The sequence below is a fragment of the Zingiber officinale genome, chromosome 3B, assembly GCF_018446385.1.
Source record: "Zingiber officinale cultivar Zhangliang chromosome 3B, Zo_v1.1, whole genome shotgun sequence".
NCBI lineage: Eukaryota > Viridiplantae > Streptophyta > Magnoliopsida > Zingiberales > Zingiberaceae > Zingiber > Zingiber officinale.
The window spans coordinates 2,621,649-2,692,218 of record NC_055991.1 but is presented as its reverse complement, the minus strand read 5'-3'; the positions used below and the strand labels follow the sequence as shown (position 1 = coordinate 2,692,218).

General features: G+C 35.8%; 7 protein-coding genes across 10 annotated transcripts in view; 6 read left to right on the top strand and 1 right to left on the bottom strand.

Annotated features, from left to right (window-relative positions):
- Positions 1–8,633, top strand: part of LOC122055515 (beta-taxilin-like) — a 12,262-nt gene extending 3,629 nt beyond the window's left edge. Inside the window, exons 2-11 of the mRNA XM_042616986.1 lie at positions 101–141; positions 1,441–1,549; positions 2,883–2,950; positions 3,084–3,161; positions 3,811–3,875; positions 5,190–5,256; positions 5,361–5,543; positions 7,484–7,540; positions 7,634–7,729; positions 8,217–8,633. Of these exons, the coding sequence (XP_042472920.1) occupies positions 101–141; positions 1,441–1,549; positions 2,883–2,950; positions 3,084–3,161; positions 3,811–3,875; positions 5,190–5,256; positions 5,361–5,543; positions 7,484–7,540; positions 7,634–7,729; positions 8,217–8,375 (923 nt within the window). The 3' untranslated portion in view covers positions 8,376–8,633. The remainder of the gene's footprint in view (positions 1–100; positions 142–1,440; positions 1,550–2,882; positions 2,951–3,083; positions 3,162–3,810; positions 3,876–5,189; positions 5,257–5,360; positions 5,544–7,483; positions 7,541–7,633; positions 7,730–8,216) is intronic.
- A 3,131-nt stretch (positions 8,634–11,764) lies between these two features.
- LOC122055514 lies at positions 11,765–14,297 on the bottom strand. Its single transcript, XM_042616985.1, has 6 exons — positions 14,086–14,297; positions 13,642–13,777; positions 12,926–13,010; positions 12,789–12,836; positions 12,174–12,274; positions 11,765–12,075 (listed from the first exon to the last, which is right to left on the bottom strand). The coding sequence occupies exons 1-6, from the start codon at positions 14,246–14,248 to the stop codon at positions 11,943–11,945; spliced, it is 666 nt and encodes a 221-aa protein (XP_042472919.1). The 5' UTR covers positions 14,249–14,297; the 3' UTR covers positions 11,765–11,942.
- Positions 14,298–14,511: 214 nt separating this feature from the next.
- Positions 14,512–22,114, top strand: LOC122055513 (AT-hook motif nuclear-localized protein 10-like). 2 transcript variants are annotated; one of them, XM_042616984.1, is made up of 6 exons: positions 14,512–14,915; positions 17,017–17,069; positions 18,128–18,259; positions 18,605–18,763; positions 18,855–19,053; positions 21,810–22,114. In XM_042616984.1, exons 1-6 carry the CDS (start codon positions 14,576–14,578, stop codon positions 21,860–21,862), a joined length of 936 nt encoding a protein of 311 aa, XP_042472918.1. In that variant the 5' UTR covers positions 14,512–14,575; the 3' UTR covers positions 21,863–22,114. The 2 variants fall into 2 exon arrangements, with proteins under 2 accessions (XP_042472918.1, XP_042472917.1); XM_042616983.1 differs by having other exon boundaries at positions 18,098–18,259.
- Positions 22,115–22,702: 588 nt separating this feature from the next.
- On the top strand, positions 22,703–23,551 carry LOC121968014. The gene is made up of 2 exons (XM_042518538.1): positions 22,703–23,301; positions 23,385–23,551. Exon 1 carries the CDS (start codon positions 22,855–22,857, stop codon positions 23,281–23,283), a length of 429 nt encoding a protein of 142 aa, XP_042374472.1. The 5' UTR covers positions 22,703–22,854; the 3' UTR covers positions 23,284–23,301; positions 23,385–23,551.
- Positions 23,552–34,288: 10,737 nt separating this feature from the next.
- On the top strand, positions 34,289–37,870 carry LOC122055511 (serine/threonine-protein kinase AFC2-like). Its single transcript, XM_042616981.1, has 12 exons — positions 34,289–34,531; positions 34,939–35,128; positions 35,262–35,288; positions 35,400–35,553; positions 35,639–35,687; positions 35,782–35,896; positions 36,048–36,139; positions 36,300–36,447; positions 36,524–36,588; positions 36,671–36,768; positions 36,870–36,972; positions 37,188–37,870. The coding sequence occupies exons 1-12, from the start codon at positions 34,424–34,426 to the stop codon at positions 37,320–37,322; spliced, it is 1,284 nt and encodes a 427-aa protein (XP_042472915.1). The 5' UTR covers positions 34,289–34,423; the 3' UTR covers positions 37,323–37,870.
- A 332-nt stretch (positions 37,871–38,202) lies between these two features.
- LOC122055512 (small EDRK-rich factor 1) lies at positions 38,203–39,137 on the top strand. Its single transcript, XM_042616982.1, has 3 exons — positions 38,203–38,358; positions 38,584–38,683; positions 38,813–39,137. Exons 1-3 carry the CDS (start codon positions 38,352–38,354, stop codon positions 38,913–38,915), a joined length of 210 nt encoding a protein of 69 aa, XP_042472916.1. The 5' UTR covers positions 38,203–38,351; the 3' UTR covers positions 38,916–39,137.
- Positions 39,138–42,482: 3,345 nt separating this feature from the next.
- LOC122055510 (protein transport protein Sec24-like CEF) lies at positions 42,483–67,345 on the top strand. Of its 3 annotated transcripts, none has more exons than XM_042616977.1 (24): positions 42,483–43,521; positions 43,726–43,976; positions 44,119–44,182; positions 44,250–44,348; positions 45,603–45,714; positions 46,915–47,042; positions 48,650–48,769; positions 50,174–50,254; positions 52,507–52,584; positions 52,672–52,764; positions 52,948–53,002; positions 55,195–55,271; positions 56,617–56,688; positions 56,756–56,839; positions 59,388–59,507; positions 59,604–59,672; positions 60,557–60,634; positions 60,766–60,904; positions 61,143–61,307; positions 65,197–65,342; positions 65,437–65,616; positions 66,455–66,543; positions 66,637–66,668; positions 66,776–67,345. In XM_042616977.1, the coding sequence occupies exons 1-24, from the start codon at positions 42,607–42,609 to the stop codon at positions 66,880–66,882; spliced, it is 3,354 nt and encodes a 1,117-aa protein (XP_042472911.1). In that variant the 5' UTR covers positions 42,483–42,606; the 3' UTR covers positions 66,883–67,345. The 3 variants fall into 3 exon arrangements, with proteins under 3 accessions (XP_042472911.1, XP_042472912.1, XP_042472913.1); XM_042616978.1 differs by having other exon boundaries at positions 42,484–43,521; positions 43,726–43,962; positions 44,108–44,182; XM_042616979.1 differs by lacking the exon at positions 42,483–43,521 and having other exon boundaries at positions 43,819–43,962.
- The last annotated feature ends 3,225 nt before the right edge of the window (positions 67,346–70,570 follow it).

Below are 70,570 nucleotides of genomic sequence, written 5' to 3'. Positions count from 1 at the left end.
TATATTTCCTACCATTTGTTGTCTTAATTTTTTCAATGGAAGTTGCACTAGCTATTCAAAGAAGATAACATTAACTTTACTTTTCACTTGGATTTTGCAGAAACAAAGGATAAGATGGAATTGCATCCGACAAGTCTAAAGGTTATATGTATACCAGGATATGCTTTTTGCTTAAAATTTATGATATTTGTAGATTTTAGAATAACTTGGAAAATTACATCAACAATATTATAGCATACATTCAGAGTTCAATATGTTTAGATCTCATAGATAATTTGCATTGTACAGGCGGTGTATCTGCCTTTTCCTTTCTTCTTTCAGTCTTTGATTTTGTGAGTCTTTCACTATGATTGGCTTATTGCCTAATAGTTGAATTCCTTTTTGTTAAAATATTTTTTTATTTGCTACATCTGTTACAATGAGATTAATTGCATTCTCTACCTTTTATATTTCACTTTCAATTGTTTCTTTAAATAGGAGTAGACATTTGTTTTTGACTAACAGTTGCTACATTGATACGGTTTATCTTTGAGTGGATGAAATTGCTTAAATTGATATTGATGTATGTTGCGTTAATATGGATATGACCTATCTCTAAATGGATTACAAATTGCTTGTTGCCATCATCATGTCAAACATGCTTTTTGCAATCAATTTTGTTTTCTAAAAAATGAAAACTGAAAATTAGAAAAAAAATTCAGTTTTCAAATGGACCACCCTAAACTTCTCTTTTCTTTTTTAAATAAGAAGATTCAACTTTCATTTACTTTTTGGTTATTTCCCTACTTTAAGACACACAAAGGCTCATTTTAGGTTCACAATTATCATATTTTCAATCCTACTATATACTGCTTAACTAGTTGGTTTCTTTCCAAGTTATATTTATCTGTTGAAATCCTTTAGAAATAAGTTTTTTTTTTTGAGTAAATGGCTGTGGGTTTTTAGAATTCATCTCTATTTCTTTTATGATATGTACTCTTAGATCCACATTAGTTTGTCTAATGAACCATTTATGTTTGTTTTTTGCACAACTTTCCGAGCGTCTCATCGCCAAACTTAGTTCTCTAGCTACTTTTTGCACTTTTTTCCCGGTTTGCAAATATGCACTCACTTGTTTCAATAATCTTAAATGAATATATAGTTGCTATTTCTAACTATTTATCCACCAAATTTTGTTGATTATTAGTATTTGTTTGGTACCACTATATGGATTAAATGGCTAAATGTCCGATGGAGGCCAGAATCTACAGATATTGCTTGCTTTCAGATGGCATCTACAATTGTTTAAATGATTGTATAAGTTGCAACATGTCTTGTACATAATTTGGATATAAGAATGATGCTTTGTTTTTTTGGTAATTTTCTTTGACCTTCTGAAGCTTTTCGATTCTTAGCACTACCTATGGTCTAATTACTGTCTTCTGTTGGGTGGTATTTCAGGAAAGCAGTGAAACAAAACGTAAAACTGTAAAGCGTAACACAAAGTCTGATAAAGAGCTGCTTGAATTTACTTTGAAGTATCAAAAAGTTGTAGCAGAAAGAGATGCAGGTGAGCTAATGGACAAATTTATTTAACTTTAGTATGGCTGTCCATAAATCGAAAACCTTGTTTTTATGAAAGCTCCACTTCCATTCTCATGATAGTTTTTGTTGGTATCTTATTTATATCAGTTTGTTTGATAACCAAATCAGTGAATTACCATCTTGGTTCGAGTCCGAGTAGCAGCATACTATCCTATCAAACAAATCTTCTAAAATAGACACACTGGATCATATGCAACGGGTCCTGTAATGTATTCAATTTTTTATTTGTGAAATCCAAATGCATGAAGCTGTCATTCAATTGTCATCTAAACTCTTTTAACTGAGTTTGATGATCAAAATTTTAATTCACATAAGTGTATCTACTAACAATTGCAAATATCGATTCAAACAATCAATAAATAAATAGGTTACACAAGCACGGTGACCAGAATAATAATGTATGCCTGATGATCAAACAAATAAGCAATAAACAAGTAAAATATACATTGCTTGATCACAAGTATAAGAAATTAAACAGGGTGAATAAACACGTAAGCAATAAGCATTTCATTTCTAATAAATAAGTAAAATATAGTAGCATTCACGGATACAAGAAACTAAACATGGTGATCAGACAAGTAAGAAATAACCATTTTATCCTCCTAAACTTACACATGTCTTCTTATAGATTGAAACATTTGTGCTCTTTCCCTTTTTAAATGAGATATGATATGAAAACCATGAAATTTTCAAAAAAAAAAAAAAACAAATAAGTCAAACAAAATAAATATCAGCTCTTTTGGATTTTTATTCAAATATACAAATATATAAGACATGTATTTATTTATGATAATATTTATCTATATTATTATTGACATCTTTTACATTTTCTATTTCTAACTTATCTAATATAAGTTTCATTTATTTGATTGATGTTTTAACTAAATTGTAATGAAAATCTTTTTGTTTATAATGGTAAAAATTTGTGGTTCAATCTTGACTCGAGCCTGACAATTTTTTTAAAAAATAAGTTAGCTTAAACGTATTTTATAAGCTCAATAAGATAACCAAACAAGCTTGCCAATAGTCAAGTATGATTTGGCTAGGTTCCTTTATGGCCCTATTTGTTACTAATCATCTCCTTATGGGAAGTCCTTATTCTGGAGTAGGGATTTTTTTTTTTTGAATAAATTAGCTTAAACATGTTTTATAAGCTTGATAAGACAATGAAACTAGTTTTGCCCACACTCAATCATCTTCGAGAGGGAAGTCCTTATTCTGTATTACTCAAGTGTGGAAATATTGACTTAAAGTATTGTTCTATGCTCTTTCATGGTTAAATCACTTTTTTCTTGCAGCAATCTCTGTTCGTGAGAGGCTTGAGTCACTTTGCAGGGAGTTGCAACGTCAGAATAAAATGCTGATGGTGCATTTCATATCTAGAATAAGATATTTAACTATTGTTTTATTTGTGTGCATTTCATATCTAGAATAAGATATTTAACTATTGTTTTATTTGTGTAACTGGGCTTTTTCCCTGATATGATTTTCTTTGTTAGGATGAATGTCAAAGAGTATCCACTGAAGGACAGAACATGAGACAAGATTTATCTACAAAGTTCAGTGATGCAATTAAGGTATAAATGCTATTTAATGGCTATGATAATTTATCTTCAAAGGTCTTTGGTTTTCTAGATCTCATGTCATTTATCTTAGTTTTAGAGTTGAGTCCTGAGGTCACCTCCTATCAAACACTTGTAGTCCAACTAATTTTTGTTAGAACTAGAAATCTAAAGGAATAATATACTTACGAGAAAAAATTGCTTACTGCTGAACATAAACAACAGTTCGAAGTGGAAGGAACTTAATATAAATTCTAATACAACAGTAAGAAACTGATGCAAAATGCCATAGCTAGTAGCATTTTTTTTCCTTTTGAGCCTTGTGTATTTTAGGATTTCTTACATTAAACCAACTGACCATCTCAGACACAGTACTTTTTGATCCTATGAACAGTAGTCCCTGTTGCTGCTTGTGTCTTTTCTTTTGCTTTTGCATTGCCATTTTTTTTTTTTTTGAAGTACGACACTGAAACTTGGACTGTATAATAACTACTGAATGTGCTGCTTCAGAATTGGGTGATTGATTGTGAGACATACTTCTTTAGCAGAATGTAGCTATAGTCTAATGATCATTTCTACAACCGTGCACTTTTTAGATGATAAAATTTTTGTACTTTTATTTTCATGCAAGAGATTGATTGATTAATTAACACTCTTATATTAGGATATCAGCCACAAGCTTGAGGTGCAAAAGGATGATTGCCTTTCTCAGCTCAATGAAAATGAGATGTAAGATTGTTGAAGATTCTTCTGCAGATATATTTAAACAAGTATATCTTGTAATGATTAAAATTGATAATGGGGTTCCTTTTTAGATGCATAACTCACTACCACTTACAATGCCTGTATTTTTCTTTAAAATGATGCATTTAAGGGCAACTTGAAAAGCTCGGTTGTGTAGTTCTATTGCGGCAGATAGCAAAAAACATTTCATGGGGTGTGCTTATTTTTTATTTCTTGGTGGATTTTCATTATTTAACAGGAATTGTTTGATGTAGTGTAGTAGACTCTGATTGTTCTCTATTCAAGAATTTGTTTAGGAAATTCATATCATCCATGCATAGTGTTTAGATCTAAGATTACTACTCTTTTGTGTTTTGTAGTAGCTGTTCGATGTAGCTAAGATTCAAAATATGGAATAAAAAGTGTTTAATCTAAGATTACAATTCTTCTATTCTTTAGCAGTAGCATATTATTCCATAAAATGAAGATCCAAAATAGAGAATAAAGTCAAACTTGGTCCACTTTATCCCTTTTCATGGCCACATCTTTACAGCTAAGAAATGAAAAATTTTCTCCTTTTTTTATATGAACCAAATGTTTCATTTCATCCCACAGAAAAATCTCAGATAATAAACTCTGGCTTCTAGGCCATCTCTAGCGATGAATCAACAATTCACAATTCTTTTCTTGCCTATTCTTGATGAACCAACATGTATACATGGATGTAGGAGTATTCATCTAAGAAATATTAAGCACCTTTTGGCATCTCTTCATTCACAAAGAATTCTCCCTTAAATGATCTGATCTGATAAGGAAATCGCAATTCAGTGGGCCTTTTAATATTAATTGGATAGATTGGTTTAAGGGTGCCACATTTAGGAGGCCAAACCATGTGATCGAATAAATCCTCCATTTGTTGCACGCCAATGTCCTCTTTCTCTTTGTCTTGATTTTATTTGAACTTCAATTCTTATTATTCATATTTTGAAACATATCTAATTGATTCTTTGGCTTGGATTTCAAAGTGTGTGTATATATATATATATATATATATATATTCTCTCACATGTATTAGTTAATCAGATAATTGACTACTTAGGCAACATATTGATTAAGGATGGCCTTGTCGCCATGCTTATGTGATGAAAATTACATTATCAACTTTTGTATGCTTAAAATGCTTATGTTTTTGTTAAATCCAGTTTCTATATATTCATTTCAACTTATTTTCCATTTTATTGCCTTCATGCCAAATGATGACCTTTCCATTTGTTTTGTAGTGGTAGTTTTCCTGAATGATGAATTTCTTTCCTTCTTTAGGCTGAGAAATAAGTTAAAGCTCCTTGCTGATCAGTATGCTCTGTCTGAGCAACACTTTGGCCAAAAGGTAAGGTCTACAAGGTAGAATCTTAGCAACTTTGTTTGTATAGAGCTATTTTTGACTTTTATGCTCACTGCTCTTACCTCATGTACTGAACTATGAGCATACAGTTACAGCAGAAGGCATTAGAACTTCAGCTCGCTGATCTGAAACTTCAGCAACAGGATGAGAAGTCAGCTAAGGAACAAACACAGATCCAGTTATATGCTGAACAGGTTTCACAGCTTTTGACAACAGAGAAAAATTTAAGATTACAACTAGCAGCTGATGAAGAGAGGTTTCAGCAGTTCCAGGTTTTTGTCTGTTTATGTTGCACTACCTGTGAGGCAATTTTTGGATTCTATACAGATTAATTTTCCAATTATTATAAGGTTAAAGCTAGAGTTGACTTGGCACAGGGATTCAAGTGCCAATTGTGCCAGTCAATATTCCAATGAATTATTCCACCTTGCCAAAAAACTGACCAATCCCATTAAATGTCAACTTTACAGAGCACACTATTTGGTCAGTGCTTTTGCATTGGCCAAACACATGACGGATTATCCTAGCAGTAAGAGGTGCAATTGCTTGGCGGTGAAACACACAAGATCACAAGATAGAAGGCATGGAGTTTAGTAAATCTAGCAAATAGCAACACAGTTGTAACGTACCAACACATGTTAGGATGACCACTAAAGCTGGGAGTGACATGAAGACTTGTATCATATTACAATCTCTTTCTATTGAAGTCAAGGAGCATGATGTCAACATGTATCCCAATCAACCACCTCAAGTTGTTAATATCTACTACTGCAAACCTTATTAATAATCACCGTCATCGACTTAGATTCTTGGACTAGGAAGAACTCCACTCTACTCTTCCTCTCCACTGAAATTCAATATAAAAGTTTTATGAGGAGAGCACTTGGCCAGTTCCACCATCTTCATCTGTAGCTTGCAGAGAACTAGGCTTTCATTTCTTAATTTTACTTTGACAAATAATCCCATTTTAAGTCGCATCCTATCTAAGGTCAATTCTATTGGATACAATTAACTCTTGTGATATATATTTGGTGTATGTTTCTGTTTTTACAATTGTGATGCCAGGCAAGATAACAATTATCCCGCGGGCTGACAAAAAAGGAGTTTTGAGGAGAAGGCAAGAAGATAAACTGCCGAAAATAAAGAGAAACTATCGTCCTCAAGCTTTTCTAACAAGGAAATTTTATTGTATAATAGAGGCTAGTCCCTCGAATGACTAAACAGATACTTATATTCAGATGTTTATATATACTCTAGACCCTAAGACATAAAGAAAGGAAAGATATACTAACAGAAAGGAAAATTTTCATAATAGACTCAATCCTAAAATCCCTAAACGGACTCAAAATACAAAAGACAAAAATTACCAAAAATACTCTAAATACAAAAAAACCAAAAAAAAAAAAAATTACCAAAAATAATAATAAAAATCTTTGGGTCCTCCTGCATCAAATTGCAATTTTTGTAGATTTTGATTCCCTCAATTTGGTTGAAGTTGTAAGCAAGCCAAGCCTAGCCAAGCATTGTGGTGTTTAAACTTTTTTGATAAAGTAACCAGGCAAGCTGAGTCGAGCCTAAAATGAACTAATATGTTAAAATTATTGTTCAAGCTTGGCTTGATTTTTTTTTTATGAGCTTGAGCTTAAGCTTGGTTTGAGCTTGACTTGAGCTTGGTTCGTTTAGATGTTATCGAGCTCTCAATTTAAACTTGTTTGATTGTTTGAAACTTTTATATTTTAAGTTTGGTTGATTAGTTATTGAGCTTGATAATACAAATTTATTTGTTTATTTTGAAAGTTTATTTATTTAGCAAGATGATGGGAGTTTTATTGATGAACATTGCTCACGAAGTTGTTCACGAACATTAACGAGCTGAACACATATGTGTTCAAGTATGTTCGTTTAGTTAAACGAATTGTTCAAGCTTGTTCATTTAATTGATCTTGTATATATTGAACGAACATAAACAAGCTCTTACCAAGCTGAACACCAGGCTTGTTCATGAACATTCGGTTCATTTACTGTCCTTGGTTCAATTGATATCATGATTTTTGGATTAACCCATCCCGGCATTGCCAACTATGCCATTGTCTATCTTTTTTTGTATTTTGTCCACTCAAATGTTCAGTTTTTTCATGATTATCAACTGTTTATTCATTTTGTTAAACTTTGTTCAATCAAGATAGTTTAATACTATCGAAATTTTCTGCAGGATGCTTTGTCAAAAAGTAATGAGGTGTTTGAAGCATTTAAGCTGGAGATGGAAAAGGTCAGATTAACTACTAGTTGGTATTGCATGTAACCCTCTCCGAATCAAAGAAAACTAAGTGAACTTGCTGATTGTAACTTGAACTTTGATCAGATGACAAAATTAATAAAGGAACTTAAGAAAGAAAATGACTTCTTGAAGGGCAAATGTGAGAAGTCAGATATAGCAATCGTGAAGCTCATTGAGGAGGTAAGGTCAATCTAACTTACTTTCGGCTCAAGTTTTATCCATGCACTTCAGATGGTCAATGTGATAACGTGGAAGACGTGTGTGATTTTTAGTTGTCTCACGTGTTTTTTTTTTTTTTTGCTAAATTTGTTTCAAGTGCATACTAAATAATTATTTTGATAACGTGGAAGACGTGTCTGATAACATATCAAGTATTTTCATCAAGAGTGTTTTTAGTTGTCTCAAGTATTTAAATATTTTAAATGTCAGTAGCGATATTACTTTAAAAAAAGCTTGATGGAGAAATAGGATTCATCTAGCTTATCCCAATAATTGGGACAAACGTTGTTGGTTTGAATTCATGAGAACATAATTTACTCTGTTACTAGATGCATGTCCATATCTTTGCGTGCATGTTTTTCGCGACTTGCCATTGTTCTCTTTTCACTACCTACTTATGTTTTGTCGATCATGTGCTAATTGTTTTGTTTTCTTTATGTTTCAAAAGCGTGAATTAATGAAGAAACAACTGGATAAAGTGAAAACCCAAAAAGAAAAGCTTGAATCTTTATGCCGGTCGCTGCAGTCAGAGAGGAAACACAATTTGGTCAAGGCCAACTCAGATCCTGTCGCCGCACAGGTATCTACATCCAGTGAAGATCCATAGCAACCCCTCAGGACTTGGTATCAAGTTAGGAAAGTCGTTTTAGAATTATGAGTACATTTCAAAGAGAGGGATACATGCAATGTCACATGTGTGTTAAAAGTCAAACAATAGATTGATCAAAGCTCTTGTGAAGCATTAGGTTTGTTGGAAGAAACTGGCACTTCCATTTGCCCACACCACAATCTGTCACTCGTGCACACTTAGATTATTTTGTTTAAAATTTGGGTTGTTTATTCTATTGCTGCTCGTCAAGCATAATATTGAAGTGTTGAATTAGAGGTAATTAGTTGGAATTATACCTTTCTATCCAGAGCCAATTTGCATTGGACTCGGTGATTAGTTTGTCTGTTAAATAATTTTAGATTGAATTAAAATTTTATCAATTTATTTAAAGACAGACTTAATTGGGTTAGTCCATGTGGATTGCAGGTCCAAATGGGCGGCGCAGTTTGTGACAGACTTGGGTTGGCCTGCATATTAAGTAGAAAATTTTTTATTTCAAAATTTAAAATTAAAATGAAAAATTAATGAAACTTAAAATTAAAGTAAAAAATTAATGGGCTTTTGGGTTGACTCGCTCAATGTATAATTCAAATTTAAAATTTTAACTTTATATATATATTTTTTATTTATTAGTGGGTGCCTAACTAGCAATTCACTTTGAATTTGAATTTGATTGGTTGGTTATGCAGGCTCCATTCATATTTTCGAATTTCAAACGGATATAATTTTTATTTAAGACTCAAAATCAAGCTCTATCTGTTGTTACACGTACAGAATTTGAAAACATACATTTGTTATAAGTAAAATCGTAACCGTCAAAATTTTAATCCCAAATTTCAATGTTTAAACTTTTTTTAGGGTCTTTTTTTACTATTTTTTAGTAATTTTTATTTTTTAGATATTTAAGGTAATTTTTATATTTTTTGATATATTTTAGAGAGGATTTATCTTAATTTAGGTCTTGATTTGAATTAAAATTGTTAAATTAAGTACTTTATGTTTTAAGATAAAAATCTATTTTTTTTCTTTATTAATTGTAATTATTATAATTTCTTTTCTTATTTGAGTATTAGGTTATTGTTAATATAATAGTCATGTTCAGATGATGAGGGATTAACCCTTAAGTTTTAATAAAAAGTTTACTTATTAGAAGTTTCTCTTCTCGTCTTTTCTTAAATTTTTTTTCACCTAAATATGTAGAATAATCACTATCCTACCTGGCTGGGGCGGAGCTAGCATATGCCCTGTGTGGGCAGCTGCCCACACTGGGTCAGGACCTAAAAAATAATTATTATTAACACAAGTTTGGAAGAAAAAATATATGACCCAGATGAAAAAAGAAAAGACACTTTCTCTTGTTACAACAATATTTGATGCATGTTAAAAATATTTTTTTTAATTCCAAATTCTTTATAAAATTTCATTGCAATTCAAATATATTATTGGAAAAATATTAATTTTTTATATTTTATATTTTCTGTTAATGGACCTAGGCACCGAAATCACCCTTAATTTTATGATTCTCTCCTCTAGTATTTACTTTTTCCTAACTAAACAGCATAATAAGAATATGCAGTATGCCTAAAGTAAGATGCATGTTGATACACTTCTTTTCTTGTGTTTTCCATACAAGTATAAGAAAAAAATTAGACAGATGCGGTAAAAAAAAAGACAGATGACACAAAAAAGAAAAAAAAAGACAGATGACACACACAAAAAAAATAGCAAGATACATGACGACACGACTTATGAAGTGAAGAGCTTTAGTTGCGGCACTACTGTTAGGCCTGCTATCGAAATTGGACCAAAGGAGGCGTCCTTCGCAACATGTCTGATCTATCAACGGTAGTTATAATTTGCCTACACTAAATCAATATCCTAGCTCCGCCCTTGCTACCTGGTGTAAGTTGGAATGTCCCTAACTCCCTGTCAGGTATGCTCTATCCGAAAATAAACTTTTCATGGAACAATTTGTCTGACAACTCTACTTCTATCTATTTTCAAGATGTTATCTATGTGAAGGTTGATAACTCTACTTCTATCTATTTTCAAGATGTTATCTATGTGAAGGTCGATTATAAATTGATTTTAAAATTTATCTCCTTTTATATAATTTAAAGCTACTGTAGGGGATATTGAGAAGGAACATAATCATCGTGGTGATAAAAAGTGAATATGTTCGTCTCCAGCGTCCTCGTCAACTCGTTCTAGGACTAACATGAAGAAGATAAATCATGGACGACTACTCATCTTTAAAATAATAACTAACACGTAAAAAAAATATTTATACCTCCTCACTAGATAAGCATAATCATCGTGTTACTGCAACTGGACGTTATCGGCACAATTTATCAGATTTTTTAAAGCGTGAACACTCATGAATATCCATGTTTACTTGCGTGGTCAAATATAAAAAAGTTACATCTGCCAGTTGAGCAAAGCGTGAAAATGCCCGCCCACACAAATTAATGCCCATGACATCTACCAATATTCGACCACATACGACAGACAGGATCTATTTATCGTAAAAAAAAAGTGCTTGGTCAAATCGTTAAGCAATCCCTTAATTCAAACACTATTATAGTTGGATTGCGTGGATCCAGGTCCAACTAATAGCATCTCATTAAAGAAATGGGAGGTGAGGCTGGATTACGCGTTGACTAACAAAATCTTCTGGTTTAAGGAAATTGGAATGGTCTTTGAGGCAACTTAGAAGGGCATTCCGCCTCTTCCAAGTCTATGGCTTTTTATTTTGATATAAATGGAACGTTGGATTGTCCGCCATGCCGTCTAATTAAAGAGAAGAAGCCAATAGATTCTATCGCAGCCAATTATTGAATATCCAGCTAAATTCGATTTTTCCTATAAAGCCATTCGATCCCCTCTAAATCTACCAATTTTTGTTAATCCGAAGAGAGATTTAGCAGAGGTTAGGGAGGAATATCCAGATGAACTGAGGACCGTCTCTTCTTCTACCATGACGGCGCCATGGAAGTAAATTAATGAAGTCTCTTGGATTGATCTTCAAGCATTCATTAATCGGAAGGATCACAGGAAGGCAGTGAAGCAGATGGATTCTACGGAGAAATCAGAAAACTGAAAAGCAAGGATGAGATCTCCAAGTGGCGGCAGCTTTGGCCATCAGATGCTCTGGACTGAAAGTCGAAAGTTTTTGGCGGATTGTTTTGTGCCAAAATCATCATTGCATTTGAACTCAGGATGAGAGGAAATTACACAAGGGAGCAATACAGCTTAAGAACAATGAGATGCACTACGCATTGTAAAATTTGTATTCCAGGGGGCATACAGGCAACATGTGTTGTTGAAAGGACTAGGTAATGATGCGAATTACACGTCGAGGTTCATATACTAAAAAATCTTTCTACTTGTGTCCCAGCATTTCACCAAGTTATTATTGAGAGGTAGTAACATAGAACATTGCAGCATTATAGTAACAACATCACAACAAAAGCAGCATCCTCTTTCTACTTGTCCCAGCATCAGCGCTCGGATCCACATCGAAAAGAAAAAAAAAATTGTCACTAAAATCGATTGATAAGTCATCTATTGGAGAACCCGCACTGAGACTGGATTATTTTGGCAGAAATTCCTGTTCTTCCAGCAAAAGGCATTTGTTGCGTCAATCCTCGACATGAAGTGGACAATTGCAAGCTTTACAGGATCTGGGAAACCTGGCCTGCAATGAGGCAAAGGTAAAATATATTAGAGTTGAATAATAAAAGTACATAATTACGATAAAACTAGATAGATAAAACTAAAGTGTAAGCATAAAACCTGACAGAAGTCTGGAATCTAGAGGGATCGAAGTTGCAGCCCGACAGAAATCGCTCAATATCCTCTATAGTAGAATTCAGGGGGAGTCCTTCCAGCATAACCTGCCCAATGTTTTACAGGGGATAACCAATGACCAAAATACTTTGTAGTTGTGAAAATTCAAATTTGACAATGTTTTAGGAAACCGCAAGTATAATCTTTTTTTTTTGTGAATCCTAATTAGAGCAGTTCCAATGAAACTGAAACTAAAAAATAAACTAGAAACAAAGACTTAATATTTAGAATTTGTCTTATTAAATGTCAATCTAAAAAAAAATAATAGTAGAATATGTCCATTGTCTTAAGACTCTGGGATCAAGTTGAAATCACTGACGAATGAGAATCATTCCCAGATCCCAGTAGAATTTAACCAGATGCTTACGTTTTTTATAATTAAGAATCATAGGATCATGCTTGTAAGTGTCAAATAACTGAAATTTGAAATTTTTAAAATGAATGAGAATGACATAATAAACTCATGAATTTTTCACAATTAAGAATCAACAGGAGAATGCTTTTAAATGTCTTTAACTGAGATTTGAAGTTTTTAATAAAGAAATAAAAAAGTCTGCTCACCGCTTTGCCATCATATGAGATTGTTAGGTCCCAATGGGAACGATCAACCTGCATATAATAGTACATTTGATCATTTAACTATGAATTTTAAAAAATATACCAGTTACCGGAGGACAGGTTAGGTTCCATTCTATTACCTTCTCTATCTTGAATAGACGACCTTTCCTAGAATTTTGCTTTAGCGCCAAGTCAAATGCAGATTGAGAAGAAAACTGCAACAACCTATTCTTATAGACAGTAATTTAAGAATTAGACAATTGATATTACATACAAATTAAGAGTAAACTTCTAGAATGTAAATAAAAATATGTCATTCCTGATGCCAATATTAGGAATGAACACAAACTGGCAAACTAAAGAGGATTGGAACATAAGCAAATTAATCTACTAATGTAACAAAAATCAATAGAATGAATAGTGATTCAACTGCTGAGATATGAAATGCGGCTGATAACTGACAGTGATAATTGAGAGATATTTGTTTCTCCATAATAATATACATTATGTTTTATAAAAGTTAAATACCATCCGTATCCTTGTAGATCACATAAAAGTTTCAATCAAAGCAACAAAAGTAAGAGACAAAATCCCCTTTAGATAAAAACTTCAAGACCAGTCTAACCATGCATATCTTGGTAAATGACAAAAATATCTAACAGTTATTATTGTCGTTTTTTCTCATTTTATCTTCTTTTAGATAAACCAAAGAAAATCCCTCACTCCTTCCTTCGTTCTCCCTTCCTCAACACTCTTGCTTTCTTTGCCTTCTTCGTCCCCTCAGTAGACAAAGCCCTAGTAATCAATCAAAAATAATACAAATAATCACAAATTTAGAAGAGGAAGATAGACCTACATGCCAACTGGATTGTATGCCTTGGTATATTCGACCTTTATATCATCAGTTGACAAATTAGATTCGTCAAAGAAATTAATAACATCAGTTTTCAGCGTATTCCACCCAATACCGGTCACTTTTGCATAGATCAAGCCTGCACACAGAAAGGTTATGAGCATCAAATTTCCAGTGCCATGTTCTGTGATGTAAATACATTTGAAAGAAAATAGCAATTTAATCAAGAAATAAATTTGAGAGTTAGAAATGATCAAGAGAGAGAAAAAAAAAATCGAATGTCTGATCACAGGAGCCCACTATCATAGGATGCAATGTTACGGTTTACCAGACACATAAAGGCAAAAATGTAGGATAACTACTGCTAAAGGGTGTAATTTAGTCAGCGTAAACAAGGATCAGCAAGCATCCACAACGACAAGGCAGAAACTAAACGACTGAACTCACCTTCTTCCGGAGTTCGAAGAAATGGATCGTCCGAAGCATCCTGAGCCGTTTGGCTCTCCGTCGACAGGCGTCTCAGCGAGTTCATCCGAATAAGAGGGCGGACCTGAGGCGCAACGGTAGATCGGAGTGCGTTCCTAAGGGAGAACAGCTTCAAAGCCGCCATTTTCGGTGTCGCCCTGGGAGTCGGAGCGGCGAGCTCGACTGTCAGCCTTCACTAATCCTTTTCTTCCGAGCTGACCTAAAAAGGGAAAAAGATGGGCCTGGCCCAATTCATCCTATCCAATTGTTTTCTGAGATGGGCTGGGCAATCCATTTTGGCCCAATATAATAATAATAATAATAATTATTATTATTATTATTATTATTTTATTATTAAAAAATCATTATCTGGGAAGAGAGATAATTTAAAAATCGAAAAAAAAATAGAAAAATCCCCCATCCCAAATCCCCCATCTCCCTCCCGCCTGCCCTGCTCTGCTCTCCACCGAGCATGGATGGGGTCGATCATAGCGGCCTCCTCTCGGCCTACTCGCCGCACCATCCCCACCACCATGGAGGCGGCGGAGTCACCTCCTCCTCTTCTGCACACAACGCAATGTTCTCCTCTGGAGCCTCCGCCGCCTACGCGTCTCCTCCAGCGGAGCCCGTCCGGAGGAAGCGCGGCAGGCCGAGGAAGTACGGACCCCCGCCCCCTTCCCGCTCAGCCTCCCAACCCAAGACTATGACCGTTCCTTCCTCGTCCCCGACTTCTCCTTCCGCCTTCGTTCGCGCCAAAGAGGGCTCCTCTGCCTCGCCCTCCTCGTCGAGGAAACCTAAGCTCGCGTCGCTCGGTTCGTTCGCTGCTTCATGACTTTTTCATATTGTCTAGAAGAGACCTCTTGTGATACTTTAGTCTCATATCTAACTTTCGGAAGAAAATGAAGACATATGAATACAACTTCATCCACAAAGTAATGTTCTTTGGATTGGCACTAGTTGTGTAGCCACATGTCATATTGTACATGAACAGTTCAGATAGCACTGCAGGCTTGATGGGTGCTAACGGGCTGTACCTGTGCGCTTGAGCCTTGAGATTCATGTGCACACATTAGTCACAGTGTGATATTTTATTTTCATCCACTGTGATACTTGGATTCAACATTTTATCTCATTGTACTTCTGTCGACACAATATGGTATGAGCGCGGATACAAAAAAATGAGTCTAGAGTAGCCTAACTCACTTGTAGTTGTAGAGAGCAAATGGAAGAAGAAAAGTGAGTGTCTCGCAAGCAAACAAACCTCTGTTGTAAGTCATAAGGCGGCGAGGGAGCCCCATGTCTGTGTCAGAGGAAAGGAAGGGTCTCATGTCATGAGGGAGGGAGTAGTTTGTGTCCAGGAGGTTGGTTAAGGTTTTAGTAGTGTCACTTTGGTGCTCTCATTAGAGTGTGAGGTGATTTAGAGTGAGAGTTAAAGATGTTATAAGCTATAATATTATTCATAAGCAAATATTATATTATTGATAATATAATTGTTAAGCTGATATAGAGATATTATAATTGGTAAGTTATGAGGTATAGTTACAAGCCGTAGAATTTTATGTAGCTGTCATATAACTTATAAATAGCAACTAACATGAGATTTGCAACTTGCTTGAATTATGGTTTAATGGTAAAAAGGACCTTCCTAAGTATCCAACCAACCCATAGCTATTGGGACTTTAAGATTCTTTTCACTGTCATTATGCAACAGCCAATCCTTATTTGATTCATTCATCTTTTTAATTGTCTTTCACTATTCATGATAATTTTGATCAATCCATAAAAAGGAAAACATAAATATATACTTCAGTTTGTTTGACCAAGACCATCGTCTTTAATTTTCTTTTTTTTTTTAAGTGGATCATTGTTTTATAAAAAAAATATGTGGCTAATATGCATATGTAGGATTTATAGCATTGCAAATGCCCTCATATGCATTTACAACCTCATTGTTTTAATCATCAATTGGCAGAAATAGATTGAACTGGTGATTAGTTCATCCCAAGATTATAGTAGGATAAATGAGACAATAAGCAATGCCCAACTAAATTTATGTTACTTTCATCCAATATGTAGAACCAATAGAATGGAAAAAGGAAGAGTTTCCTCAATGAAAAAATGTTACAAAATTAGGAAAAAAAAATTTGTGATCATCTCAAAGGGAAGTCTTCTAGTCTAACATTTTTAAGTTTTGAGAATTTGAATGATGTTTTCCTTGTACCTATTACATGGTAAGCGTAAATTATATTTCATGGACTTTTTTTATTTCCATTAGACTCTCATTGAAGTTAAATACTTCTAAGCATATACATCTATTATTGTGCCTGCATGTTACATGTGTACAATCTAATCTGAACCACAGAACCATGGGTGTTCCTCATGCATACCCTTCTTCAAAATCATGTGTGATTGTACTCGAAAAGGCATTATCTTTGATGTGGCATTGCTTTTGCTTCCTTGTTTTGAACTTTTCTTGCTCCCTTCCCTCAACACACACAAGACACAAAATCCTTGAAGAACATCCATAGATAATTTTTTTGTTGAAGACCCAATTATGTTAATAATGGATATCATCATTCTCTGATACTTGCTTGCAGTAACTGACAAGCTAATTCTGAGTCTTCTCTTTCATTGATCAGTCATTTGTGCATTCAATCATCCATTATTTGTTCTAATGTTTTCCATAATTTTATACTTTTGCAATTGCTTGTTTGCATAGGTCTACCTTGCTAAATTCCCTTTTGCATATTAGTCTGTGCGCCAAATGGCATATATCTTGCCATGGTTACCTAAAGGTTCAAATTGATTGTGTGCTCTTTATTCAGGGTAGAGATGATATCATTTTTCTAACTTCTCAGTTTACTTGAAATTCCATGTGCAGCGGCAATATTTCATTACCAAATTATTTTGCAGGAAATGCAGGGCATGGCTTCAAGACACATGTCATTACAGTTATGGCTGGAGAGGTGTTTTAAGTCTTTATTCAGTTACTAAGTTTATTCCAATTGTTCCATGCACTTGAAAGCGAGCACATTTTTTTCTCGTTCAGTTGTCTTTAATCCGGAGCATAATACCTAGATTCAATTATGAGATCTTTAATCTGGAGCATAATACCTAGATTCAATTATGAGACACATGATGACATCTCTAGTTTAGGAGGGCAATGGCTAACTCCTGAGATGGGCAACAATTGAAACAAAAGAAAATCTGTACTATGCTAGATGGTCTGCCAACAACAGAGATGTCAACATTGTTGCTTAAGCTTGTTGCCTTGGATGACCTCGCCGCCCTCAAGAGGCAGGCAGAGGACGATGACTCCCTCTTGCAACCCCTAGTATCACTGCTCTTCTCCTTTCGATGGTAGATTCTATATATTAAAGAGATAAGTTGAAGAATGGATTGGGAAGGAATAAGTTGAAGGATGGATCATCTCTCTCTTGTTTCCTTTAAGAAATAAATATGGAAGACCTATATTTGAAGAGATAAATTTAAACTTTCATCCTTTTAACTTGTCTGCACTTGTCAATTATATAAAAGGAGGCAAGTGGATTTGTGTAGTTAGTGCAAAAGATTGAGGCGATAACAAGTGTAGGTGAAGTGGCTTCATCGATGCTTTCACTAAATTTCATTGGACCAATTTTGGGGGGAAGAGGGAAAAAAATCCTTAATTTCTTTCCCTACTGAACTTTTCCACAAAAATTACTCATTTTTTCTCTTTCCTCCCTAATTCTCTTCTTTCTTTCAGCAATGGAAACAACTCAGATATGTTGCCTTATATAAATTATGTGGACCATTCCATCATTTGATGTTCATTAATGAATTATGATAAGTCTTCATTTGTGGTTCCCACTTACATATCTTTGATTATGTTACATTGAAGATTGGTCAGCTATTAATCATATTACCTTGTCCTTCAAAGGACCACATTGCATTTTTTTGTTCTTAGCTGTATCATTGATAATGATATAAAGAATATTATACCTTTTATCTGCAGCTTAGTAACACAAAATTTTCTTTTGGAAAGGATGTGGCACAGAAAATCATGTCATTTGTACAACAATTCGAACACACATTTTGTGTTCTTGCAGCCTCTGGTTCAATTTCTAAGGCATCTCTTCTTCATCCAGCAGTCTTTGGAGGATCTGTGACCTATGAGGCAAGTTGCCTTTTTAACTCTTGTACTTCTTTTTCCTCTTCCATGGTTTTTTGAAACATTTTATTCACATTCACTTACATGCATATATACTTCTAATAGTTGTTTCAGCATGGCATACAATTTGTTTACTGGAGAATTTAAACCACTAAGCTACATCTTCTGCTTCCGCTAAGCCAAATCTTCTGCTTCTGCTTTTGCTTTTGCTTGTCCCCTTTACTTTGCAACTACTTAAACCTTTATTGAACACTACTTAGGGTGCTTCACTTTTATATCTGCAATCTGATTTCTTTTAAGTAGGATCCTATCGCTACACATAGGTTAAAACTTCCTGTGTAACTTTTCCAGGGGAAGTTTGAGATTCTATCACTTTCTGGCTCCTTTGTGCATAATAGAGCTGATGGGGATTTGAGGACAGGTGGACTAAGTATATGCCTTTCTGGGGCTGATGGTCGTGTAGTGGGGGGTGGTGTCAAAGGCCCTTTGGTGGCTGCAGAGCCTGTACAGGTGAACCATTAATCTGGTGTTACCAAGCTCCTGTTTTTAACATCTATATGGGGCATCTGTTTAATTGACATTCTCAGTCGATATGTTGCAGGTAATTGCTGGGTCATTTTTAATTGATGGCGATGGTTGCTCTATTGATAGTAGAGCAGCAGTGCCTACTGGAAAGTTACCCACCTCTTTAAATGCTGGATTAACATTTAGTACAGCCACACTTGGATTGTCAACAGAATTCACAGGAAGATATGGTAGTGAAATCAATCATGTCATACAATCTCCAGCAGATTGGTCAGGTTTGTGTTACATTAAAAGTCTGGAAGAAGTTACACTAAAAAGTTTCTTAAAGCCCAAAATTCTCATTTGGTTACTTCAGCGGCATTTCGTTCTTAAAGCCATTCTGATGTATTTACTTCGTGTTGCATCCTTTTTATCGCATTTTTTTCATGATTGCATATTATTGCTGAAGGATCGAGTAGAGATTAAGCAGCGGAAATAGACTAGTAAAAGCAATACAAGTGATTCGTTGGGGGGGAGGGGGGTTGAATAGCGTTCGTTTAAAAATCTTTCTAAGCAGCGGAAATAGACTAGTAAAAGCAATACAAGTGACTCGTTTGGTTACTTGGTCCGGAGCCTATGTTGACTCCTATTCCAAGATTCACAATTGCACCGTTGGACAATAAGAGTCTTCTTTCCAAAAACTTAGGAGAAAAAGTAATTCGTACAAATGATGTATAGGATAGTAACAAACTACTATCTTACAGAAATAATACAAACACAAAATATACCTACAATAATTGAAGAATTTGAGTGCAGATTGAGCGTAGTAGCAGTACGAACCGAAGAGTAGTAGATCAGAAGGTTGCACAGCAGTTGTTGTTGTAGACGTTGATCTCAAGGTTCTTTTATAAGTCACGTTCGGTCGACCGATAAAACGTTGGGTTGACTGATCAATTTTGTCGACTGATCTCCCTATCGGCCGACTGATCAACTAGCCTTCCTTCTTTGTCGAGATTTGATATTCGCATCATTAATTGCATTAATTGTTCGGTCCACTGATCCATGAAACTTTCTTCTTCATCGCGATCCAAATTTGCCACTGTGTATATCGAATTGGTTCGGTCAACCGATATCTGGGTTCAGTCGACTAATCCACCTGAATTCCATCTTTGCTCTGCACAATCTGACTCTGTCACATTAGCTAGGTTCGGTGACTGAACCTTCTTTTCGGTCGACCGATCCACTTAATTTCTGCAAAACAAAGTTAGTTGACACAGCTTGCAACACAAAGTTAGCACAATAGTATAGTGTTGCATAAGTAAGAAAAGATAGTAAGACCTGTCTTGATCTCAACTTGGAAACCTCCCGGTTTCTTCAGTTGGATCAGCGACCTAGAGTTTGTCCCTTCCCGGGAGACAACCTCTTCGTCGCATCACTCCAATTGTTTACCTCAACCATTTGGTCCTCCAAATCTGTTTGAACTTTAAAGTTCAGTGTTTGATCGCCTTATCCACTAAAGACTTTTCCTGCAATACTAAATTATTCAATAGCAATAATAGTAATGCAAAATACTATGGTAAAATTAAACTTAGATTTACCGACCTTGTTTGAAGTTCACTCCTCTAAGATTTCTTGTTACCTAAGGTTATCTTCCCTTACAATTTTCTCCACCTGCCTTCACTCACCAAGACTTAGAGTTATCTCCCCCTTTTCACCATCTGGCTTCACTCACTAGAACCTAGGGTTACCTCCCCTAGAGTTTTCACCACTTGACTTCACTCATTAGGACCTAGGGTTACCTCCCCCTAGGGTTTTCAGCACCCGGCTTCACTCACCCTGACTCAGCATCGGATCAGCCCATTAGGGGTTCGATATCGGGTCCTCTAGACCTACCGAATCCTTCTACATGGTTTCCACGATCTGTTGAGATTTTCTTTACATAGCTGTGATTAGGACTTCCTTTGCTTAATCACAGTTAGGACTTCCCTTGCCTAACTACAGTTATGACTTCTCATGCCTAACCGTAGTTAGGACTAGTCACTTAGTAAATCTCGCATCCTTGCTAGTCATCCGGTCAACCTTAACCTGACTATAATCCATTAAATATATTGTAAAACAAATATCAAAACCCTAGAGGCTGATTGCACCAACAATTACTACTATATCTTTATTAAAACATGTCATTGTAGTTAGTCAAACATTGCGATATTGCAATTCAAATATCACAATATTATTTTGCAGTGAAATAGCATGGAATATTCATATGAAATTAGTCAAGTAACCTTCATTATCCTTAGGCCTAATTGATGCATTTCTGGCTTCTTAAACCCTAATGAAATTGCACTATAAATCGTATATGGGTAAATTTAAAATATTGTATTCCATTGTTGTAAAAGGATAGTTACATGTATAGGACTCAATGTACAAAACTAAACCTAAATTATCAATATGAGACTTAGTCCACTACTCCATTGTTCCTATTATCTTACTACTTTTGCCAATCTTTGAGCTATACCTATAAGATTCATACTATCTCTGTTTAGCTTGTTATATAAATTAGAGAAGCCTCATAAGAACAACATATACTGAATGCAACAATAATAAAATGAGAAATATGCATGCAAATTTAAATAGTTGATGGACGTAGGTGACAATTCTTTTGACCTTGGACCAGCCAACACATCAAGAAATAAAAATTAGACCGATTAGTCAAACCAGAATGAAGATTGATTTTAGGAACTAATCCCTTGAGTGGGCTTCTCCTGTAACTATGCATACAGCAACACAATAGATACCTCTTTGAAAATCTAAACCTTGAAAGGGAGCTTTGATAGCATCTAGAATTTATGAAAGTGAAAGATTTCATTACCTTATTTCAATGTAAAGGTAAATGACAAACAATATAAAGGAGTCATCGTAGAAATCCTAAACTCACCATAAATATGTCTGTTATCTTAATTAATACCTCTTGTATGGTGCTGTTTTAATCTGTTGTCGTGAACTCACGATTGATGTCTCCAAAGTCTCACAGGCTAGTTTATTCTTTTTGCAGGAAGGCAAGAGGACAGACACAGTGGAGCATCTCATTTCTTAGATGAAGACTAAGTTAATATATCAGATGTGGGAAACTAATTAACACTAGAGAATCGTCGAACAAATTCATGTATAGCTTTTACTAACAGTCGGGCAACAGTTGTGCTCCTATCGTGAATGTATTCGCTGCACAATCGAGCAGGAGAGCCCTCGCTACAACCTTATCGTCTTCTAAATCTCAGTTTTAAATGTAACGTCTCTGTCCATATTTGTATTTGCGAATAATTTCCAAATGTAAATCATTATCAATTGTTTTGGGCACGAGTTGTGGTTGCTATGAACAATCACAAGCTGTGGAGCAAAAGCACAGTTACTGTCTTATAAGGCACTACCTAAAGAAAGAAGAGCAGACCAAGAATGGAAGATGGTTATTATTGTTGTTATTATTATTATTTTTCTTCAAAACTTTACAAATAATATTAATTAAAAAATTGCATAAAAAAAGTATATTTTACAAATAATATTAATTAAAAATGGCATAAAAAAATATATTGCATGAGGCGTGTGGGACACCAGTTTACATCTTCTGTCCTTAAATTTTTCTGTCTTTGTGTTCCATGTCGATCGGACGGATTAAATTATATCTTAAAATATCATGACATTTTTAAGATGTATACAGTATCTTTATGATATATAAAATATTTTTAAGATGTAATCTGATCCGTCTGATCGATAAGAAGAGATCCGTCCAATCGATAAGAAAAGACAGGAATAGAAAATTTTAAGGGTAAAGATCCGAACAGGGACTTCAGAAGTCGCGTACAATATCAGTATTATATATATATATATATATATATATATATTTTTTTTTTTTTTTTTTTTTTTTTTTTTGTATATATTCAGCTTCACTGACCTACTGAAACAGACACCTCAAACTGCCACGCCTATTTCCCTAATTCTAGAATCTGATCTGGTGCCGCCGCCTCTTCCTCTCCACCTCATCCTTCTCCTCCCCTTCGTCGACCTGTGACCGATCGCATCACCACCGGATTGAGCGCTGCGCAATGCCCCTCTTCACCTCGATCTGCCTCCTGCACTCGGCGGTGGCCGTCACCTGCGGCGCGCTCATGATGTTCTACCTCAGCGAGGTCTCGGTGATCAGCCACGGCCGGGAAACTGCGCAGCGGCTGCAGGGCTCCACGCCGCACGACCAGCTGCTGATCCAGACCTCTGACTCCTTCGCTGGCCTCCTCCTCTTTGCCATCGGCCTCTTCCTCTTCATGATCGCCTTCGTCAAGGACCGCGCCTTCCAGACCTTCTTCGCCAAGGGATGCATCCTCCTCCACGCCGCTATGGCCCTCTGGCGCCTCTACTTCGAGCGCCGCCTCGAAGATCTCGCTCGCGACTGGCCCCGCCAGATCGTCGGCGACCTCGTCCTCAGCCTCTCCTGGGTCATCTTCCTCGCCTACTCCTGGCGGGAGAAATACGACTAGAGTTAGCAAGATCCAAAGGTACCAAACTCGCATCGTATCGTTGCAATATTATCTCCTCGTCGAGTTTCGATAACTTTATCGATCTGTACTGCATTTTTCAGTCGTTGTAAAGTTGGATCTTTTCTAAAGCGCAATCAAAATTGGGTCGCGTAATCGGTTTGATCTTCTGCTTTCCACTTTATCGATCTGTACTGCATTTTTGAGTCGTTGTAAAGTTCGATCATTTCTAAAGCGCAATCAAAATTGGGTCGCGTAATCGGTTTGATCTTCTGCTTTCCTTCTTGTGGGGCAAAAATTACTTTGTAGCTCCTTCTTGGAAGTTCACTAATACTTGGTGATGAATTTGTTTAATTTTATTGGGGAAGAATGTTTCGCATCTTTAAAACAACTTGTCATAAAGCTCAATAAGACTAAAGTAATAGGATTTAACGCAAGCAAACATCGAAATTAAAATAATAATAATAATAAGACTCAAAGATGGTATGAGATATTTAAAAAAAAAAAAAAAAGATGAGCTAGCTTAATAAAAGGTGGATTCCGATGAATAATAAAAAATAATAAGTTAAAACAAAAGACAGCCTGTTTACTTATTATTATTAAGTAAATAATAATAATAATAATAATAATAACTAAAAAAATATCTCATCAAATGTTTTATCTCAAAATTATTTTTACTTTTGATACTTAATATATAATTATTGTAGTAGTTAATTAATAGTTTCTTCCTATTCTTGCAGTTATCTAATAACTATTATAATTATTTTTAAATGATTTTTTTCCATTTAAAATAATTTTGATGAGCTTTAAATTTGACTAAATTGATAAAAAGTATTTTAATATAATAATATTAAAAGTTTATGATTTGGAATTTAATATTTTAGGATTTATAATTTATTATTTAGCTATAACTATTTTAAAATGATGTCCATGAAATTTGAATAATTTTGAAGTTAATAAATAGTATTTTAATATAACAGTAATTTGTATTTAATACTTTTAATTATTATAAAATAGTTGATATGAAAATAGCTGATTTTTCATATTGGAATCATGGTAACAGTTATCTAATATCTACTATGTAATTGTAGTGCTCTAGATAAACACAAAACTTTGAATCTTAAATATTAAACTTCCAATGTTATTATATCCAAATATTTTTACCAATTTGTTAAAATTATTAAAAATTTATAAAAGTTATTTTAAATTAATCAACGTCAATTTAAAACAGTAGGAGAATAACTATTACGTATTCTAATAGCTAATCGTAATCATTATAATAATATTAAAAAGTAAAGAATAATATTATGATAATAGTAAGTACTTAGTAATAATTTTGATGTAATCAATCAAGTTAAGTTAGTCCTATTATATTTTAACCCTTATGTCTAAGTGTGCAGGAACTTAAGAGCACAGGAAGTCGAGCGAAAGACGCGTCTAGCGAGAAGGACAGTACGAGAGAGAGTTAACGGGCTCGGTACATCAGAGAGATGAGGTGATGCGAAAGAGTACGCTGGCGGACGAGAAGAAGACGCGTGACGTTTCTAAGGGACGAGAAGCCGAAGCGGAAGGTTGCTGGAGAAGGTCGGAAAATGGATTCAGGTGAGCCCTATTCCGGATGGTAGAAATCACCCAAGCGAGCGGAATCAGAGCGGAAGATTCGGACCAAAATGTCAACAGGAAGTTGACTTTTGGGTCCGGACGCCCGGATCACCTGGGTGCCCCCTGGTGCCTTGCCCAGTGGGGGTTGTGTCGAACCCAGTCTGGGCGCCCAAAACCTTTCCGGGCGCCTGGACCAGAAACTTTATCAAAACGCGATATGACGCTTTCGTTACGACAAGGATAAAATTCTATCCGTATCTAGGCGTCTGGGACCCTTCCAGGCACCCTAATCGGGGATATAAATAAATATAGTCCTAATTCCAAAAGCTAAACAAAACACTTGTAACGATTTCATTTGAGTTTAGCTTTGTATTTGTGAGTTGTGACTACTGTAAGAGACTTCTCCACCTGAAGGAGACTTTAATGGACTTTCAATGTCTTGGATTAGCAATCCCCTAATTGCAAACCAAGTAAGCTGATGTGCCTCTTTTTTCTTTAATTAGTTTTTTAATTAATTTTATGCAAGTGTTTATCTTAATAAAGCTGTAAAATTTGAAAATGGTTTTTGTTTCGTTTATTTTTGTACAGGGCTATTCACCCCCTCTAGCCGGCTACCATAAGGAAGCAACAATTGGTATTAGAACAAGGACATTTTAAGAGGACTAACCACTAATCAAAGCACAAGAGATGACCGAATCGAGCACCTACCCACCTAAGTTTGAGGGGAAATTTGCGATTTGGAAAAGAAAGATTGAGGTATTCTTCAAAACGGAATTTGATTTATTACTAATTTTAAAGTATGGTTTTGTAGCACCAAAGGATAAAGACTAATATCAATAGACCAAGAAGGAGTAAGCAGACTTTGTAGTAAATGGACGAGCCGAATTTCATCTATTGAGCATGCTACCTCTGTAAGAAGTCAACAGAATTGGCGCCTATAAATCAGCAAAGGAACTTTGGAAAAAGTTTCTGGAACTACACGAAGGTACGTCCGAAGTCAAACTAGCGAGACGAGACCTGCTCCGAACCATATCAGCAATCTCTGATTAGAAAAATGAGAAACCATTGCACACATTCACTCAAAGATTAAGGAGCTCATCACCAAACCCACGAATCTTGGAGAAAAGATAATCAAACGAGATTCGCTAAAGTACGTGGTTAACATCTTTCCTAGGAATTCTAAATGGGTATCCATAGTATATGCTTATTATATCTCTAAGGATCTAAAGATAACTTTAAAGAGTTATTTTCGACATTTGAAGTTTATGAAACAAGATGTGCAAATCTCAAACATAACATTGCCTTAAAGGCAAAAATGGATGAATTGGAATCTGAAACTTCTCTCGATGATGACGAAACAACGTTCATGGTAAGGAAATTTAAAAGTTATAAAACTAATAAATTTAATCAAGTGCAGAACAAAAGCAGAAGAAGAAAGGTAAGATACTACCACTGCAATGAAGAATGACACATGAAAAATAACTGTTCTAAATTGAAGGGCAAGAACAAGAACGAGGACAAGAGCAAGGACAAAAAACCAGTCCAGCCAAAGTATCGAAATCTAAAGGCGACGTGGGACGAAATGTCGTCCAAATCGGAGATCGAAGCCATCGCTAAACTTGCACTAGTGGCAAGTCACCAAGAAGAAGAAGATGAAGCAAGCTCATTTTCAATGAGCATCGAGAGCATCAATGAAGGGGAAACATCGTTAAAAGAAAGCAGCATTATAGGGAGAGCATTAGAAATCAACAAGGTAAATCAGGTACGATCTCTGCCTTTTGACCAATTATTTAAATTTATAAAAATATTGTCAAAGAGTTCTTACAAATTAGAAATAGAAAACAAAAAATTATTGAAAGAAAATGAAGAGTTAAAATTAACCTTAGCAATATTTGTCGATTAGAGTATTTCGACAAGATAAAAATAAAAAATGAAAAATTGAAAGAAGAAATTAAAAATTCTACATGTTCAAATATAACTACTTATAGTTTCAAAAATTATAATTGACTAAATTTGAACTTTAGATATCACAAAGGTCAAATTAGAAAAATATCAAGAAAATATATCCCTAAGAAATTTTTGATTAACCCAATTGGAAGAAACTTATATTGAATTTCAAAATCATATTTAATTTAAAAAATCATTATGTATATTTTATTTGTAATTTGATTTCATATTCTTACTCAGAATTGTCAAATAAATTGCTATGCATAATTTTTGTTATAAATTAATTAAAATTAAATTCTTTCAAGAAATAAAGTTTCATTACTAATCTATAGAAAAATTTCAAATTTTTTTACCGTATTATTTTTCTATGGATTTTTTTTAACAAAATTCATATTCTTCAAATTAAAAATATCTAATAGTGCTATTTTTTTTTTCCAAAATTCAATCTTTTTTGTAAACTTTATTCTTTTCTCTATCTAAAAAAATGGTCTTGAAAATTTTCACTATTGGTGAATTTTTCTATAAATTATTTATCCAAATAGAAATTTTTAATATTAAAAATTCTCAAAAATTTAATTTTTTAAATTTTATTTTTTCTACAAACTCACTTGCTATTATACATTGTAGAAAATATTTCAAGATTTTTCGAGGTTAACAACTATTTTTAAGCATATTTTTTAAAATATGACTTTATATAGAAAAGAATTTATTTCTCCTTATAAAAATATAATTTTTTAAAAAAAATTATATCTGCTTTATATATGACAATTCAATTATTATAAAAAAAATTTCAAAATTTTTCCAAGTCTAATTTTTTCTAAAAATTATTTATAAATTAAAAAATCCATATTTTCAAAACTTAAAACTTTTTGATATTTTAGTCAATATATTTTATCCCTTAGACTTTGCTTCAATTGATTTCCAGTTATTTGAATATATTACCTCATTTTAATGTGATCAAAGGGAGAGAATTAGTGATTAAGTCTAGGGAAGGATATCATTCATTCATTTTTCATTATTATTATTTTTTTTTTGCATATTTTGTACTTGCAAAATTCATTATGTTACTGTTATTTGTGTTTAATTTATCCTAACTTAACTTGGATTGCTCACATAAAAAATGAGGAGATTGTAAGCATCCCGTGATAATTTTGATGTAATCAGCCAAGTCAAGTTAGGTTATGTTGTGTTTTAAACCTTGTGTCTAAGTGTGCAGAAACTTATGTACACAGGAAGTCAAGCAAAAGACGCAACTAGCGAGAATGATGGCACAGGAGAGAGTCAACGGGCTCAGTGCGTTTGAGGGAGAGGTGTTGTGGAAGAGTACGCTGGTGGATGAGAACGAGGGGCGCGACATTTCCGAGGGACGAGAAACCGAAGTGAAAGGTTGCTCGAGAAGGTCGAAAAATGAGTTCGGGTGAATTCTATTCCGGATAGTCGAAATCATCCAAGCGAGTGGAACCATAGCGAAAGACCCAGACCGAAAAGTTAACAAGAGGTTGAATTTTGGGTCCGAGCGCCCAGATCACCTGGGCGCCTCTCCCAGCGGGGGCTATGTCAACTCGGTTCGGGCGCTCGGAACCCTTTTGGGCACCCGAATCAAAAACTTTATCAAAACACGACGTAGCGTGTTCCGTTGCAACAAAGATAAAATTATATCCACGTCCAAGCTCCTACTCCACAAAAATGCACAAAAGGAGTAAACACGAGAAAGCAAAAGACGAAGAGGAAGAAGAAGAGTTACCGTGGTTTGGCAGCGTGCCTACTCCATTAAAACGGCTGAAGCTTTATTAGAATTTTCTCTACATAATTAAACTATATTCCATGATTCATATGATTGTACAATAAGTTTACAATGATCCCTATAAATAGTGCATAAATCTCATGCCTAGTATAATTGTAATAAAATTTTGTTATGAAAAATCGCAACAGAGTTCTGTTATGATTTTCATAATAGAATTCTGCTATATAAAATTATAATAGAATTTTATTATGAAAAATTTTAACAGATTTTTCTTCCATGACATCCCTCACATTGACCTTCATCGGAATATGAGCTATTCATCAATAATCTCCACCTTGGCGAATATTCATCCATTCGAAGAACACACGTATCTCAATAAAATTCTACCTGAATCTCTGGGTCTGGTCTTCCTACCTCTGGCATTTAAATATATGGATTAAGTTCAAGCAATGCTTGAACTTCTTTGTGATCATTAGCTTTGTCAACATGTCTACAGCATTGTCTAATCATACATCAAACATTTTCATTCTGACATTCCCTATGTCAATAACTTTGCATGACGCATCATTTTTCATCAACACTGAACCAGAATCTACTACCCTATAGGTGTAAAACCACTCCTTGTTTAGAATCATGTGATATTAACATGCAGAGTCTAAAATTCATGCATCCGTTAGTTGTACCGAACTCAACATAACTGATAGCATATCTCCATCAACGCTCTCTGAATTTTCTTCTTCGACTTTATTTGCAGACTTTGCTGAACTGCCTTTCTTTTTGTAACATGTTCTTTATCTTTGGACAATCTCTTTTGATATGATTTTTTCCTCCACACTTGTAACATTTGATCACCTTCTTCTTTCTGGACTTAAAACGGGCCTTATTGTCGTTACCCGATCCATGTTGAGATTTGCTCCTACCATGCTCTTGGTTGCTATTTACAACAAGTTTTTCTCCTTAGAAATTTTATCACTTGTTTTCTTCCTTTGGTACAAACTTAGCAACGCCCTGTGATTTCCTATAATTTGAAAGTTTTCTTAACTCACATCAAAATTGTCACGCCCCAGAGGAGTCCCTGTCCGAAGAAATTTCGGCAGCACCTCCTCCCCTGTACGGCGGACAATATGAAGCATTACTACATACAAACTATACATCAGCCACACTCGGCTGGAATATATATACAAAATATAAACAACATCACCACGCAATTAATAAGCCTACATGGCTGAACGTAAACACATAGCAACGGAAGACATAAAATGATACGAACGTAAAACTAACAACGGCACTAACAAAAATGTCTGCAACCACCAGACTAGACTCCAAAATCCATATCGAAGCATACAATACCAAGTTCACAAAACCAAAACATAAATTGCGTTAGCAACCAAAACCAGAAGAAAAAAAAAACTGTCCTCGAGTGTGTCGTGGGACTGGCAGCTGGGACTCTCCAAGCATCCATGAATCATCTACTGTTACCTGGCGAAAGAAAACCATTTTTACGGGGTGGTGAGTATTGGAACTCAGCGGGTAAGGAAAGATAGTGCATGAACATAAAATACAACTAGAAAGTGAGCCAAGAGTATACAGTCTCATACAGAAATAGCAGATACTACAAAAGAACCAAAACAAATGCTCATACCTGAAACCATATCCTAGGCTAAGTATAGTAGGTCAGAACTGGTACTAATCTGCTACATTACTGTTCATAACTACAGAGTTAATAAGCAAGGTATATACCAATTTTTAATGACTAGACATCTACAACGAGAACATATCTCATCACAAGCACCTCAGCATATGCGAACAACAGCAGTAAGCAATAACAACATATATAAACAGCAGCAGCCAAAACAAATATAATAACAGCGTATGCACGGATGGTCACTCCCGCCCACCTCTTTGCACCATGACCCCTGTATGGTCGAGAGGCCGGGTCAGTGACAGACTGTACACCACTCTAGCTACCACTCACACAAGTGGCCGAGGGGGCAGTTGCATAGTAGCTAACTAGCTACATCTGCGACGGGGTCCCTGCTGCTCGTACTCCAGCTACCACTCACACGAGTGACCGAGTGCGGCAGGACAGGACAAGCGGCATCAACTCCAGCTACCACTCTCTCGAGTAGCCGAGGGTGCGGCATGCATGCAATGACATGATGCGAACAATGCAACAGTCATCATATATATATATATATATAAGCAGAAACATGTAGACTACATGAAGCCAACATGCTCAATATCGTACATAAATAAGCAACAGTCAAAGCAAACAAACATGGTAACTAGTATTTGCTACTGATCATGGACAATAACAAGAGACTGTATAGATATGGTATGAATTTCTCAAAGATTGCGTGGAAGTATCAAGCGCAGGAAAAATAAAAGTGGAGTCAAGGTAACATAGTCCTTATCCAAAATAATTCATGCACCAAGGTCAAAGTACTAAAAGAAAACAAAGCAAGAAGTACCCGCCTTAAATGTAGACTGAGCTAAACAATCTCCACGTCGAAGTGCTCGTCTCGAATTACAGTCCTGTAAATCACATAATGTACAGTTTAACTAATTGCATAAACCACAACTAGCTAAACCCAAACTCAATTTAATAATAGCACCACAAGTGTACATCATTAACTAGTCATTCGTATTGGGTAGGCATTACTCCATTCATGAACCCGAGAACCCATTGAACAAATCTATCCTTATTATCCTTAACCTAATTCATTCATATCATTTTTCACAAATAGACATGCTTACTGACTAAGCTAACTTCCATATAAGAAACTACCTAAATTCAAAACAGTGCATAAACCAACTAAATATCTTGAGGTAGTAGGGAAAGAACAATTACTTTGAAGGTGTCGAGTCTCAAGCCACATACGAAAATCTGAACAGCCACCAAGGCGCCAAAACCAACTCACAAACCACTATATCAATTTTATAAATCCGTTGCAAGCCGTAAAGAAAACCTGCACTAAACTCATCTTAACAGCCCAACAGAAACAAGCACAAACTGAAATTTATAACCAAGAAATTCGGCAACACAAGGAACAAGGGAACATAGTCTTCCCTAATCTGACACCAACATCAATCTGACCATGATTCTAGAAGCAAAGAAGAGAAGCACAACCATCACAAATCGATCCAAATCTATCCCCAAATCTGATGCTGGAAACCAAAACGAGCCGCAAGAACCAGCAAAAGCAACATGGAAACCTCAAACCGCATCTTAATCAACCAAAACCAAGCCAAACCTAATCCCATGAATGTCCTAGTTCCGTGATGAAACTGAGAGGAAACCCACAATCGCTCAAGAACATCCAAAAGGAAACAGTCGAATCACATCTATTATGAACAGAACACCTCATGTTCAACCAATCAACATCACAATGAAACCATGCAATCCACAAAGAAAACCCGATTAAACTTCTCTAAACAGGGCAGTAAGTTGAGCAATGACACAAAATCCGGACCATCCTCTACTATCCTACCAAATAAAACCTACATACAAGGAACTACTTACTGGATCAGTTAGGGCACGGCTCGGAGAGGGAGAGATCGTCGGTCGTGCTCGTCGTGGCATCTCTGGTGCGGCCGTGAGGAGGGGTCGGTAGCATCCAAGGGTGCTCATGCGAGGAAGAGAGATCGCCACTGTGGCAAGGGCAAGAGGCAAGGCCGGCGGCTGGAGCTCGTCGTGACCGACGAAGGTGCGGCGTGGGCGAACGATGGCGACTGGTGGCGCGGCGCCAATGTCTCGGGTCGAAGATTTGCAGCGATCGGACGAGAGAGGAGAGGGCAGCGGCGCGAGAGGGGAAGAAGAAGCCCGGCGCCGTGGGGAGCTAGGGCACGGGCACGAGCAAGGGCAAGGGCGAGGCAAGGGTTTGGCGCCGAGGGCTCAGGGGAAAATCCAGCTTTTATAACTTAGGCTTTTAAAAATTTAACCCTAGATAAACCTCTCAATCAATTCCCACTTCCGGGTATTCCAAACAGACTTTTCCTCGCCCATAAGTGCATCCCCTCTAAATACGTCACACGAGCTCCGATTAAATCCCATAAAATTTCTAAAAATTCCATTAAAATTTTTCGTCCATTAAATCTTATTATGTAATTATTATTTGGTTGCAGTATTTTACAAAAATAATAACTAAATTCTCGTACGTAGGAGATGAAAGTAGAGAATTCAACAACATTAGCACCTTGTCTTCATCTTCGAACTTCACATCAACCCGTTTTAGATCGCTCGCAGTCTGGTTGAATACGTTGATGTAATGGCTTATATCGATTCCCTTTGTCATCTTCAGTCCGAATAATGTCTACTTAAGATACAACTTATTTGTCAAGGACTTTGACATGTATCGACTTTCCAGCTTTTGTCAAACTGTCATCGGTGACTCCTTGTCCATGACATAGAACATCACATCATCCGTAAGACAAAGCTTAATTGTTGCCGCTAGCTTCATATGAAGTTCTTCCCAATCCGATCTCTCCATACTTTTCAGTTTCCTTTCTCCTAGTGCCTTTACAATGCTTTGTTGTACCAACAAGTCCTTGACCCTTCTCTATCATAATATGAAGTTCCCGATTTCATCAAACTTCACCATATCAAACTTTACAGGAGTCGTCCCTGACATGTTGAAGAGATCTGTTAAAAACCTGTAGCTTTGATACCAATTATTGTGTAAAGAGGTAGAGACAATACCTCTCAACCTCTAACGCAGAAGAAAAGGAAAAGAGAAAGAGAGATCACGTGGAGCAACAAGACAAAAATGCATAAAAGGAGCAAACACGATGAAGGACAAGAAAAAGAGGAGGAAGAAGAAGAGTTACCGTGGTTTGACAGCGTGCCTACTCCATAAAAATGACCGAAACTTTATTAGAATTCTCTCTACACAATTGGAGCATATTCCATGATTCATATGATTGTATAATAAGTTTATAATGATTTCTATAAATAGTGCATAAACTCTAGATCCGGTAAAATTATAATAGAATTTTGTTATAAAAAATCATAATAAATTTTTATTATGAAAAATTATACCATAATTTATTATATAAAATCATAATAAAATTTTATTACGAAAAATTTTAATAATTTTTTTATAATATTTTTCACATTAGACTTCATCTAAATATCGTATGAACCACCCATCTGCTTACATTAGGATGCGGCTTTTTTTAATAATAAATATTGCTCACGTGCTTGTTCACTCATTTTATTTGTTTTAATTGTAATTGTGAGACGATTATTTATTAATAAATATTTTATTTAATTGCATTACAATGATTCCTTTCCTTCTGAAAGGATGTTTATTATTCTCTAGGTTCCTTCCAAGTAATTCGGGTAAAACATTACTATTTAGTTCAATATCTCGACTTTTAATAATTAATTTTATTAAAATCTAAAATAAAATTATGTTAATATTTTTATTAAAATCAATTTTAAGAATTTTTTAAAATTATTTTTTACATAAAAATATTAACAAAAAACTTCTATAAATATTTTAACTTTCTTGTGTATTTTTACCGAAGTCTAATTTATAAGGGGGATATTAATTTATCCGTATTATTATATTATATTACACATTAATACGTCTGTGCGGTTAATTATTTTTAAAATTTTGATAATAATATTAAAAATATAATTTCAGAATCCGAAAAATCCGCGTTCCTTAACGCGTTCGATAACTCATATAAAACCATGGTTAAGTCGGGCACAATCCGAGTCGAATGAATTCGTAGCTAGGGTTTGGGTAACGGGACGAGCGGTGCCTCGCCTCCTTTTGTGTTCAGATATTTTCCTCCGTACCAAAAGATTTCTTCCTCTTCGCCTTTCTCTTTCTCAAATCGATCATGGAGGTCGAGATAGTGAAGGAATTTCCCCACTCCCGCATAGCAGATGTCCGTCCTCGGAAGCGTGCTAGGTCACGGTGGGACGCCGACCCGCTAACCGACGCCAAGGTGCTTTGCTGATCTTGTTTCGTGTTCCTGTTGCTTGATTTACCGGTTTACTCCTTCTGCTGACCACCGAATTTCGTTGGGTTTCCCCCTTTTGTGTGTGATTTTATAATTTTTCTTTCGTGCAAGGGCGGTGTTTTGCTTTGCTGATCTTGTTTCGTGTTCCTGTTGCTTGATTTGCCGGTTTACTCCTTCTGCTGACCACCGAATTTCGTTGGGTTTCCCCCTTTTGTGTGTGATTTTATAATTTTTCTTTCGTGCAAGGGCGATGTTTTTAATACCCTATCCCGTTTAGTATCAAAATCTTTTTGTACATATTTTGCCCTACCAGAGAAGAGAAAAAAGAGAGTAGTTTTAAGGCAAAATTGTTTATTTGGATGGCATAACAATAAATCCATGGTTATCTGTAGGCTCAAATCGGTATATTATGTGGACAAGAAGTTAACATAAAGAGCATCAAATCTTCTGAGACTACTTCTAATGATACTCGTCCTTCCCAATATGCAAAAGATTTTGTCCGACAGCTTCCCCCCCCTTGGAGAGGAGATGATAAAGATGGGCATTACAAGTTTGAACTCGGAGAAAATTTAACTTCTCGATGTAACTTCACTTGACCATTTGTGTGCATTTTGAATTTGTAAATTTCCCGCGACACAATTGCCTCTTTCTATTGTGAGTTTAATACTACCATATTATAGTTTCTCTGCTAATTTTTTTCCTTCAAAATTTGCAGATAAGATCCACAGAAAAATGGGTGAAGGTAAGTTCTTAAAGTAATTATGAATGTTTGTACAGATTTCCTTATCTTGACACTCCTAAAGATTCATTATAACTTACCTTAACATTCATTTCCCATGTACGTTGATACCAGGGGCCTTTGGACAGGTTCTAGAATGCTGGGATCATGAAAGAAATGAAATGGTAGCCATAAAAATTGTCCGCAGTAATAGAAAGTATAGAAAAGACGCTATGATAGAAATTGAGATTCTGCAGCTGCTTGGAAAGCATGATGCTAATACAAGTCGGTAAGTCATTTTTGCCTATTTTTAACTGTAGCTGTCAACTCGCTAGTTTTAAATAATACATACACGAGTTGATGTGTTCTTGCAGTTGTGTGCAAATACGGAACTGGTTTGACTATCGTAACCATATCTGTATTGTAAGTATATATGCTGTGATAATTTCTCTACCTTCCCAATTACATTGGGAATTGAAATTATCTTTGGATTAAAAAATAATAATAATTTTAACAGGTGTTTGAGAAGCTTGGCCCAAGTTTATATGATTTTCTACGCAAAAACAGTTTTCGCTCATTTCCAATTGATCTAGTTCGTGAGTTTGCAAGGCAACTATTGGAATGTGTAGCATGTGCGTAGGCAGTACTTCCATATCTTTTATTTATCACATTCATATGCTTATATTTAAGACCATCACAATAGCTTACCTTCTAACAGCACTCAGGGGCACGAGAGGAGTTGATCTTGTATATACTGTATTCACTTCTTTCTATTGTGTGCAGTTATGCATGACATGCGTCTTATTCACACTGATCTAAAGCCTGAGAATATACTTCTTGTTTCCCCAGAGTACATCAAAGTACCTGATTCCAATGTATTATTTTGTATCCATCTTAAAGCGTTTACTTTGTCTTTGATAAACAAAACGAACCTTACCATACATTTTTTTAGTTGGTTCATATTTATCTTCTATTTTTGATCAAGTATTACCATCATCCTGCTATTTCAACGCTAACTACCAACCATTTGCTTAGGTCTCATCCAATAAAGGATCTCACTTCAAGATGTTACCAAAATCAAGTGCGATCAAGGTTATTGATTTTGGAAGTACAACTTATGATTTCATAGACAATAACTATGTGGTCTCTACGAGGCATTATCGGGCTCCAGAAGTTATCTTAGGTTAGTTTTATTTGATAATAAATAAAATATTGTGTTTCAGTGTTAAATGTCTCACAAAAATTGATGATCACCTTAGGACTTGGTTGGAGCTATCCTTGTGACATATGGAGCATTGGCTGTATTCTTGTTGAACTTTGCTCAGTATGTTTTTATCCCTAAAACTAATCATTCGGTGTCGTTTGTCCTATACTTTGAGAATTTAGTACTGAATAAATTGTTACAGGGAAAGATGCTCTTTCAGACTCATGAGAACTTGGAGCACTTGGCCATGATGGAAAGAGTGCTTGAACCTTTACCGTCAAACATGTTAAGATTAGCTGAGTATGTGTTATTTTATATAATTTGGCAGATTTTCCCTATCCAAATCGTTTTTTGGTTCAAATAGATGTGCTAATCTGTTCATCTTTGATTAAATTCTCTAGCCGAGATGCTGAGAAGTATATTAGGAGAGGCCATTTAAACTGGCCTGAAAGTGCAACATCAAGAGAAAGTTTCAAAGCAGTGTTGAAACTTCCAAGGCTTCAGGTATTTCCTAAAATAAAAAAAAAAAAATCAAAATTGGGATAAGGAGAATGCCATCACTATTTTAAAGATTTAATTGCTGTGGCGAGAATTGTCATATTTATTGTTACTGATTTGTTGTTCTTTGTGGGATCTGTTTAACTATATTTTTAGTATGTCTGCGGTTGTTTCCTACTGTAAAACAAACTGTTGATAATTGTATCCGTATTGCCTTGCAGACTTTGGTAATGGAGCACACTGATCATTCTTCTGCGGATTTCTTAGATCTGTTGCAAGGTCTTTTGAGATATGACCCTGGAGATAGATTGGGAGCTCGCGAGGCTCTTGCACACTGTTTTTTCACAAGAAGTTGAAACTAAAGGTCCAGTAACGTTGCTTACATTAAAATCTCGTTCACAAAACTCAAGGCCATGCAACTTTGAAGCAAAAGCCTTCCTGACAAAGGCTTCTGAGATATGACCCTGGAGATAGATTGGGAGCTGGTGAGGCTCTTGCACACTGTTTTTTCACAAGAAGTTGAAACTAAAAGTCATGCAAGCTCTTTGAAGCAAAAGTCTTCCAGACAAAGACATCTGAGATGCGATCCTGGAGATAGATTGGGAGCTCGTGAGGCTCTTGCACACAGTTTTATCACAAGAACTTGAAACTAAAGGCCCAGTAGCATTAAGGTCATGCAAATTCGTTAAAGCGAACTAGCCTCAGTTTGGCGTGTACACCGAGCTCAGTGTTGTCGTAGTGTACTTTCCTGTTCTGCAAAATTTGTGTATATCAGCATCTCATTTTTTCTTGAGCTCTTTGTTCTAATGGCTTGATACGCCTGTATACTACTGGCGGCTAACCTGTACCAAACTTGCTAATATTTTCCTTGTTTTAACATCTTGGATTTTAAATCTGATCTTAAGTGATCGTTGCCTGTTTAAAAACTTTTATTGGCTACTGATGCTCGTCGGTCTATGGAGTTCACTTTAAGCTGGAATTGATGCATGAAAGAGATACTCGGTATCCTACGCCTACATTCGTTACGCAAATGTTGCGTCGATGGCACGCAAGAACCCTAGTAATATGCCATCTTCTCCGCGATTAATCTAGCCCGGCCCCCTCTATCTAGGACTCACTAGTAAAAGATTTCTTTATTTGTCCACAAGGTGCGGGGCCCGAGGTTTCTTTATTTGTTTGTGCTCGGAACTTTCCAGAGCCACACATGACACGACTCCGTCCACGGTCCCAATTCCTATTTTTATTTAATTCGCCTCCGACTTCGTTTTCTCGCCCGTAGATATCCTCTTCTTCCCCGAATCTCGTGCTCTTCCTTCCTCCCCTCTTCGTTTCCTCGCCCGCAGAAGTAGATTCGGCTCGTGCTCTTCCTTCCTCGACCGGAGAAGATGACTCATATCCTTTCGATCGATTGATATATGTTGATTTAATGAATTTATTTCATGTTTTAGATCTATCAAATTTAGGGCGTTCGAGTTGATGTTTTGATTTTTTTTTTTCTCCGTTATTTAGGGTTGTATGCTGGAGAATCAAAGAACCGTAACTCTTCGTTGTCGTGTCGCCTTGAACTTTTAGGTGTTTTTTTAGTTTTTCATATTGCTTTTCTTAATTCGGACGCACGGGGAAACCAGAGGGAAACCGATCGGCAGAGGGCTCAAGCCCGTAAGCAGCAGGGGAAACAGAAAGACGATGATCTGACACCTGAGCAGCGCCGGGAAAGGTATTTCTTATGTCGATCTAATTGATTTTACTATTTTTGTTGATGGTTTTCGATTTCTTGAATAACATTTAATCTTGAATTAGCCAGTTTGCTAAGATCTGAATATTCATCTATTTTAATAATGTGCAGGGATGCGAAAGCCCTCCAAGAGAAGGCAGCTAAGAAGGCCGCACAAGCAGCAGCAGGAGGAGGTGCCTCTGACTCGAAGAACAAAGGGAACTCAAAGAAATAGAGGTGGGGAAGTTCGATGAGGGTGGTTATTCTGTTACAAGGATACCTTTAGTTGAATATCGTGATGTGATTTTCCTATTTCTCCGATGCTGCTTGTCTTACGGTGTCTAAATTTATGAATGATCTGGTTCCTCGTAACTGTAATTTGATCTTTATGTTGGTCAAAATTATCCACTTACTATATCAAGGGACTCTTAGTCCGAGCGAGTAATCTTTTGTCATACTTCTTTGATCATGCATGTCTTTTCACAATTTGATTTGCTTTTACTTCTCTAGAAATTTTTCCTCAAACTGAACCGGCCATGTTCTTGTATTCAACAAGTTGAAAATACTATTCTATGTATGTCTAATGCTTGACGATGTTTTCACTAGCCTTGGTATGTTTTTAGACAAATGCAAGAGAATAAAAAAGGAGCAATCTGTTCAATATCGATATTAGGATAGGGATTACGTAAAAGGGAAATGTCACTTTTATGTTTCATTGTCATTCTTTAATTATGTTCTTTATCCGTCTCTGTTTTATTACACCTCGTGGCAATTATGAAGATGTAACTTCACTTTGATATTTGTTTTGGAATTTTGTCGTGTCTATATTTTGTGCCTTGTGTTATCATGGCCTGTTGCTTTAATGCTACACATGTATGTTGACATCAAAAGTGTTAGACATGTCTGTTGTTTATACTTTATAACTTTTTTTTTTATTAGGAGCTTAGAACTAAACTAGGGAAGAGGAGGTTCCAGGTCAAGCATGTAATTGCTGTAATAGATTTGATACCTGTCCAGTTGTTATCTGAATTCAAGATAGTATTAGATGATCACGTAGCCCTTGATGCATTGCTAAGTCTATATGCTGTAAAATCTGATGTTATAATGTTTTTATTGAATGTAGCTGAAACATAAGCATGTAACAAATATAGGAACAAAGTTTATAACTTACAACAGTTCTATTCGTTATGCTACTGTTGTTTCTTTTTTGCATTGGAATTCCAATGCAGCTTGCTTAATAACTAGGGAAGAGGAGGTTCCAGGTCAAGCATGTAATTGCTGTAATAGATTTGATACCTGTCTAGTTGTTATCTGAATTCAAGATAGTATTAGATGATCACGTAGCCCTTGATGCATTGCTAAGTCTATATGCTGTAAAATATAATGTTATAATGTTTTTACTGAATGTAGCTGAAACATAAGCATGTAACAAATATAGGAACAAAGTTTATAACTTACAACAATTGTATTCGTTATGCTACTGTTGTTTCTTTTTTGCATTGGAATTCCAGTGCAGCTTGCTTGTGCATTTCTCCTGTCAACAGCTCAACATATAGATCATCTGATCCTTCATCGAAAGGTAACATCAATAAACAACCTAGTTTTTTTCTACCAAACTTCCTATCTCCACATGCACATTGCCTTGTAGAACAACACAAGGGACGCCAAAGTCCACGCCCATCGATGGAGAATCCAGCAACTGAAAAAACTAGTGTGGAAGATCATTAAACAGTGGTGAAAGCCTGTGCTAATGTGGGAAATGAAATAGTACACAGTGCAAGGTTAACTATCTTTGTTCCAAACCAATTGAATTCCTTCGCTATCTGGAACTATTAGCACCAGTTTTGCTTCTGATCTCCCTGTTGTAGTTTATTAGCTGCAAAAAAGTGAGGGTGAGGAAGAAATGAATGCACGATCAAACTCCATTTGTATTTAGGTAAATATATATCATCGACTACTACTGACCGAATAGATTTGATCTACAATTGCGATAAAGTAGAACTTCCAGTACAAAGTATAATCAGAAGGAGAAAGAAGTAAAAGAGCAGATGTTGACTTGATAATTCCTGCAGCAAAGTGATTGAAGTGGCCGGAGGAGGGATCCAAAATGATCGCATGATCCAAACCTGTCGATCGAAGGAAAAGCAGACATGGCTTGCGGGATCAATGCGATCCCTTTGGATGCTCCCTTCAGCCACATGCAGCTTGTTCATTTCTCTCTAGCTCTCTTCATCTACCTCTCCCTCATACACATGCCATGTATGATGTATATATAGAACCAAAAGAAACAATGCCATGTATGGAGTATAAATTTCTCCATTGATAAAAGTAAATTTGACGCCTAGTGCCATCACATGAACCATGTCAGAACACAATTTTTTTTTTTTTTACATTTCAATCATTTCTCATTGATTAGATTCTCCCCTAGCTTCATGTTGTCCAACCAAACTTAATATAACATCATATCCTTAGTTCTTGTTAATGGATTTTTCATCAAGCATTGTGGTCCAATACCTATTTTCAAGTAGCCGTTATTAATTTACAATCAATTAGTGACCATTTACCACCAAACTTATCACATGCTCAGTGCATTAGTTCTTCCTTCTGGGTGAAGCATACAGATATGTACAAACACAAGTTTCTCCATGTACTGAAGTTGGCTGCATGGGAAGGAAAAAAAAACACTGCATTGCTAAATTGAGTGGGAGCATGGCGTGGTTATGGAGTTGGCTGCCGGGGCTGTTCTGCATGGAGCGTTCATGGCAGCTTCATTTGCCCCAACAGAGGTCTCATGCCAAACACCCTGGCTCCACTCCACTTTTACCGCATGGAGTGCTTAGGCTCTCTGAGCAACCACACACTCTCATGGTGAGTGAAGATCCTTGCGAGAGCTTCACTCACCAATAATTCAGCACTAATGGTCGTTCATCATGCTGTTTCTTAAAAAGAAAAAGGAGGAGGACAATAATTTGAAGTAAATATAATCTAACACTCATGGCTTATACATGATGAGGTGAACTTTACCCTAGTTAATGAATTGTTAGACACAATAGCTAGTCCAATAAAATCTTTAGAACACACATTAGTTCATCCGCGTATTCATAAAAATTTATCTTTAGAACAAACATTAGTCCAATATAATCAACTTTCAGTTAAGGAAGACCCTAAGTCACCAGTGGTGAAACTAATAAAGCTCTCATAAAAGTTTATCATAGATTCATAAAATTTAAATATGATAATTGAGAATGAAAATCTAAGGAAAAACATATTCATTCGTAACTTTATGAAATGGATCCCTAGGAGGTACTTAGTGAATCTGGTTACACCTTACTTAAACTTATATTTTATATAGATCAGGGAAGGTCAATAATTGAAGGAGAATAGTTGATTCACCGCTAGTAAATCAATGTTATTATATGGGACTAACACATTTATAGTTTTTAGAATCCATAAGTATAATATGGATGTGATCGATACGCATTGAGTTGAATCCAATCTGTGGCCAATTGTATGATGCGCATTCAGCAGCGCGATGCGGACGGTGGCCTGACTTCTCAATTGCCTCTGTCACGTGATTTGCGTTGCCTTACTGACTGTTGGTGTCGTGGTCGAGCGAAACCCCCCTCTGCGACCGAGGCCCTTGAAACGCACCTCTTCGGTTCTCCTCCTGCGCAAGCCTCGCGCTACACGTTGCTCGGCCAACCAATTCTCGCCACATCAGCCATTTTGCGCTCTATTGACGCTCCGAAGGGCGCTGCGCTGGTCCGTGGCCGCTCAGCCGATCCGCCCTAACTAAGCCCCATTTTAGCTGCCCTCGCTTCCGCTACGTTTTAGATCTCGATCTCCTCGATTTGGAGGGCTTGCTCCTCTCTCTCTCTCTCTCTCTCTCTCTCTCTCTATCCGCCATTGAAGTTCCAGGAGCGTCCATGGAGTCGGCTTCTCCTTTCGCCTCGGGGCCGCCCAGGCAGCGGCCTTCGATGGTGCCGAACCCTACCGGCGTCGTCCAGACACCCCTGGTCGGCCGATCGATGGCCCCCTCCTCATCCGTGCCGCTTACATCTCCATTTGGGTCGGCTCTCCCCGGCTTCTCTCGCCCGGCCGCTACTCCTTTCGCATCCCGGCCCCCTCCACCAGGGGCCATACCGCAGGGCCCGATCGCTGGCAACGGCCCTCGAATTCCGGGGTTCACTGCGCCTCGGACCCTCCCTCCGCCTTCGGTACAGCCGGCTCCGCCTTCGGCCGCCTCGTCATCGATCAGGCAGCCCACTCCGTATGCCTCCGCTACTCAAGATTCAGGCCTCCAGTCGTATCCTGGGAGCCCGCCTTCTGGGGCTTCCGTGGCAACTCTCCCGATGCCGTTTGTAGGCCCACCAGCATCTCAGCAGTTTGGAAGGCCGCCTACCTCCCAGCCACTCTTTTCCGGACCTCCCAGATCTCAGCCGCCTTTTGCTGGAGCACAGTACTTACAGCGTCCTATGGCTGGATCGACGAACTCACAACTTCCCCTTGCCGGACTGCCCACCTCTCAGTCGCCCTTTTTGGGGCCCCCCACTTCACAACCGCCTTTCACGGGACCGCCTACTTCGCAGCCTCCCAGACCGAACACCCCACAGCCACCCTTCGCCGGGCTGCCCACCGCTCAGCAATTCGGTGGACCATCCACGCAGACACTTACTGGGCCGCCAATTTCACAGTTTGTTGGCCCACCAACCTCGCAGCCGTATGCAGGCAGGTCATCTTCTCCGTCGCAGATGGCCACTCCATCTTCACAGCCATTTTCTATGCCTCCAACCGTGGGCACTTCATTTGGTTCTCCAGTTTGGCCCTCGCAGCCAGGACAGGTTAGTGATTTTTTTTACTTCGAGTAAGAAACTTTCTCCAATTTTTGATGTTTGAATTTCTTGCGTCTATAAAAAAAGGTCTCATCTATTATACAACCTACTTGATTGAAGCCGTGTCCTGCTGCTTAGTTTTTGAGTTTGTTTTGTAAATTACTTTAGCTACGCAGTTAAAGTTATGATTGGCTTCTTTGAATTTGGTATTAGATGGTTCCTTCCCTGCCTGGTAATGTGCAAGCACCTCCTAGGATGTTTGGCATGCCTCCAGGCATGCCAGGTCAGCCAATCCCGCCAGTCCTACCTGCTATGGGCCACTCAGCTCTTGCAGGTCCTCAGGTCTCCACACAGTCAAAGATAGATCCGAACCAAATTCCAAGACCTTTGCCTAATTCATCAATCACAATTTTTGAGACTCGTCAGGGAAATCAGGCAAATGTACCGCCGGTATGTATTCAAAGGTGTGATATTTGCATGCTAGGATTGTGCATCTTCCTAATGCCTATTCTGTTCATCTATGGTGTTTAAGTGATGTGCATTCTCTACATTCATTACAACCATGACAGTTTTTCTGACACTGTTATTTTTTAAGTCCGCAACCAGCATTTTTGTTGTCAAGGATAATGGTAATTGCAGCCCTCGTTTGATGAGGTGCACACTGAATCAGGTATACTTTTTGTTAATTTTTATTTAGTGATAATGATTTTTTGTTTAAATAAAATTTTTCATTGCAGATACCATGCACCGGGGACCTTCTATCTACCTCTAGTATGCCTTTTGCCTTGATGGTGCAGCCTTTGGCACTTCCACATCCATCTGACGATCCTATCCCAGTAATGCTTCTTTTTTCAACTATTATTATTATTTGTAATTACCAAATTAACCAGATAATGGTTGGGACTGACAATTCCAAATTTTCTTGTTTATTGTTGTTGTATCAGTACTTAAATAGAGCAATATTTTTAGGAACAATACTTTTTTTTTAATCAAGGAACTTTCTTTTTGCTCATAAAATTGGCTTTTAAAATTGTAGGAATTAACAAAAAAAAATACTAAGGAATGGGTGATAGGGTGGAACAATGGAAGTGAAATATATTCTCTTTTGAGTTATTTATTTAACTTGTTGTGCATTCCCCATAGCTGTGCATTATATTGATACAGAAATCACAAATGTTGTAACATATTGAAGAGCTCAAAATAGAATCTGAAACTCATATTAATTTACTCAGATATTTTATTCACGATCTTGAAGAGTAGGCCAACTTTATTTAGGGACCAATCTGTGCTGTTGAATATGATAACAATAATATGCTGTTTTAGTCCCCACATAGAGTTTAAACATTTCTTACACTGGGTGTTCAGGTCAAATCATAACCTCAATATTGTCTATTGATATTGGTGGTTTATCAATCTGTGCTGTTGAATCTGAGAAAGAATTTGACTATTGCAGATTGTGCTATGAAGTTGAGAAACAATCTAGAATAGTTGGGATGTTGAGACTTGGCTTCTTGTTGTTTTGATTGTTGGTTAATATTCAAATTGATACTGTGTTAAAATTACTGGTTATTTCATAATTGGTTCCAATTTTTTCTTCTAAGTTTCAAATTACTGTAATAAAGTTCAAAATTTGTACAATATGATCAATACAGTTGTCCTAATAAGTCATGGTTATTTTTTAATGTTTATGTTTATTCAGTTCATTTTTTGCATGAAAAACAATATTTTTCTACATCTCAGTGTGAAATGGACTCACATACTATACTTCCTATCTAAACAAGTATCTGGGGGTTCCTAGCAATCATGACTGATATCATATTCTCACTATCAATCGATTAACAATACATGTGAAATTGTATATGCTTTCTTGAATCTTGAGTCTTGACATACAAACTAATATCAAGTTGGCCTCCTCATATTTTTGGCAGTTTTGAAATCCTTTTCATCATGTCTTCCAATGTTAATTTCCCTCAGATTATGTTAATGCCTTATTCTGCCATAGTTCTAATTCATCTAAATGGAATTCACATCTTTTTTTTTTTTTTTTTTTTTTGCATTTTTGAGAAAATTTCATTTTTTGGGAAGTGCAGGTTGTTGACTTTGGTGAAAGTGGACCTGTTCGGTGTTCTAGATGCAAAAGTTATATAAATGCTTTCATGAGGTTCATTGATCATGGTCGAACATTTGTTTGCAATTTATGTGGTGAGTATTTAGCACTTAGTTTTATATCACAGGTATAGCATTTAAAATCTTTGATTCTTTTATCTGTTTTCTTCACTGTTTTAGATACTGACACAGACTGACAAGTCTGAATGGCGTTAACTAGAGCATTCTGTTTAGAATTATGAAGAAAACCAGAGTTTTAAAATGGGCCAAACATAATAAAACCTGCCAGAACCAGCCAAAATCATAATCCAGTTTTCAGAAATATTTGTAAAATTCTTTTTATAGCCACAAGAGAAAGAATCACTCAATGAGAAAAATAACAGTGAATTAATAGGTCCATCACAAATCAAAACCTTAATCTCAGATCAAAATGTTATAAAATACCAGATCAAAACATCCAATAGTAGATTTTAAGAAATAATAAAACAAAATTTGATTCATTGAAATCTGTATTTATAATCTCTCAACATTGAAGATATGGAATGTCTTGTTTCTCTATAACATTGAAGAGAGAGACAGATACATTCTGGTACCTAGATTGAGAGGAAGAACATTTTGTAAATCCTGTCTTACTAAAGAGAGACAGGGAGAAGGATTTAGAGATACAGGATGGTGAATTTAAAAAAGAGAGGGGCGCAATATCAATTAAGAGAGAGAATTTTTTTGTATATCCTGTCTTATGAAAGAGAGAGAAAGATAAAAGGGACAGATAAAAAAAAAAGACAGCTCGTGCATGAAGCTCCCGTCAATGCGGGGTTCTGGGAAGGGTCTATTGTACGCTTTCTTATCTGCTTTGCAAGAGATTGTTTCCAAAACTTGAACCCATGACCTCTAGGTCACAGGATAACAACTTTACCATTGTGCTAAAGCTCCCCTTCACATAGAGAGGTGAGATAATGAATCTAAAATAGAGATGGGGAGACATGATAAGAGAGAATGGGGGAAGGAGATAGGGAGATATTATTTTAGATGTTGGCTGAGAAAGGGATGAGAATGCTGCAAATTCTTCCTGATAATCTTCAATAACAATAATACAAATGGTAAGTGAGTATCAGTGGAATTTATGCTACCTTTGTTTCAACTACAAATTCAATAGTCAATTAGTTCAACCTGTCTGATTTTTAAAATATTGGTTTCCTCTCTAGCCTTTTTGTGGTGGAGATTTTTCTGTGAACTATTAGATCTTTTTTGTATTTATTTTTAGTTATTAATTTTTTGGTTATGAACATTTTGTAGGTTTTACCAATGAGACTCCGCGTGACTACTTGTGTAATCTTGGGCCGGATGGTAGGCGTCGTGATGCTGACGAAAGGCTTGAACTTTGCAAAGGAACAGTTGAATTTGTTGCTACAAGGGAATACATGGTTTGTTAATTTTCGGCCGATTTATATTGTGTTGATCTTGAAATAATGCTAACAAATAGTAATGACATTGTTGATTCTCATAGTGTAATGAAATGAATTCCTCTTTGGCTCTTTTACTAGTTCTATTTTTTTACTTCTTCGTTAGGAACCTTTAGTGAGTCTAAGACTAATAGCTCGAGATGTGAGAGGATCCCTTCTAATGCATGTGTCTAGGGAGAATTGGTTTAATCAATTCCTTGACATAATGGTATTTCTTGAGGATGAGATGTGAAAACAAGGACGGATTTGGAGACTATTGATTGGTTGTGCTTATGTGATTGCTCAAGTGTGTTCAAATTATGCCATGTTTGATGCATGGTTTGAAATCTCGTATCATGCCAGGTGAAATGATTGAAACTTATTATTCATATAAATTATCAAAACTCGATGTTATTTGACACAAATAATGTTTTCTTCATGTATCGGAATATTGACATGAAACAATATTGGCTCTAGATTTTGAACCTTGATTTGACGGTCTTTGGAATTGCAAGTTTATAGTCAACATTACAAAATCATTGGTATTTAAGATAATTAGTTGGTGCTTAGGGTTGTCCTAGTGTTTCCTTCACTATAGAGTAGTATCATTCCAAGACAATTGGATCTCTGATAATACAGCCATGACCCACTGCTTCAAATGATGCAACAAAATCTTTAGTGAAAATGTAACTTAGGAGGAGGTCTAACAAGCCAACAGAGTCATTAAGATGGTAAATCACTTAAAAACACTAGTATTGTCCATCTGATTGTGGGTAGGATGTTGAGCCTAAAGGAAAATTACTAAATAAACTTGTTGATCACGACCAATATCATTAAGATTTGTTTATTATTTTATAGTTCCTTGTTCTACTCCCTTTTTCTACATTTTTTCCCATTTCCTTTATTGTTCTCTTCCATTTTAGTTGACCACAAAATATGCCTCTTTAGTTTCGATTTTATAACTCTTCCTTTTCTCCAAAACTGTCTTTGTTTTGTCATCACTCCTTTTTTTTCATACTTGTAGTGTGATATCATTTGCATGGGCAGTTTGTTATGTATGCTCCATATTTGTGGCAGTGCTTGGCCATTAGAAATTTGTTTTTGTCTTTCCTTAATGCGCATGAGCATGCAAGTTGGTGTATTTTTTATTGCAAGATGCTATTTTCCTAATGAGACATCTACGGTTGAATCAAACATCGAATTTGTGTCATTTTTTTCCACTTTCTACTCCTGTGTTTTTTGTGATCTTTAACAACATGTGAAGCCACTGTCTAGTTGTGCAACTAAAAAACACCAATTAAACAATGAGAAAAGATGTTGTGACAAACATTTGGCTCTGATGCTGCTGTAATATTTTAGCTCCTTTACTTTGTTCTATTTTCTATCCATCTTTTGTCATGTTTGAACAAGGAGTTAACATGTAAATCAAAATATGGTTTGGCGATTGGTATACCCTCTCTTTTTTTCTTTTCATATAGGAAATTTAGTGGTGCAAAATGAGGAATGTCTATATAACACATATTACATTGAGAAAAATCATGTTATCAAAAAGTAGTTATTTGAGTATCTAAAAGGTTCTCTTGTTTCAGGTTCGTGATCCGATGCCTGCTGTCTTCTTTTTTCTCATTGATGTTTCACTGAATGCTATTCAAACTGGTGCAACTGCTGCAGCTTGCAGTGCAATCAGTCAGTCTCTGGCAGATCTTCCTGTAATTCCTGATTCTTTTGGCTATTTCTTTTATATACCTTACATTTTATCCCCACCAATAACTGCCTTAGGCTTTGTCATTTCTGTATATTGGTTTGTTGTTCCATTGGGAAAGACATATACTTGCTTGGTAAGTTATCAGGTCTTAGTGTTGGTATTTTGCCTCTGTTTAACTTACACATTTATACAACATGATATCCATCTTGAAGTAGAAGACTACATTATCAAATAAGTTTCGCATTCTTTTCCTTATCTTAGAAAAGCAATACAGTTAGATAACATCTGAACTAAAACATTTTAAAGGAAAAGGAAGGAATATGATCTGCATATACTAGAAATTAGCTTCTACATGGTATATACACAATTCCATAGGTATTAATAGAAAGAAAGTTTAGATTTTTCCTTTTTTCTGAACTTCTGAATATCCTCATTTTGTTGAGGTTCCCCACATTATAGTTGGATTGACCATCTGTATAAATGAGTCCTCTGGGAGAATTTTTTGATCACATCCAGTTGGATGCAATCCGCTCAATCATCTTCCCACACAGAAAGCAGTCAGCATACATTGAGATCTGTAGGGACTGATCCACCGAGAATAGTTTATTTGGTAGCCTTGGTGATCAAATTTGGTTGTTGAATTCTGGTTGTTGATCCATAAATATATCATTGTGAGCTCAGAGGTAATAGTTCGACTTCTTGCTGGTTGAGGAGATAGCAGATAGGTAACACTGTTGCACTTAGCTTTCTCACCAAGAAGGTGCTATTTGGAGTTTCACATGGTTGTCTTTCAGCTTTACTAATTGTTATTCGAACCACTGACTGGAAAAATGAATCTATTTGGTGGTGCACAGAGTTCTCTTTTGGCATTATTAATTAGAATTTTGAACCAACAGTTAAAATAGTCTTTGTAAGCAATCATATAATTGACATTTATTTTACTCTGATATATATAATTAAGAGAAATTTTTACCATTGATATTTAATAATTGTAGAAATGGACTTTACCAATGACAGTTGAGTTTAATACACTTGCTTTTTCTTAAACTGAAATAGATAAATAGGTCTTCTTGTGTTCTGTTGTCTCTGGCTATCTTCAAGTACCTGTATCCTATATAGTCACAATGGTGCGGCCGTAGAATATAAAATTCACCTTGAGTGCTTCACCTTGGACAAGAACCTCTCAGTGGATTTATTTTTTTATCTGTGTTGGATGCATCTTCATGTTACTCATAGAAAATCTAAGCTGTAATTTGGAGTCACTTTGATATGCTTTTAATCTGATTTCATATAAATTAAGTTTTTAAGGTCATTAGAAGTGAGTCAATGTTTTCTACATGATTCTGTGATTCCCATTCATAATGTTTGAAGGCCAATTAGCTTCTCAAGCACACTCGATTCTTTGCAGGATGGTCCAAGGACAATGGTTGGTATTGCAACTTTTGATTGCAGCATTCACTTTTATAATCTTAGACGAGCCTCACAGCAGGTATATGGTCAAGAGCACTCTGTTTATTCAAACACTTGTTCAGTCTGGTGCAAGCATTTCTTTTTTTTTTTCTTAAGCTAATTGAATAACCTCTTAAATCTTACTAGTTGCACTCAAATACCCAACACATGTTTTTCAGAGGACATATTGACAATATGAGAAATCACAAAATGTACAATTAGCCTTTTCTATTATAAAGCACATTAAGTCGGCAAAAATCATGATTGCTTCCCTAGTCAAAGTTTTGCTAAAAGTCTTGACATTGCTTTTCTTTGCCAATCAGGTGCATAAATGTTGATTTAGTATGATTAACTAGTCCCACACGAGAGATTGCATGACTCATCAATTCAAAGCCATAAGTTCCTGTTCCTGGAATATCTGGGCAAGGGCTATTGCCCTTATGTGTGTAGTCCAACAAGTTAATTAGGAAGAAGCCATGAAGCAGCATGATAATAGGGGTTGGATTAGCAATTGCAGGTGATGTCTCTAGGCCACACACCTATGATTTTCAAATTCCAGTATTAACTAAATTAGAATTTGACTCATTTGAGTATCCTTATGACCATGTCGGTTACCTAGATTTTATATGTAAACCCATCCCAAACATTATGAATGAGTACAATAAACCTCATAAAACTACTCAAGTGGGTATCAAAATTCTGACACGAACTGATTGGCTTAGTTCAAAGCAACTGACTTCTACATTGTTAATGCAAAGCCTAAGAGATTGACTCTCTCCGAGGAGACTGTCAAACCTTGTAGTCAGTTTTAGCTTGTTTTCTATTTATTCCCCTTTCAGGAAATGGAAACCAAGGGATTGGACTAAATGTTACCCGGTGGTTGTGGACATGTCCAAATTCTTGGTCCAGAAACTGTGGTGGAGAACAAGAGAAGTCTGTAATTAGGGGAGAATCTGCTATCATGTGGCTGAGAAACAGAAAGACACAGATGTTCAATCACCATTGGTCCTGATGTGCAGATACCAAGGGAGTCAGGGACATTTGCAAAAAATTTACAGGACCTAGTTACTAGTTGATGTGGGATTTAGGGGTTTGGAAGGGGAGGAACAGTCATTGAAGGGAGGAGAGAAAGCTAACATTGGAAAAAATGAGATTGGAGAGAGTTAGTTGTTAGTGGAATAAGCAAAGCTAAGTGACAGGAGTTAGCCGTTTGTGAAAATGAAGGGTGAATTGTCCAGGAGGACTTGGAAAGCTGAAATGCCCAATCTGTTAGAAGGGAGTTGAATTACATGTATGCACAATTTGGCTCAGTAAAATGAATTATGGTCTTGATGTAGACACATGACCCAGTATCTTTAGACAGTGGCGCCTAGATGAGTGGAATGGACCATGATACAATAGATCCCCCTTTTTTTGGATTGTATCTGTATAATACTAGGTAATGAAGGTGGTTTGAAATGCAATAGAGAAGAAGAATTTATAAAAGGAGAAGCAACTTGAGAAGAGAAGAAACATCCAGGCCAAAACCTACGACTAGGAGGGAAAAGAATGATGATAATAACAGCCTGGGATATTTTTCTCATCTTCTCCCTCTATTATTCTATTTTCCTTCTCGAGTTGAAATTAAATGGTACTTTTTACCTGGCTAAAGCATACTAAAAATTCAAAAAAGAAAACTATCCTAGACTCAATTGATTCAATTCCAATTATCTTATGATTTGAAGTGATTATTCTAAGTGGACCTAGATTCAGCTGATTCAGCTTGAACAGTGGCTAAAATATGCTGTTTTATTGGACTCTTTTACTGCAACTACTGCATGTATTTCAATTTGAATATGTAATTTTGAGTTTTTTCTTTCCGAATTATTAGTTGATTGTTTCACTAACATACTCCTGAATGTTGAATGCATACTGGGACTTTTTGATACAATCTCATCAACAAAATAAATTTGAAACCATGTTTATTGCCACAAGTGTATTGTTTAGAATTTCATAGCCATGTTTTGTTTTTCAGTACTTCTAAGCATGTAGCTGAAATATTGAAGAAATTTGTGTTAAAATCTTTCTATTAGAATCTTGAAATCTCACAAGACTGGTATTTATTGTTGTCATGATTTTGGTATCATGTTCTGACAATGGATTGATTTATCATAGTTTTCTACAGCTTGTAAAAGTTTTGTTTCAATTTTTATTGCATTATCACCATTTTTTACTCAACCATGTGGGCTCTCCCTAATTGAATAATACTTTGTGCGTTCTAACCTTTAATACTGTTGCTCTTGTTAATTGCAGCCTTTAATGCTCATTGTCCCTGATATTCATGATGTTTATACACCCCTCCATACTGATGTAGTTGTTCCTCTTACTGAGGTTAGCCAAGCTTCCAATTTTTGTGTACCTTTATGAATGATTTTATTTTTCTTTGATCGTGGTGCCGTGATCATCCTGAAAATTCAGTGCCGCCAAAGTGTGGAACAGTTGCTAGAAAGCATCCCAAGCCTGTTTGAAAATAATAAGGTTTCTGATTCTGCATTTGGTGCTGCTATCAAGGTAAAATTAAACTCAATTTATAGCCCTTCTGCCTTTTCTTTTTATTAGGTGGCAGGACTTTTAGGATACCACTTCTACGTAAGTTTATGGCGGCTTCAACTATCCTGCTAGTTAAACAATAGTATTGAATAACTGGCCTTTTTATTTAATTGAACTTGATGTTTGAGAGTATTGTTTTGTTAGGCTGGATTCTTGGCGCTTAAACCTACTGGAGGAAAGCTTCTTGTTTTTCAGTCAGGTAAGCTGGAAAATCTATTTCATTAAATTCATGTTTATATTGACTATTGACAGCATTTTTACAATTATCATTCTAAATTTGAATTGGACCAGGTGCCCTAATAAATTATTAAACTGTTATATTTTTCTACATACATGATGGCATTCATCCTGCATTATGTTCCAGGTTGTCCACTTTTTGCCACATAATAGTCCACATTTCTGAATGTTATAATTAATAGCATATCTTAAATTTTTTACTATGTCCGGAAACAACTCCCAATTCTCCCGTGTAGTACTTGATCAAAGGACTAGAATAGGAGGTTTTATGCACAGTGAGTCAGCAAAAAGTTTTTAAACGCTTCCAATATATTTTGGGTTGTTTTAGTTTCATGTATATATTTTATCATTGTGTTCAAGCGTTGTGTTTTTTTTATCATCAGATGTTTGAAATCTAGTTTACAGAATAGTTGAGATTCATGGCCTCCTGTAGTTGTACGCCAGAAATTTTTTCCTGATGCCATTGTGGTTTCTGGTCTTCATTAGCACCACCACTATCAGGCTGTTCTAAAGTCCTACCTATTTTGAGTTCACTTTTGAATTTGATTCCCCGATTGAACACTATTCCAACACTATGTCTCTGCTGACATCCAATCCTTGGATTAAAATTTCGGCAGTGCCAATCAACATGCTGGTGAAACATCCAATCCTTGATAGGCATAACGACTTCTATACAACACCCAAGTTGGATGACTCCTCATGAGTACACTCACGTTGCACACAGAGACAACGTTGATCTTGGGGAATTGCTGAAACCTCTATAAGGTCCCGAAATGCTAACAACTTAAGTAGTGGTCCCCAATGATGGTGAATGCTTTGCTAGTGGACTGCAACAACGACATAATTTCTGGTCTTGAATGCATCTATGAGGTCCCAAACATGCAATATTTCTGACTCTTTCCTCCTTTTTTATTGCTTGCTTGGCACATCCACTGGCATCAACCCGACATTTATCAATCCAGTTGGGGATGAGAAATAACGGCTTGGCTCAAGATTTCAGAACTTGATTCAATGGTTTTTTTAAAAAATCTCTTTAACTAATATATTTGTTTGTTTGTCTCTACTCTTTGCATCTTCCAGTCTTATCAACTATTTGAACTATCAAATCTATTAGTTTCCTTTAAAAATGCCCATATGATTTATTTTCTCATTTACATTATGGTTTCTGGTGATTAATACATATTCATTTTTTATATTGTTATGAGAGAATTGCCAAGGATGTATTGGACTATTATCTGGTCAGATCATTTTGTTTCTCTAAGACTATTATTAATACTTATGTTTTTAGTATTGATTTTTTGGTGCTTTTTGAAGCATGAAACTATGGTGCTTGCTAGGCGATATGAGATTGCTAATAAGTTGAGTTAAACTAGCTTGCCTTGATGATGATAATTGATGGAGCAATTTCCTTACAGTACATATTCTAGTGCTAATTAATGAATTAAATTAAATGGTCATTCCCAAGATAGCTTGTGGAATTATGCTTTTTTGGTGAATGTGTCCTACAGATTAAGAAAAATGTAATCAGCCATAATTGGTTTTATTGTCAGAGAAGTCTATACGCTTTGCCACTTTCATGTATTCTGCCAGATAATGATTGGAGATGATCTTTTAAGTACTCTACATGGTTATACTTCCTTGCTCTAGCATGGTTGTGAGCTGGGTTGATGGCATTTTCATATAGGGAACAAGTAGGAAAGAATGAAAAGTAAGGAATGAGGTTTAGGCCTAAACCTTTTGCTGCTATAATATGGTCCGAGTATAAGTCCTCTGGAAGTGTGACAGACTATCTGGCATGTGATACTTTAAATTCAACATATAAGATAACACAATGGGTTATCACCTTTCGTAGTGTGATTTGATGCCTGGCCTTTATACAAATTGAAACAAATAAGCCTAGAATTGGCTTTGATCATGTTGGTTTGAGTTGTGGACTAGTGTAAACCTACTGGTATGGTACAAACTTGTTTGGATTATTAGATGCCTGTCAATACATGCTAATGCATCTTTAGTAAGTGTGATCAGAAGAAGGATTGATAAAACTTGTAATAGTCAGTTTACTGTGTTCTGTATCTATGAATTCTTGTTTCTCCTTTTCTTTTCCTGGTATGCGATGCTTGCAAAATGACCATGTTCTCCACCTACATTTTGTAGTCTTGCCATCAGTTGGTATTGGATCTCTTTCTTCCAGAGAAGCTGAAGGAAGAACTAATGTTTCTGCTGGTGATAAGGTAAAATGTGACATATGTTCTTTCTTTTGTTGTATTTTTCAGTTAGCTTATAGTTATTTGTTTATTTTGATTACCAACTTTTTGTGACTTGTCGGGAATTATGGTTGGTTGCTGTCTGAACCTGGATTCATTTTTATCCTTATATATAAATTCTCTATGTAGTTTTGGTAAATTGCTAATAATGAAATAAGTAAGCTATAAATTCTCTATTTATAAATTTCAAGTTTTGGTTGACGCTACCAAACATATTATTCTGATTGATGTCAATGTGTCACCTGTGCCAATATAATTTTGATGGCACCAACTAAAACTGGGCTATATCAATAGGTTCTATCTTAACCCAATAAAGATTCTCTTCCCATATCTCAGCTTTCAATCCAGTCTACTAGCATATGGAGGAGATGCAACAGTAAAATGTGAGAGGGTTAGTAAAAGGACATGCTTTGATTTCAAATGGAAACAATAGTTCTCTTCCTATAACTCATGCTTTGATTTCATAAAAGGGAAGAAGGGAAGTGGTGATGCACCAATGATACTTAGCAGCAGTAAAAGGAGTGATGTCAATGCTGAAGAGTTTGAGATGCATCTATTTTGTAATTATAGTGCTCCAGTTTCAATCGTGTTAAAGTTCAACTCTCAGTGATTATCTATGTACATTGCTAAGACTAACCCCAATGTTGGATGTCTAGATGCAATCATTCAATGCATGACTCTTATTCTGGTAGAAGAAAGATGCAATCATTACCCATATTACATTTTTGTAACTAGTCGTTCTTGAATCTTAATGGACTTTATAATTGTCATAGACTTATATTCGGAGGTAAACAAGCTAAGTGGAAACTAATATATCATAAAAAGGTTATTTGAGTTGATCATGGAATGCATTAAAGTGTGCCAGATGTTGACATGACATAATACCAAAACCATACCATTTAGATCGGATATCAAAACTCCAATGCAAAAAGATATTTTAAAGCTTGATCTACGTCGCTTTTGATGTATACATTACCTTTGGCCTAAGTCTTTTCCCACTAGGTGGGGTCGGCTGTATGAATCCTTTTACGCCATTGAACTCTATCTCTTATTATATCATGATCTATATTTAAATAAATTTTATCTTATTTTATTGTTGCTAACCAAGTCTTTTTTGATCTTCCTCTTCTTTGACCTCCTTTACTGACCAAAGAAAAAAAAACACTAACGTTAACTCACTTTGAGAATGAAAAAGGTCATCAACTGATGAGTTTAGGTGGCAAAAATTTACTATTTAAAGTTAATATGACTTATGCTTATTATCTATTAGATTGCAGTATGTCTATTCTAATTTCCTTCTATTGGATGGCAGGAGGCACATAAGTTGCTCCAACCGGCAGACAAGACACTGAAAACAATGGCCATTGAGTTTGCTGAGTACCAGGCAAGATACTTTATCTTACATCGCTCCTTTGGGGTTGAATTATTACTAACGAAGCTTTACCCTATAGGTTTGTGTTGATATATTTATCACCGCACAGACTTTTGTGGACATTGCTTCCATTTCTGTTGTTCCTGGAACCACAGGAGGACAGGTGATTTTTTTGAACTCCTTTGAACTGGGTGCAGAGTATAATACTTTTTTGGAATGCTAATATTGCAGTCTGCAATGCTGTGCGTAGATTTCTTTAGTTACTGATCTTGTTACTAAGACATGTTACTATATGTAGTTCATAAAATGCACTGCGTTCACCAACATACAGTCATGTTACTGGATCTAGTGATAGGTTATTGTTCTGACAAGGTGTTGAAGTTATTATAATCAAGGATTTAATTACCATGATGTGTCAGTTAGCATAGCTGAAGAATCTTATCTGCTTCCAATCAATACTGACATAGAATTGACACGATGAAACTTCCAGAAGAGGGCAAGCATGAGCTATCTGCTGGAGTCTGACTGTTAGGAGTAAGTATTGAAATCTTGTGCCACTTTTGGTTGGCATAGGTGAAACTTACCATCCTGCTCGCCAACTTACCAATACTTTTTAGTATGAACATTCTGTAGTTACAACAATTCATGCTTACTGATATCTCATGGTATCACAATGTACTGAGCAAGTAAAAAAGATGGAAATTATTAAAATGACTTTTATAGGGTGATTTAACAAACTCTTATGGTGCGTTTGGTTGGAGGTTATCCTTGATAACCTTGGTTATCCTTGATAACCTTGGTTATCCTTGATAACCTTGGTTATCCTTGATAACCTTGGTTATCCTTGATAACCTTGGTTATCCTTGATAACCTTGGTTATCCTTGATAACCTTGGTTATCCGTATAAAATTATCAACAAAAATCCTGTTTGGTTTAGGTAATCGATGATTCTCGAGTAATGTTCGATGCCCGACACATCAGTAAAAGGGGCATGTAATATGGAATTGGAAAACCTCATAAAACTGAGATTTTTCTTGATTCCGGGGTTAACGAAATTTTTTTATCCAAAATATCCTTGAATAAGAGAAAAATGTAAAGAAAAAATAAAATAAAAAACTTTAAAAAAATGTAAAAAAAAATAAAAATAAAAAAAATAGGAAAATCATAAAAAAAAAAGAATAAAAAAAGAATTTTTTTTAAAAAATATAATAATATATGGTTGGTTTTGTAACTAAGGGTAATATAGTAAAATATTAAACTAGGTTATTCATTAAAACCTTCAAACAAACAAGTTTTTGTTGAACCGAACAACATTTGGTTATGTTTTATTCCCCATAACATTGGTTATGTGATTACTTGGTAATCACATAACTAAGGTTATACGTGATAACTTGAACCAAACGCACCCTTAGTGTTATGTATTTGTTGGTTGTTTTAGGATTGAGCTTCATATCTTTGATTAGGGTCTATAAGCACCAGTTTTCCTTTCCTATAATATTTTAAATATGAAATCACGTCAAATTGCTGACAATGTGGTTACTGCCCATTGTTTTGCTCCTAATGTTCTAGGGGTTGATATTTAAGCTTTTGCGTAGTTTGTTATTTATTAAACAATGTTTAAGGTGCCAAATCTGGATGAGTTAGTTCATATCCCCAATCCTATTGTTAAAGTTTTGGTTGCTACTCATACAGACAGAGTAATTGTTGGTACTGGTAATGTATGAGTAGTCTGCAACAGCAGCACAGCCTAATGGTTCATCTAACAAGGTTTTTTTACGCTTGATAGAAAATTAATTATGTTTGGGTTAGATAGAAATGTCCCAATGGAACAATAAAATGCATAGAGATTGATTAACATTTGGCTCATATCATCGCTGACGAAAGGAGAGCCTATTTACTAATAATTCGTCTTGAATCTCTACTGATAAAAGAGAATATAGAGCAGTTTAAGAATTATATAGAAGTCAACCTGTTATGCTCGCAATTCAGCTTGTTCACTTTCCTCTCAGCTGAAACTGCAACACACACTTGTAATTTAACACTCATGAAAACTACAGTAAATGCTGTGAATCAACTCTACTGAGCTTCTTGTACGCTGCACAGTAGAAGGAATAAGTCTCACTATTGTTGACAACTTCTTGCGTGCCGATTGACCGTTGGCACATCAATTTTATGCATGAATTTTTAACATTGGGTTCTTTTCAAATGAATCATCTTTGTCATTCATCATGACCACATAAGCCAATTGTAACAGTCTTCTGAGAGTTAAGACAATTGAGAGCGCCAGATGTGGATTGAACATGGATACTAAGGAGGGGGGGAGGGGATGCTTCAACCCACCTCAACTAATCATTTAGACCCCACTATAAACATATGGGTTATTGTTGATGGATAATGGTCTTCCATGGTTCCAGGCAACAATAGAAATCATTGGGATTATTGTTGTTGGACAACAGGCAGCCATAGTTTTAGGTGACAATAGAGGTCAATAAACTTGCTATCATCTGACCATTGGTATGTGGGACGTGTGAGACAAACTGTTTCCATTTGACTGGTATGAGTACCACAGTCAATTAAACACACTTTATTTTGTTTATCAATGTCTCCATACTATAATAGTATCATCTAGCTATCAATATATGAGAGTAAGATATTGACAAACAAACTGTGCCCTGGACTAGTAAATTCAATTTTCATATTTGATGCTGCAGGTATATTATTATTATCCATTTTCCGCTCTCTCTGATCCTGGGAAACTCTACAATGATCTTAGATGGAACTTAAGTAGACCCCAAGGTTTTGAGGCAGTGATGCGTGTTAGATGCAGCCAGGTAAAGCTATCTGGCATGAAACTTTTTGGTGATTGAAATGCTTGCTATCATAACTTCTCATGTTAGGAATTAATCTTTTATTTTACATTTTTCTAGGGCCTTCAAGTTCAGGAATATGCTGGAAGCTTTTGCAAGCGTATTCCCACTGATATTGATCTTCCTGCGGTAAGTTCTCTGAAATACCATAACTGACATAGTTAACTATGCAATTCCAAAAAGCCTCGTGGGAAGCTTCCTTATGCAGTGATCTGATAACATGGATACTTTTTTCTTTTTCAATTATAAAATTACCAAGATAAGAACTAGAAATCCATAATCCTAAATAAAAATCTAGAAATTTTCACCAAATAGCATTTGCTAATTTTCATTAATGAACTCATTGAAAATTTGCAATTTTATCAAGGATTGACTTTTATGGCTTCAACCAATCAAAATATGTACAAAACCTGAGTGCATGTCGTCTCCCATTACTTTTCACTTGTCCATTGTTGTTATGGTGTCTATTACTTTGCAGCCCATGTTTTCTCATATTGATGGAGCACCACGCCTTACGCTTCAGCTTCAGTGACACACTATCCCATCTAGCCTCATCCTGCAACCCCATTGTCAACTTGGCTGCCACAATGCTTCTGTGTCAATGCCCATAACCTTTCCCTCCCACCTACTTTAGGTTCCACCTTACCCCCTGCTGTCTAGCAACAGTCACCCTCATCTACCTTACCCAAGTCAGTCAACCTTGGTGCCATTGGATTAGGTTGGGTTGTCAATCAGTGTTCTGGATCATGATATAGCTCAATTCTGGAATAACTCTGATCCCATGTGAATCTGAATCACTCAAAGCTAATATGGCATAGCATATGGCTCAGCTTTCTGGAAATTACATTATTTAACTCTACCTACACAACCACTTGAAATGGAAGGTGATCTCTGCTCTTATCTAACATCAAGATATCTACTTACCTTCTAGACCTTTAGAGTTATTTTAATGACATATATCAATTATTTGTTCATCTCTACATGAACCTGATCTGAAGATGTCTGTGTCGCAGATAGACTGCGAGAAAACAATAATGGTCACTTTCAAACATGATGATAAATTCCAGGAGAATTCAGAATGTGCCTTTCAGGTATGCAGCAGTCTATGCATCCGGAAGATACTTTAATAGGGGGTCTTTTCTCTTATTTCCAAACCTAAGTGTGCCTTGTCCATGTACATGATCTTGTCAATTGTGACTTTTTCTTATGCTTCTTTATGCAGTGTGCACTTCTTTACACTACTGTGTATGGGGAAAGAAGAATTAGGGTTATAAACCTGTCCCTTCCTTGCACTAGCATGCTTACTAATCTTTTCCGCACAGCTGACTTGGATACTCAGTTTGCTTGTATTCTCAAGCAAGGTGAAATACTTTAAAGGCTTTTATTTGTTTTTATATTTTTCTTCTTTTGATTCTTCTGTAACTTGCTATGCTTTGATCTACTGTTCGTAACTTAAATAAGTATGCTTTTGTTTGTTTAGACAAGTATTACAGGTCTGTTCCATTTGAAAACTGGAAGTAATTGAACTTGTTAAGAAAATTTGCAGTATGTTTGAAAAAATCTGACAATTGAAGTATTTTTTATGTCTGGAATTTGTAGCTGCAAGCAGCATCCCAATGAACTCTCTTTCTCAAGTTCGTGAGCAAATCACAAACCTATGCATCAACATCCTACATGCCTACCGTAAGTTTTGCGCGACAGTATCATCTTCAGGCCAGCTAATTCTTCCTGAAGCTCTTAAGCTATTGCCTCTATATACTCTAGGTATGACCATATTTAAAGAACACATTTTTTGCATTGATGTATCTATTGTTAGCTGTGATGGTGTCTACATATTGCTAGGTTATAGAATTTCGCTGTTGGGATTATTTGATGTGTAAGCTAATATATTAATGCCATGAAATGTACTGTTACATTGATGATTAGGTAGGATATTTTTATTGCTTAGTTCACCATTGTTCAATATGAATAGTAGTGTTGGATTTTGCATGGCGATATTGCTACAATAACAAACTATGTCTGAACTATTTGAGGTTGACTAAATAGACCATTATCATGCCGCTAGACTCTATATAAAATCATAATCGCCCTAAAGTAATTTGCATTATGTTAAATGGAACTTTGTTTTTTCTCTGTCACTTTTAGTTTCTACTCTGATGAATTCAACTTGTAATATGATAGTTTTGCATTTCTGTTTTATTCTTTTTTGTGTTGTTGTTTAACCTTCTTTTCTTCAAAGGGTAAGTCTGTTTGTCAAAAGAAATAAAGTGTATTGAAAAAATCAGTATTGGTCATATCGAATTAGTAGCGTCACTGGAATCGAAATAGTTAAGATTAAATCAAAGAAGAGAAATTAAAAATGTATTGTGTTTAATCAAATGCATTATTGAAATAACATATTTTAAATAATAAGAACAGTTAATAAAATTAGATTATTAACAACAAATGTCATTATAATCTCAATTATATCACATTATTGTTATTTCTGGTTTGATGATATCTGTTTTTTTTATAATATACTAAAATAATTAATAATGTCATCTTTAGTAATATAAAGTTGTTAAGAAATATTGGATTATTAATATGCAGGTAGAGGATTTTAAGGATACTATTGATAAAGAGAGGTACTATGGCACAACAGATGAACAAATTCGCCTTCGTCATCCGCCCGCGATCGACGCCTCTGTCGCCAGAAGCGTCGCAAGATGCTTTCGACGGAGGTGGAGGCGTCGCGCGACACTACTACCGCGGAGGAGTCGCGCGACGCCTTCACTGGCGCCGGAAGTGTCGCGTGAGGCCTTCACCGACGTCGGAAGCGTCGCGCGATGCCTCCGCCGGCACCGGAAGCGTCGCGTGACACCTCTGCCGTCGGTGGAAGTGAGCGCTGCTCGCGGGATCGCGGTGTACGGGTACTATTTCAAAAGAAAAAAGATTTAATTAATTAAATAATTTCCAATTGGAGTGTGATATTTTGAATAGACTTTTATAAACCCTAATTAAATTATCCCTATAAAAATATATTTAAAATTTAAAAAATTTAAAATTTTTAAAATTATTAATTGATATTATAAAAAATTCTTTTTTACTGTTTTAAATTTATCTAAATTTTAAAAAAATTCTAATAAATCATATTTATATTCTGATAATTTATTATTATTATTATTTTTTATTTCTGTTTAATTGATATTTTTTTTAATTATTTTAAATATATAAGATTTAATAATGAATAAACAATTAATTTATATGATTTATCAATTTTAATTCGATTAATTAATACATCTTTAAAGAAAACTATATTTAATTATTTTTTCTAACCATATTAAGTTTTTCAAATTTATATAAAATCAATATACAACTTATTTTTAAACACAATAATCATATTTATCTAATAATTACTATATATAAATAAAAAAATACCGAAACTATATCGGCACGATACTAAAACTGTATCGTTCCGGCTTGGGACCGAAACCTCAGCACGAGTTGAAATTTTAAACCTTGGGTACTATGCTATATTCTCTCTTGATTGATACTAACCTCTATTGATCAACATTAAGAGTGATTGATAAGGTGCTTGGTTTAGTTACTGAGATCGAAGTGTTAGGGCCATAATGTAAATATTTGGATTTGTTTGTAAATTATATATATATATTAGCGTCTTGATTAAATACTTCAATGATGAATAATGTATATAAGTAGATTAGAGTGTTTAGGGGATATAACCCTTAATTTTTCCCTTCTGTCTTCATGGTAAGGGAGCCTTCAAATTGGCACCAGCATTCCTTCACTTTCGCCACTCGGATTCACTGGGTAGCCCTTGCACCACCTCACATCCCTCATCTCATGATTTCTCTGCACCCTTGTTACCACATTGTAGCTCACTAATCTTGCCAATTTTCCAGGTTCACAAATAGATCATGCCGGATCATGGCTCTAGAAACACCAATGTTTGAGTGCATGCCATTACCAAATCAACTGCCATCTGCTGCATTGCTAGTGTTCTCCATTGATAGTTCTTGATAGTTGTCACCATTAGAACCACTAGAGTCATCCTACACTTATGGTCTCCTTTTCTTCCTATTTCTTGGATTTTTTCTGGTGATGGATTTGATCTTCAATAGCTGCTTCATCTTCTTGAGCAGTGGAGCTGTTTTGATCCTTCCTATAGTCTGTTGTTCTAAAAAGACAATCAACACAAGAACAAGACTCGGGGAGAATGTGAAATAAATGATTTGGACCTATTTATGTGAAGATGTTTCAGTTAAAAAAGAATTACAATATCAGCTTTCTTGACTACCACATGCTCAGTCTATTCCTTTGAATCTTTCCAGGTCCATTTATATTAGTACAAAAAAAAATAGAATGGATAATGTTTCTTGGGCTATAATTGTTTTTGGTTAATGATTTGTGGTTGAAACATCTCACTATCTGAGTTACTGAGATTCCCAAGTTTATTAGAGCTTTATGGGAGCTTATTAATGCTCTGTTGCTTCCTCTTTGTCAGTCTAATCCCAGCCTTTTGAGCATCCTCTGTGCTTGTTTTCATTCTACTAAGCTTGGGCACAGACTAAAGATCTATAAACCATTGTGTTTCTTTCATAGAGAAAAGTCAAGTCATTCTTGAATAGTCATCATAAAGGAAACAAAATTTTTAAAACCTTTGAAAGACCATAATGGAATGACTCATTTTCTCGTTGCTCATGTCAACATTCTCCCTATAAAACTTAAATTGTGTAAATCATTTTCAAACAAAAGAAGTATACAACTTAATTAACTCTAAAGATAGGAAATTAAATCTATCAACAGATATAAAATGTAGTATGTATTAGCAATCTAATTATTTATTAACTAAATATCATAATTAATTACAATAAAAATTATTTCTGTAATTAATAATTCAATTCACTAAGTACCGACACTGTAGTGGCATGACACAATAGGTAGTGAAACCATATTGTTCCAGCCAGAGGATGAAGTTTTGGGCGGCTTAAAGTTTTCACTAAGTGAGATGTTTTTGAGGACTCTTACTTTTTGTAAATAGGTTATTAATAGGTTCTGTTAGACTTTTTAGGTCTTCCAATTTAGCTCTTATGAATCTAAGCCCCTCTTACATTCTGATAGAATCTTATACATCATCTACAATTTTCTCATATCTCTTATAATTGTGGCGGCACTGTCTATTATCACGGCAATTTAGATATAGAAAATAAAATTGCATGATATTCTGGAAAAACAAAATAGACAAATACACCTTTTAGGACCAAGGAATGTGAATTTTGTTGGACTAGGATATACACACACACATACTTTAAAGGTAAAATAGAATTGTTTTTTTTTTAATGGCTACTGTGCATATTCCCTTATGATTTTTTTTTTATAGAAAAATTAAAGACATCCCGATGCACGAAGCTCCCACTAATGTGGGGTCCCGGGGAAGAGTTTATTGTATGCCTGCTTTGCAAGAGGCTGTTTTCGATTTTAGAAAAATTAACTAAATGCAAAAAAATTCATTATGCTTTGAGATATTACTATCTTTGACCTCATCATGGTTTTATGTCATTAAAAGTTTCATGTTCGATTGTCTTTTTTCTATACACATTACTATTATTTACTTGTGAACTACTAATCTTTGTTTTTGGTCCATGCCATTCAGCTTTAGTTAAAAGCATTGGTTTGCGAAATGATGGCCGGTTTGATGATCGTTCTTACTGGGCTAGCCATGTTATGTCACTTTCCATTTCATTAGCTGTTCCTTTAGTATATCCTAGAATGATATCTATTCACGATCTTACTGCTAAGGTATTTATGATTAATTGTTGATTTTAGGTTGAACTCTAGACTGAACTGGTACTTTCAGTGCTTGTTTGAACTTGAAAATATCCCAATGCTACAGGAAAATGATGGTTCCCTTTCATCTTCCAATATTCCTCTTTCAAGTGAGCACATTAATGATGATGGAATATATCTTCTGGAAAATGGTGAAGATTGCTTAATCTATGTTGGAAACATGGTCAACCCAGACACGCTTCAGAAATTGTTTGGAGTTACTTCTGTGGATGGACTTCCAACTCAGGTCACATGCTTTGTTACTTTTATCTTTGTTTGTCCATCTGTGAAGCTTCATAGGCACGATCAGTTACATTTTTTTGTTTTTGTTTGTTTGTAGTAATTTACAATGGTAAAAGTTGTACCCATTGGAATGAATTCATGGGCATTAATGTACAAAAAGGTATTTGTAGGGTTTCACACTGGTGCAGTAAAAGATAATTTAACTTGAGTGGTTGATATTTTGATCATATAATGCTCTGACAAATTTTCTAGGTTCAACTAACTGCGTTCTAATTTTTTTAGTTTAAGAAAATTATGTTCAATTCCTTTTTATGATGGAAATGTTAGGATCGTTAGAATGACTTGCTTCCGGCTAGAGGAGGCAAATAGATGATACACATAAATCACAAACAATTCAAAGTGTTAGTGGCTCGAGGGTGCTCGTGTCTATTTGGTTGTCCATGTCAAGTATAAAGACGCAACTGAGATAACATAGGAATAAATACAATGTTAACACATATTGTTTAATGTGGTTCAAAGACCTGCTCCTAATCCACGATTTATGACGCGTCTGGTGCGTCACTTCTAAAAGTTCACTATGAACTGCCAATTTTTAAAAGGTAATGGAGCAAACCTCTTGTAATCCCAACCTCAAATGATTATAGTGATCATTGCTCTCAAATATAAAAAATGTATAGCTAAGAAAAGATAAGACTACTAAGAGCTTGAGTTGAGTATTAATAAATTGGTGCATGGACCATATTTATGAACCTAAACTGCAAGTAGATATGAAGATCTATTATTCTTTATCTTATCCAATAGAATTTTGATTTGCCTGAAGTGTATTTTTGATGTCAATGCAGCTTGTATTGCAGCAATTCGATAATGACTTCTCAGAGAAGCTAAGTGTTGTCATGAATGAGATAAGGCAGCAGAGATGTTCATACTTGCGGTATGCAGATTATTTTCTTGTCTTATTAGTAGCTAATCTTTTTTTTTATTATTATTTTTTACAACAATACTGAAGATTCAGAATTCTCTGCAGTTTGCGGCTATGCAAAAAGGGTGATCCCTCAGGTTGGTTCAAATTCAAAGTCATTTTGAGTAGAACTATGCTCTTCCTTTTAAATTGTTTGGGCCATATTTTCTCAGAACTCACTTACGAAGCATGTGGTTTTTTATAGGCATGCATTTTATGTCGTATATGGTCGAGGACAAAACGGCTGGAGGTCTCTCTTATGTTGAGTTCCTTGTACATGTCCACCGGCAAATTCAAACCAAAATGGCTTGATCCACAGATGTATGCTAGTGTAACAGATTTTGTTTTTTATTCTCTCTTTGATTTTTGTGGAGCTTGCTATGACCAGAGTGGATGAGATAAGGAAAGCAGCAGGCACTTTCTTGCACGTTTTAGGTGCAGCTGTTGCCGACTATCCCTTCATAAATCAAATAGCGATTACCGGTGTTTTCTGCAACTTCCACAATTATAAGTACTGGAAAGTAGACAATTGCAGATGTTTCCCGAGTAAATTATATCTGGCTGGACCTTGTTTTTTGAAAATTTTCCTTTACAAGATGTGGACAATGGTGGTGTACGATATTGGCGCAGAAGGTGGTGCTTAGTTATAAAAAGCGTTTTATTGCTACTCATGTTTCATTAGATGGTTCCAATTTTTAGTTCAAATTTATGTATCTATAGTAGAAGTCATATTGATTGCATGTTTACAATATTGTTAAACATGGTTATTGATGAATTGTGGAATGCCATCTAGACCGTTATAGTTGCATTGGCCCATGGTTATTTCCTTTTCCTCACTGGCCTCGTAATTTTGTAGCGTCTCTCATTACTGTGACCCAATACTCCCTAGTGACCCCAAAACAATGAATTGTTCGTGGACAGATAAGAGTGACGTCTACTACTGTTTTTCTCGTTGCCCATGAATTTGTTATATAGGACGAGTTCAGCACGAACACCATGGAGAATCATCGACACGAAGTGTATATAATTAGGCCACATTAATTAATTCTATTTTTATTCTATTCAATTTTTTTAAGCACATTTTTAATTTTTGATAATCCAAGTATTTAGTTATTCAATTAATCTTGAAGGTGGTGGTCTCGTTGTATGGAAGTTTTTTGCTAACTATCAGGTAAATAATAGTTTAGGGTTACAAGTTTTTTTAAACTTTTAAATATAATATGTCATGAGTGAGATTTAATTTCTTGTTATCTAATAAGCCCGTTCTATCTCTTACTGACGTACAATAGCCTCGAGGGGAGGGGCATATTTTCAATGAACAATGTGAGTGGAGAGGATAAAGTGTGTTCGTCAATAGGCTCGAGGGGAGGAACATATTTTCAATGAACAATGTGAGTGGAGAGGATAAAGTGTGTTCGTCAATAGGCTCGAGGGGAGGAACATATTTTCAATGAACAATGTGAGTGGAGAGGATAAAGTGTGTTGAGATAAAGAGAATCATAATTTCATGTGAATTTATATTTCAAGGTGATTTTTTCATTTGAATATATATATTTTGACTCTTGCTTGTCACTATCATTGTAGCAGTACTCTGTCATCATTTTTTTTACTATAGCAGTGTCTCGTGAGAATTTTAAAAAAATCATTTTCCTCTAAAAAAAATCCAAACATCTCGAACAATCCTTCAAACTTCCTCGTTTCCCTTTGTGCTACCTCACTTCCTAGAGTTGTCGATCATGTCTTCACCGATCTACTCTCTCATTATCGCATCACCTCGCCGAGCCTACCTACCGTCGTCATATGTAGTGTGTTCCCTATATATATATGTCCTAAACATCTTCCTTCTCCATCCAAATGCTACAGTTTTAAAGTTTATATAGTGTTGTATCAGCTACGAAATCGTAGCTGCTAGAATACTTTTGTTTGTAGTCCTACCATATTGTAACAGTTACGATTTAGTAACTGCTACAACATTCTGGTCTAACAACATTGCAGCAACTATGAAATTGTTGAAGTAGCTACAATTTTGTAGTTGCTATAATGCTCTTAGACCAGAATGTTGTAACAACTACTATTTCCTAACTGCTATAAAGTGGTAGGCACTTTGTAGCTGCTATAACATTATGATCTAACTACGTTATAACAACTATGATTTCATAGTTGCTACAATATTCCTAGACCAGCACGTTGTAGTAGCTACCCCCCTCCCTCCTCAAACCAACCCCCCCCCCCCAAGCACACTCACTAACTTCAAGGCCTGCCTCTCTCAACATCGTCAAGACCCCGCCAGGCCTCCCTTATTTTGTTTTAAGGTTTCACCCACATGGTTCGATCTTAGATCATGGCTCTAGCTTGTGCTTCTTCCGACGGTTAGTCTAGTGAAGAACGACCTCGCTTTGATACCAATTGTAGGATCGAAAAGAATTTAGATATATCCACAATGGTATGATATTGTCCACTTTGGACCTAAACCCTCATGGTTTTGCTCTTGGGCTTTACCCAAAATGCCTCATACCAATGGAGATATCTTTTTCTTATAAACCCATGATCTTTTCCATGTGTTTTCAATGTGAGACTATATTTGTAACCTTGCAACCCCAACATAACCAATATGTACGAGAAACCATATTTAGTGCAAGGATAAACAATAGCAAAAAATAAGAAGATAAATAAACTTGTTTGGAAAATATTTGCATGCTTTAAAGGACATACAAATCAAATGCGATGGAATAAACATGCAAAAGGTGATTAGCGGACAAGTGTTAGAGCACGTGGCAAAATTAGAGTTGGTTGTATGCCAAAGATTTCACTTGTCAAGGAACAAACTAGACTTAATTTGGTTGTCACTAACTTTATGGATAGTTATAATCATCCACTCTCAATTCCTTTAAAGATGCATTTGTAGGATTAGTTCACATGGGCGGACTAAATCCAATTAAGTCCACATGGGTGGACTTAATCTCCATAAAGTGAACCTAGGGGGCGTTTGGTTCTCTCCTAGGAATCGGAATGAGAATGAGTATCATAGTATTATGGAATGGGAATGACTATGAGCTTAGGTATCATTCTTAAAAATGATGTTTGGTTAGTTAAATATTTTCAATCGGAATGAACCTAAATTTCCTTTTTTACCGTTATAGGAAAATAAGAGAAAAAATTAGATGGGAGAGAAAGTTGAATGTGAGAAAAATATATGATGAGAGAGAAAGTGTGATGAGAGAGAAAATGTGTTGGGGAAAATGAAGAGAGAAATTATTATGAGAGAAAATGAAAGAGTGAGGAGAGAGAAAGAACGATGAGAGAGAAAGTGGGTTGAGAGAGAAAGAGTGATGGGAAAAAATGAAGAGAGATAAAGTATGATGATAGAAAATGAGAGCCTGAGGAGAGAGAAAGTATGTTGAGAGAGAAAGAGTGATGGAAAAAATGAAGAGAGAGAAAGTATGATGAGAGAAAATGAGAGACTGAGGAGAGAGAAAGTATGCTTAGAGAGAAAGAGTGATGGAAAAATGAAGAGAGAGAAAGTATTATGAGAGGAAATGAAAAAGTGAGGAGAGAGAAAGTATGATGAGAGAGAAAGTAGGTTGAGAGAGAAAGAGTGATGGGAAAAAATTAAGAGAGAGAAAGTGTGATGAGAGAAAATGAGATACTGGGGAGATCGAAAGTATGATGAGAGAGAAAGTGTGATTAGAGAAAATAAAGAAAGAGAGTGTGATGAGAGAGAATGAAGAGAGAGAAAATACGATGAGAGAGAGTATGCTAAGATATATTGAGAAGAGAGAAAGTGCGATGAGAGAGAAAGTACGATGAAAAAAATAAGGAGGAAGTGTGTAATGGGAGAGAAAGTGTGATGAAAGAGAATGAAGAGAGAGAGTGTATGATGGGAGAGAATATAGAGAGAGAATGATAGAGAATGTGTGATGAGAGAGAATGAGGAGAGAGAAAGTATGTTGAGAGATAAAGTATGTTGAGAGAGAAAGTATGATGATAAAATAAGGAGAGA

Coding starts and splice junctions, on each gene's coding strand:
- LOC122055514 (XM_042616985.1), bottom strand. CDS start 14,248: ATGGCGGCTTTGAAGCTGTTCTCCCTTAGGAACGCACTCCGATCTACC. Junction 13,011..13,641: donor GCATACAATCCAGTTGGCAT/GTAGGTCTATCT, acceptor CTATAAGAATAG/GTTGTTGCAGTTTTCTTCTC. Junction 12,076..12,173: donor AGATTCCAGACTTCTGTCAG/GTTTTATGCTTA, acceptor GCCTCATTGCAG/GCCAGGTTTCCCAGATCCTG.
- LOC122055513 (XM_042616983.1), top strand. CDS start 14,576: ATGGATGGGGTCGATCATAGCGGCCTCCTCTCGGCCTACTCGCCGCAC. Junction 14,916..17,016: donor ACCTAAGCTCGCGTCGCTCG/GTTCGTTCGCTG, acceptor ATTATTTTGCAG/GAAATGCAGGGCATGGCTTC. Junction 19,054..21,809: donor ATCTCCAGCAGATTGGTCAG/GTTTGTGTTACA, acceptor TTCTTTTTGCAG/GAAGGCAAGAGGACAGACAC.
- LOC122055510 (XM_042616977.1), top strand. CDS start 42,607: ATGGAGTCGGCTTCTCCTTTCGCCTCGGGGCCGCCCAGGCAGCGGCCT. Junction 48,770..50,173: donor AGTCTCTGGCAGATCTTCCT/GTAATTCCTGAT, acceptor GATTCTTTGCAG/GATGGTCCAAGGACAATGGT. Junction 66,544..66,636: donor CAGAGATGTTCATACTTGCG/GTATGCAGATTA, acceptor AATTCTCTGCAG/TTTGCGGCTATGCAAAAAGG.
- LOC122055511 (XM_042616981.1), top strand. CDS start 34,424: ATGGAGGTCGAGATAGTGAAGGAATTTCCCCACTCCCGCATAGCAGAT. Junction 35,129..35,261: donor AGAAAATTTAACTTCTCGAT/GTAACTTCACTT, acceptor CAAAATTTGCAG/ATAAGATCCACAGAAAAATG. Junction 35,289..35,399: donor CCACAGAAAAATGGGTGAAG/GTAAGTTCTTAA, acceptor CGTTGATACCAG/GGGCCTTTGGACAGGTTCTA.
- LOC121968014 (XM_042518538.1), top strand. CDS start 22,855: ATGCCCCTCTTCACCTCGATCTGCCTCCTGCACTCGGCGGTGGCCGTC.
- LOC122055512 (XM_042616982.1), top strand. Junction 38,684..38,812: donor CCTGAGCAGCGCCGGGAAAG/GTATTTCTTATG, acceptor AATAATGTGCAG/GGATGCGAAAGCCCTCCAAG.